This window comes from Cricetulus griseus, chromosome 4, assembly GCF_003668045.3.
Source record: "Cricetulus griseus strain 17A/GY chromosome 4, alternate assembly CriGri-PICRH-1.0, whole genome shotgun sequence".
NCBI classification, from domain to species: domain Eukaryota; kingdom Metazoa; phylum Chordata; class Mammalia; order Rodentia; family Cricetidae; genus Cricetulus; species Cricetulus griseus.
In genome coordinates this window covers 166,470,274-166,531,221 of record NC_048597.1, presented here as the reverse complement: position 1 = coordinate 166,531,221, position 60,948 = coordinate 166,470,274, and the positions used below count along the sequence as shown (strand labels likewise).

Here is a 60,948-nt window from a genome sequence, read left to right as displayed (position 1 = left end):
TCCTAGTTCCTGTACATGACTCGTTTTGCAAAAATATTGATAAAATTGTAGCAGGGTGAGTGACACCATTAACAGGATCTACAGTGTGAAGATTCCAGAAGATACAACACCACTGTGCTACATCAAGGCCATTACCTCCTGTAATACACAATTCAGAGAGCTTATCAATCAGCTCTCCAATTCTGTCCTAAATGTTATTACCATAACAAGGACCTATGGTATGAAGGTGATATGCGATGCCATTTCTAGTAGGTGCAATTTATACAGGATATGTATTAAAATTAGTTATACAAATGAGGAACAGACAGATTAGGGAGAAAGAGAATCAGTGAATATCAGCTATAAACAGGAGACTTCAGCTTAAAAAACTTTGTCTTTGAAACAAGGTGTTTGCCACAGTAAGTAGCCTTAGCTTTAGCCCAGGCTGGCCTTCAACTAAATCAATCAATCCTCCTGCATCAGCTTCCTAAGTACTGAAATTACAGGTATGCAACACCAAGCTTGGTGAAAAACATAGTTTTTAAACACCTAAACTTCAGTCTCCATCACTTGAGTGTTAAGTTGCCTGACTGTGTATGGATAATAGGTCCCTGTTTAGGTCAGATTAGTCTTTTCACTAATAACTAATAACCTGACTCCATAACTTGACTACTTGTTGGAACACTCCTTGAATTAAATTCATTTACTGTCATTCTCTTAAGTCTTAGCATAGAGATACAGAGGCAAGATTAACTGTTTCACATGCTGGATGTTATGTTGGGAATGAACAAAGTCTGAACATTATATTCTTATTAAGCATGTTCTAATTTCTGGATAGCTTTTCATTTCCAAAGTCATGATGTTTTACTCTAAGTTACTACAACATGAGTCAAGTGTGATAATACAATTTTCTTTATTAAAAATAATTTACAGCATCAATAACATATACACAATTTCATTAACTGAACTTTACCTTCAATATATTTCTATACAATACTTAACATTATTGAACTTAAAACTTATGCTATTTTGTTGGCTTTAAATAACAATGATTTGTAGTTACTTAAGAGATATATATGGTTTTATAGCCACATATTATGCATAAAATTGATAAACAAAACAAAAAGACCACATCAGCACAGTCACAGTCCCCCTTGAAGGGGAAAAAATTCCATTGAAACAGTCAAAGTCTACTTCCTTTCCCTGTTTTTCCCCTCAAATCAATTATAGTATCATTATCCAGTATCTTAGTATCTTCTCCCTAGACTCAAAGGCAAAAAGGAAGGTGGTTTTTCAACCCCTGAAAACTGTCAAATTTTCTCATCCTGTCACCACTGAGAAGAGGAATGCACATTATATTGTTATCACATATGCAAATAACTTGACTCTGCCTGAGCTCTTCACTTTACAGCTTTTAGTTTAATACCAGTGAAAATCCAAACAGTCAGGTGAAGAGATGCCTCTCATCCAAGTGCTAACACAGAGAAAGAGATACCCGTTGCTCATTTGTATGAGCAACACAACTAAGGCACACAACAGCATGGAACACAATGCTTGAGACTAAAATGCTGCTGTTGGTAACTGCGCTACATTCACAATACTGATTTGCTTTTTTGTGTTCACTTCCTTTCCCAAATATTGGTAATGTTTAGAAAATAACACAAAAGTACTAAAAATAGTCAATGAAGGAAATAACACATTGAAAACAGGCATATTTTTGTAACATTTGGCTGGAGGCAGAATTACAAAATATACATACGCATTGAGACATGCGTTTAATTTTCCTCCCTCATTTAAAATCGTGCTTATTGAGATTTTAGTTCACTGTTTCTAAGCAAGAGAATAAGATTAAGATTTTGTTCCCGAAATACAATTTTTATACCATGACTGGACTAGGTGGACTAGAAATGTAAGTGTTTGATTCATAGCTGGGTTTATCATCTCTCATATGTTTATGTCCACATCTTTAGCTCAGACTATCGACAGAGTATGCTTTCAAAATAAGTCATTTCCCCCACAAATACATCCTGAATTACCATTTTTTCAAAGCATGTACCAGTATTTTAATACTCAATTTGTAACTTCTCCATTCCCAACTCAGGTTTCCATGCAGATTAATACATATGCATAGACAGACACATGGCTTCTACCAGAACACAATATGATTTCAAAGTAGGAAAAAAAAAAAAAAAAACCACTTAGTACAGAGACTTTGTTTTGTCAAACTCTAGTTCAACTAAGTACATATTTGAAAAATATTCTCAACAGACTGTATGACTGATTATGTGCAAAGTTCTCAGTGCTCTTCACCCACTGGTTTGGTAGTTGCTGAATTTTAGCATAAAACAAGTACTTTTGTTTTGTGCTATGCACAAAAACAGATCAGATGAAGAAAACATTTTTAAAAATCATTACATTTAACATCTTGCTGCCAAGTTTAATTTCTTCATTAAAATGTTATAGGGACTTCTAAAACAAATTTCCAACCCTTTAAAAAAATGTTTTAAAACACAAAGCATATGGTATAACAGATATAAATGCAACTGGGAACACATGACATGCAGACAGCAATGATCACCAAGAGTCTTATCCTTATGGTCAGTTTTGATTAAAAATTAACAAGTTATAATGAAATGAACAGATCCCAAATAAAGACTGATGTATCCCAAATAAAGACTCAAATAGCAGTAAGTCAACTTAAAGGACTGTAAAAAATAGCATTAAAAAATACTTAGGGGTGCATATCCATATAATTTTGGGTAGATAATTTATTTATTAGTCTAGGGGAAATCTAGAGTTGATTGAAGTTGTTTTCAGCATTTAGAAAAGGAGTGTGGAATGTCAGTTGATAATACCTAATTGAGGTTACAGAAGTTATAGTATCATGTAAAATAAGCAAAATCTAGTCTAAATTAATATACCAGTATTCAAGGCTTGTCAGAGAGTCACAGTGGCAAATTACTGAAAAATTACAGGGCTGTACCATAGGAGATATTTTTTTACTAATACATGATACCATACAATCATCTATATTTTGCAGTTATTTATCCTCAGACATGGTGTAAACTTTGGCTGGATTGGTCAGAGGGACTGTGATCTGGGGCAGGTTCTATTACTCAAGATATACTGAGACTAAGGGTAAATTTGACTTACATTACAAATTGGGAATGCTAACTGTGTCCCAATCAATCCTGGAAAGAATACACTTAAAAATTTCTTTATAAATTAGGTAGCCATTCCCAATATTTTAGGGACTAATCTGGATTCTTGTATTTCAACTTGCTATTCTTAAACCAACAAACAGTAGTCCAATTTTATAGGGCAAAACAAAACAAACTGCTTCAGAAAGGCTACTCATATGAATCTTCAACACAAGTTCAAATTCTGTCTTTATTTACAAAATGTTCTGATAAAATATAACCCCCATACTTACAGGCCTCTTCCACGACACACTTCACACGTTGATTTTTAGCAATGTTAATAGCACCATTCGTATATTATTTAAAATCAAGATTTCATTTCAGTCACTACATTGATTCATAATCATTTACATCCATGGATGACATAAACAAGTGTACTGGAATTATCTGCAGCTCCATGGCAAAGGTTCCTGGATCCAGCACAAAAGGCTTTGCAGTTACCAGTCACAAAAGATACCATGGCAAGTAGATACTATGAGAATTTTCGAGCCACAAAGTTTAATAAGCCTCCATGTTTGTACAAAGTTATCTCCACATCATTCTCAAATGATGCAATCACGCTGAATTCTTTTCCAGTACTTGTCTTTTAAACAAACAAAAAGATATGTGAGTGTCAGAGCTTCGAATAAGATCATTTGTATTCACATCCACTAACTCCCCGATTTGTTGCCTCATTTTCCTGGTCTAAATTCCTACATTTTGATTGCCCAAAACCCTTCCATTATTTAAAAACAATTAGCTAAATAGAAAAACAGGTATTTTGATCTCTAATTCTAAAGGACAAGTATCAGACTTTGCAATTCTATAGCATGACTTAGTTTTGCTTCCTTTATGAAAGTTATCACTCACTATTTACTCTTACTATACAGTAAGTGTCCATTACATATAATGTCTCTGTCCTTTTCTTTCTTTCCTTAGTTATAAAGGCTTAGTCTAACCCTGAATGCCGAACTTTAGCTTCTCTCTGGAATGGATTATTGCCTGGGTCAAAGTTAGATCAAAAGAGAAAGAGCTGAAAACCTGGCAGAAGCAACTGAACCTCAATCCTCTACCAGGCATCTTTTTCTAGGCTAAGCAACCAGTTCCTTCTACTTTTCCTCAGACAACATGAGCTCTATTAATAACAGAGATTAACAGCAAAAAGCTACAGCTTACATGCACTGACATTAGCATGCAATTAGAAACAATTCTTACTCAACTTACACCTATCTGAGTACAGAGTACACAATTATGTATTTGGAAATTTTCAGATACCTTCATATTTAATGTAATTCCAGGAGAGAGTTCTTCAGGAAATGATAAAGAAAATACTTCTCTACCAGAGAGTCCCAAGGAGTCTGCATTTTCTCCTGGGAGAAACTCAAGTGGAGCTATGCCAATTCCAATCAAATGATCTTTGTGGATTTTTTCATAACTTTCAGCCAAAACAGCCTTTACACCCTGTAACGGACATGCGTTTCATCACTTTTATTTTTATCACCACCACCACCACCACCACCACCACCACCACCACCACCACCACCACCACCACCACCACCACCACCACCATTAGTTTAGAGAAGATCTTGGTTTGTAGCCTAAATTGGATTCAAACTCATGACAATTCTGCCTCTGGGGTGCTGAGTTTGCAGGATATATCATCATATCTGCCTAAGTATTTTAAAGGGAAAAATAACTACTTTGGGCTTTGATGTACTATACCATTACTGAAATTAGAGTTGTATAAGGTATCTACAGACTGACAAGCTAGAATTAAGACAATGCTATCAGCATTAAGGTCTGAGTCAATCTGCAAATAGAACCCAGGAGTTTTGAGATACAGAAGTGTGAGGTCCTAGGAACACTGGACTGCATTAAGACTTCTAATCTAGCTCTAGCCCCACTTGAGCAAGTATTTACAGAAATTGAGCTAGAGCTGTGCTTCTCCACCTGTGGGTCATGACTTCTTTTTCTCCACTTTAAAAAATACACTGACTCAGAAGCCTTTTAGGACACTTCCCTCCTTAATCATGCATTCTTTACCCTGTTTGTTCCTCCAAAATTCAAATTGCACAAATGTGCTGTATACTTGTTCAAGTATTGTATATTTACCTTGTACTTATATATAACTTTTTATTTTGTTTGAGACAGAGTCTCTACGTAGCCCTGAGACACAGATAAGGATGACAGATGACAAGGTAATACCATTGAAAACAAGAGAAGGTGCTAACCTGTGACTCCTGTATACATCACTGTCCTTGAAACTGAATAACATCACAGAGAATATAGACAGGTTTCTTACTTGGTCAAGGGGGATGATATTTGGCTACCTGAGTCTCTTCACAGAAATGAAGTGAAAGGGTGGTATTACACATGACAGATAGCTTAAGATAAACCTCTCTTTGCTCTTTACTGCTCCCATACAGATTTCCTTACATTAAAAAAAAGATTTGAGATTTAATCAAATTCAGAGTAGCAAAATAAAAGTAGAAATATATCTAAGATCATTGAAAAAAAAAAACCCAAAACAAATGTAAGATCCAAATAAGCATATAAAAAATTCAAATAAACCAAATAAACTTTGAAAAGATGTTACTGAGAAAAGATGTATTAAAAATTCTTTAAGAATGTAAAATTTAAGAATCAGTACCAGCAAATAGGGTCCTTTGGCAGCCCAGTCTCTGGAATTTCCTGAACCATATTTTTTCCCTGCTAAAATTATCAGTGGGATACCTTCTTTCTGGTACAGTTCTGCAGCTTCATATACGTCAAGCTGTAGATTAAACAGAAAAATATTTAATATAGAAGCTGATCCAGTGAGCAATGGCAAGGTACTTTGTGTACACCCCTTACCGTCTGTCCTGATGGAAAATGAATTGTTTTGGGAGCTGGTTTCCCAATAAACTTATTAAAAAGCTTGATGTTTGCAAACGTGCCTCTTGTCATCACAGCATCATTACCTCTTCGGGCTCCATAAGAGTTGAATTCTCGAGGAGTAAGGCTACAAAGAAGTTATGAAAGACAGATTTCATGCCAGATAGAAAATAACATTATTACTGAGTTGTAAAAACCTGGTAAAGGCTGTTGTCCACCTCCCCAAACTTTAAAAGATCTCAAGAGTTTATCACCAATCTATAAACTCACACAGTTTCCTACATAATTGCCCCCATAAATCTGAAGCAAATCTCAGATCTCACTTTTTTTTTTTAAAGGCAAGGTCTTAGGTATGTAGCCCAGGCTGGTCTCAAACTTACAATACTCCAGCCCAGAAAGCAGCCACCACATCCAGCAGTTTTAGAGGCAAAAATATCTTAGTAATCAACAACTGATTTTTTTTCAACCTCTGAATTGACCTTTTATACAAAAGCATCAATACTCTGAACTTGTACACTCAAAAAACAAACAAACTTTATTTTGATTTTTGAGGTGGAGTTTTACTGTGTATCCCTGGTTATCCTGGAACTTACTCTGTAAACCAGGTTGGCCTCAAACTCAGAGATCTGCCTACCTCTGCCTCCCAAGTGTTGGGTTTAAAGATGTGTGCCACCACTGCCCACCATAAAAAAACTTTTTACTTCAGGATAAAATGGTGTAGACCAGTGGTCCTCAACCTTCCTAATGCTACAACACTTTAATACTGCTCTTCATGTTGTGGTGACCCCAACCATAAAATTATTTTGTTGCTACTTGAAACTAATTTTGCTACTGTTATGAATCATAATGTAATTATCTGTGTTTTCTGAGATTCTTAGGTGACCCCCATGAAAGGGTTGTGCGACCACCAAAGTTGTCTTGACCCACAGGTTGAGAAGAGCTGGTGTAGTAGATCCTGGGTGTCATATTTTCAGAAAATTCTAAAGTGATAAGAACTACTAGATTAAAAGAAATAAGACAATATATATTTAAAAGAAGTGATAACTGATTTTCTCTGTGGAAAATACAACATCATCATGACCAGGATGGAGATCACAGCCAAAAAAAAAAAAAAAAAAAAATTAGAATAGGCCAGCAAGATGGCCTAGCAGGTAAAGGCACTTGCTGCCAATCCTGATGAGAGTATGGATTCCCAAGGTAAATGGAAGAGAACTGACTTGCATGTTTACACACATAAATATTAAATTACATTAAATGCAGTAAAAAGTATGAGAAAAAACTTTGTAATAAAAGCTATAGTATGATTCTCTCAAATCAAGCTTCATAGCTCCAATTTTTATAAAGTATTTCAATGAAAAACATTTGAATTGCTCAAGCAACAAATAATGTTCAAAAGCCAATCAACACAGCAAATAAACTTTCTATCCAACACCGAAACAGTTGTTAGTGAGAGCAACTCCACATTATTACTCATACAGAAATGAAATAATACCTTTCCAGTCTTAAATTTGTATCTCTTTGGCTCAGTAATTAAAATTGCTTACTGTTCTTACAGAGGACCTGAGCTCAGTTTCCAGAGCTCATGTCAGGCAGCTCACAGCTGCAGCTTGCAACTAACTCCAGCTCCAAGGGATTCAAAGTATCTTCTTCCTGACTCCACTGGCAGCACACAAGTGGTGTATGCATAAGCACTTGCACACATATGCGCACCCACACACAAACTCTCCTATATAGACTATTCAAATTTGATCCTGTCAGTCTTCTTTGATATTGATAGACATCAATCCTAGTCTCACTGATACAAATTTTACAGCCCCACGAAGCACATATTTGTTACACTTTAATGATGGGAAGCTGTTTAGAACCAAATGGCCAGGCTCCATTTATGTTTCAAACTAAGCATGATTATTGCTTCTAATCAGTTACTTCTTTAGACTATAAAGGCTTTGTTTGTTTGAGTCAGGGCTCAGTTAAAAATAGTGACTTCAATGTCTAACATTATAAAGAAAGAGGGTCAACAGGTGCCACTCAGTTCTTGCTGAAGACAAATGTGCTAACAATGAGATCTCTAAGATAGTATGTATTTATAGGAATATGACCAAAAGAAAAGCCTTTTAATAACTGAGGAAGAAGGTAAAGCAACACCCTGGAACGTGGACTCATACATACCCTCTGTTTGTCAAATACTTAGCGGCAGCACTACTCCTAGCAATACTTCCAGCAGGTGATATATGATCTGTAGTGACAGAGTCTCCCAAATACAATAAGACATGGGCATTTTCAATAGGCTGGAGTACAGCTGGCTCTTTGGTCTAAAAAGAAAAAAAAAAATCAAAACACTGAACTCTTCTTCTAAACTGTAACAATCTTTAAAAGATTGAGCAGTATCTAGTACTTACAAGCTTATCAAAAAATGAAGGGCATCTGATGTAAGTAGATTTCACATCCCACGGAAACAGCACTGACTCTGGTGCTTCTAAGGAATTCCATCGTTTATTTCCCAACTGCAAATGAAGTTCGGATGAATAGACCAAAATAAAGTCAGAAAAAGAGACTTTACAAATATCCATAATAATAAATACTTAGATAAGACTGAGAGGAAAAGAAGTCTTACCCACTTGAAAAAACATGACATTTTTGGATAGAATAGACAGACTTCCTTCAAAACTTTCAACTCACCAAATTTTCAGGAGCAATTTTGAGAGTTAAGTTTCAATGTAAACAAATATAGATTTCATAGAGTCATCCATACCCAAATTTAAGAACTCATAAAGACATGTATGTGTATGTACATACACACTGCAAAAATTTAGTATGTAAAGTATGTCATCAATCTTTAGAAATATCACAAAGAAACATGTTTATTTTTCAACATATTTGTCCCACATCACCACCTGTTAGTCTTGTCTTTTAACAGTATTTTTTCTTTAAGCCCCATTTCTCATCAATCTCCACTGTTACCTCAATGGTCCATTCAACCAACAGCTTTGACTATTAGACTTAAACTTTCTGGTTCTATCTTCCTTATCCAACTCTCTCTTTCAAAATAGTAGGTTGAGTGGGCTGGAGAGACAACTCAGAGGTTAAGGGCACTGGCTACTCTTCCAGAGGACTCAGGTTCAATTCCAAGCACCCACATGGCAACTCACAACCATCTGTAAATTTAAGCTCCAGGAGTTCTGAGCTCCATCTTCTGACCTTTGCAAGCACCCGGCATATACATGGTACACAGACATATACACAGGCAAATAGTCATACATATAAATAAGTAAAACTAAATAAATATCATCTTTTCAACCTTCTTGTATAAAAAAAAGCAATGAGAGCAGGAGACAGTGTATTCCAGCACTCAGAAGTTATGGTGGGTTACTGAATTTAATGCTGGTCCGGTGTACAGAAAGAGACTGTCTTCAAAAACAAAATTCCTTCCCAACATGCTCACCCAAATTTGTACAACTAACTTGTCTTATCCTAATTTCCTTTTCTCTGTATACATTTAACATAATATGCAATTTACATAATTCTTTTCTTTTTTTGGACACAGGGTTTTGCTATGTAGTCTTGGCTGACCTGTAACTAATTCCCTATATAGAGCAGGATGGCCTCAAACTAACAGTGACCACCTGTCCCTGATCCAATATTGTAATTAGAGGTGTAGAGGTGTACTTAGGAGGCAGAGGCAGGCAGATCACTATGAGTTCAAGGCCAGCCTGGTCTACTTAGTTCTAGGACACCTAAGGCTACACAAAGAAACCCTGTCTCAACAAAACAAAACAAACAAATAAAACTGTAGGTATCAGTATACCCACTTTTCTTTTTGAGACAGTCTCACAGTGTAGCCCAGGTTGACCTCGAAGTAACTCATGATGTAGGCCAAGCCAGCCTAGAACTTGTGGTTATCCTCCTGCCTCAGCTTCCTGAGTGCTAGGATTACAGGACTCTACATAGATGGCTCCTAGTTATTTTTTCTACAGTTCACTGCCTCTCTGCAGAATTCTTTTCTTTGTTCAATGATATATCTAATACCTAGAAGAGTAGCTGCCACACAGTAAGGCATTTTCTCAATTTTCAAGTTTATATGCTATTTTGAACATAAAAGTCTATATAAATGTATTTGCTCATCTGTGGACAAACGCAAGTCTCAAAAAAAAAAAAAAAAAAAAAAGTCAAAAAGACATTGCACTCTGTCCTATAGAGGTAAACCAATGGCCAGGATTTTAGTGACATTTAAGTGTCCAATATTTGTTCTTACTTACTTTGATTTTTGAACCATTTGATGGGAATGACAAACACTTCAGTAACTCAAAATCAATTAGAATATTTTAGGTCTTTCTCTTCATAGTTAGCATTTCCAGACATAAAACAGCACTCCAAACTACAAATCCACTAGAGATATTTGCACATCTATGCTTACTGAAACAACAGTAGCCTGTTTACAGAACCAGCCTGGATGACCATCAACAGATGAAGAAGAAAATATCTTTCACATAACAGTGGTGTTTTTATTCAGGCATTTAAAAAATTGTTAATTATGGGGGAAATGGATGGACTAGTGATCATCATTTTAAGTGAAATAAGCCAGGCTCAGAAACGTAACTATCAGAAGTCCTCTCCTACACGGAGAATTTAGACTCAAATAAGTAGTAGGAAGAGGACTACGTGAACAGGTGAATAAGAGTTGGTAAGATGAGAGTAAACATAAAAATCACATATGTGGAACATAAGATTTGTGTGTGTGTGTGTGTGTGAGAGAGAGAGAGAGATTGATTAACATGTTAAGAAAGTAGAATTAGAGACCATTATGTTAAGAAAAATAAGCCAGATTTGAAAATAAAAATACTGTATATTTTTTTCTCTTGTGTGGAATCTAGATTTGAAAACAAAATATATATATGCCAAATGTATGATATTCAGCCTAGTTGAGGGGTTCATCAGATAGAAAAACATGTTATATTGTCCATGTTTAAAGCTCTAAAAGAGAAGGCAGAGGTAAGAATAGATTGGTAGGCAAATCACTTGACACTGTTTCTGAGTTTGGATCCCTAAAAACCATGTAAAGCAGGACACAGGCAGCAATCCCATCAGTCTTATGGATAAAATGGGAGGTGAAAACAGGAGAATCCTTAGCTTGTGGGTAAGTTAGGATGGCAGAGGCAGTGGCAAACCAAGAGCTTTTCTCCAACATGGTAGAGGGTGAGGATTTAACACCCAAGGCTGTTCTCTAACCTCCACAGGCCACGGCAGGTACAGGCCCAATTCATACACAGGAACAAGTAATCACCATTCACATTCAAAGATTTTAAAATGTCTGCATGAACACACATCCACATGAATGTAGAAGAGGTACTATTTGGGAGGAGGAAGGAGACCATCAGGAGATGGTGGGGACAAGGCAAGAGTGATAAATGAGTAAAGTAATGATACAAACATGAAAATGTCATAAAAAACAGCCCCCCCAACCCAAAACAGAGTCTCACTGTGCAGCCCAGGCTGGCCAGGAACTCAGAGCTCCTCTGCCTTTGTCTCCTGAGTGTTGGGATTAAAGGTCTGTGCCACTACCATTGTTAATGGTTTTACACACACACACACACACACACACACACACACACACACACACACACACACACACACACACACACGTTAAAAAAAAAAAACCAGCCATAAAAAAAGTATATTCAAAATCTAAAATGTTCATTGTGTTTAGAAAGCAAGGACACATGGCTCATGCCTATAATCCCAGCACTGAGAAGGCTGAGGATTGCTGAGTTCACAGGTTAGCGTGGGTTGTAAGGAGTGAGTTCCCAGCTAGTATGAGTCAGTGAGACCTTACTTCTAAATAAAGAAGAAAACTAAAAACAAACAAAGCCCCACAAGACTCTTACCTCTACCTTCTCTTTTAGAGCTTTAAACATGGACAATACAACATGTTCTTCTTCTATCTGATGAACTTCTTCTCGACTAGGCCAAATGTCATTCAGGTAAATTTCCTTGCCCGTAGAGTCAGTACCTGCTCAAGATTTTAACGTGGTATTCAGTACACACATTAAAATATCAACACAAAACCAACACCTCAAAGTATTCCTGTTTTCCAAAGACAAGTCACAGCTATCCAGTAGCTGATTTAACAAGGGTGTATGTCAAGGTTAAGTATCGAGAACTGATGCCATGTACAGCTTAGGGTCTTCACTTCAAGATACGCATTAACAATAGAAGAATGGTGGTGTAAGGAAGTAATGAGTGCTGCATGCTTTCTTTCACATCAAGGGTCTAGTTTTAACAACTCTGGGAGGAAGTATGCACAGTATACATATAGACACACAGATAATATGTAGGAAAACACACCTAAAGGCTCTGTCTGGAAATCTATATTCACTGTGCCTGCTATGGCATAAGCCACCACTAAGGGTGGAGAGGCAAGATAATTGGCACGAACACAATCACAAAGTCGACCTTCAAAATTTTTGTTTCCAGATAAAACTCCACAGGTAACCAAATCACCCTGAGGGGAAAAACAAATATACTTGATTCAAGAGCTTATACACACTCATGCAATTATAAAATCTGTCTCTTGTATAGTTCTGAGAGCCAGACAACCAAAAAACTTAGTTTTAAGTACACAACTACAAATCCTATAAACTTTAATGGTTCCTTACATTACTAAAGAATTATTTTAAGAATGCAGAAGTAATTCTTTGTATCATTTTAAGGTCCACAAGTTACTCATCCCAAGAGTTGCAAGTATAAGTATCAACACACACAATGATGTACACTTTCTGTAATATACTAGCAAGAAATAGTTAAAACAAGTTGGGGTAACTCTCAAAGAAGCTCCCACCCCTGCTCTAAGTGTGTCTTATTTTTTCTTTTTTAACTAGCACCTCTTTCTTAACATTGGTGCTTAAGCAGACATTAAAGTATCTTCATTAAAAATAACAAACAATACAAAAGCCCTTAGATATGCTAATCCACATTTTACCTGCTTTACTGCATTCAAAACAGCTTCTGATAAAGGTGCTGTATTTCCCACACATGTTGAACATCCATAGCCAACTATTTCAAATCTGCATTTAAAAAGTGAAACATGACTGAAGAGCATATAGTATTTGTAAAGAACAGACAAGATTACTCAAAAACTATTTGTAGCACAAGAATTAACCATCAACACATTAAATTTCACAACATTTTGAATAATTAATCCTCACTGTTGTATGTTCTTTGTACTGAATGCAAATCTTAGAAGAGCCCATATATCTACAGCATCTGTACTAGGTCAAAAGTACCCATCATACAACACCAGACTTCTGTTCTAACTACAACCATAAGTACAACCATAAAAACCATGTTGTTTTTCCACTCGAAAGGCATATTTAAAACTCTAAACTATCAAGATGACCAAACTATAATAGGTTCATCAAAGGCCCCAAAAGGTAAGGAGGTACTCTAGTAGGAGTTAATTATTCAACTCTCAACCAATTACAACTAAAAAGAATATCTGATTGTAATTCCAATATTAAGATTACAAACATAATCCAATAAATTACTTCATTTTGCAAATTACTTTATTTGCAAAATAAAAATCTAAAATTTATGAGGCTTTAAAAGGGACCGATAAGTTACATAAGAATATTATGTTCCAAAATTAGACTGTCAATTTCTTTTAACTATGGAAGAAACATAAATATTAAATTTCTCTTAAAGTTCACAGACAAATTAACCCACAATAGACCAAGTTGGCCTCAAACTCGGAGATTCCCCTGTCTCTACTAAGATTAAAGGCGTGGGCCACCACCACCTGGAGACAATCTGTTCAATTAAATCAATACAACTTGTATTTACTCTTTTCACATGGCTCATGAGAGTTAGGTACTTCTTCACACCACTCTAACGGTGCTTGCTCCTCACTGCGACTTGGTCCGGAAGCTACAGACCATGTGCCTGATTTCCAAGTGCCTTGCTCACCAAATATTCCCAATGAGCATGAATGGTAGGCATGAGACTGTGATAATGGCAAGATAAAAAGTGAAGGGCTCTAGTAGGCCCAAGCATGGCAAACATGACACCAACAGGTTCTGCCTTTCCCTTTCCTTCTCTCCCTTGCTAAAAACCATTAGATTACATTCTTAAAGGTAGCTCCCAAGATCTGTTCCCTTATATAGCCACTGACTCGTTCCTAAACACCAAAGTCCAACAAAAAAATCCATCATTTATCTAATATGCCTAACCAATGTACACCAGGCACAGACTCCCCTTTCTCCTTAAAAACCCACTCTTGCAAAAACAAACAAACAAACAAAAAAACCCAAAAAAACCAAAACCCCCCAAAAACAACCCCCCACCAAAAAAGATGCTTACTACTGCTTGTTGTCTGCCTTTGCAGCCGCCATCCCTAGGGCTTGCCCCTCCAGGTAATAATCTCCTTCATGCTGACAACTTGGAGTCTGGGTGTGCCCTGTGCCTACTCAAGGGGCCCATCCGCTTTTAACAACAATATTATTTTGTCTTTATCTTCTTTGTTTCTTAACAAGTAACATTTAATACCTGCTGAATACCAATAGTAAATGTCACTTACCCTAGCTTGCTAAGATAGGGTAACACTCCACTTGAACTGAGGTAATGTGTAACCATCCCACTGCCGGGAGATAAACTTGTTCTTATGTAAGGTTTAACTCTTAGACCAGTTTCAACAGCCTTCTTAGCCAAAAGACCTGTAAAATCAACAAACAATGACTATAACAATGTTACTTCCCCCCTTCACATTAGAATAAAAAGCAAGAAAAGGGTGTGTTTAATATCACAAACTACAGTGTATAGAAAAACACTCAAACTCATAAACTTTCTATCATTACTGTGAATTTTAATCTACTTATTCAGTTCACTGAAGCCCAATTGAAATTTTAGTAGGTAAAGAAGTCATCACGAGGCAAATTATTAGGGGATAGACTGACATCTTGGCATCATACAAACAGAAAAAAAGAATATTCACATACAGCTACTGACTGAATCACAAATGCCATAATCATAGTAAAAAAAGAGCAATTAAACATTGATTATACGTAGTTTCACCGACATTAAGAACTGTCACAAGCTGGGTGTTGGTGTCCCACTTTAAATCCCAGTACTATGGGGGCAGAGGCAGGTGGATATTTGTGAGTCTGAGGCCAGCCTGATCTACAGAGACAATTCCAGGACAGACTCCAAAGCTATAGAGAAACCCTGTCTTGAAAATAAGAAATGTTGCTGGGCGGTTGTGGCACACACTTTTAATACCAGCAACTTGGGAGACAGAGGCAGGCAAATCTCTGTGAGTTCAAGACCAGCCTGGTCTACAAGAGCTAGTTCCAGGACAGCCTCTAAAGCCACAGAGAAATCCTGCCTTGAAAAATGCAACCCCACCCCCCAAAAAAAGAAGGAAAAAAAAGAAAAAGAATTGTTACCATGTATACAAACAAACATTGTATACTCTTGTTCATGATCCCTCACTTGCATAACTGAAAGTGGGACCTAGTATACTGTGGTATTACATAAGCTGGTGGGAAAAATTCCACACAATACCTGTTGATTAGCAATACTTCTAAATTTACTGAAGGCAGATACAATTTAAAATTAATAGATATGTAAATGACAGTTATTTTTCAAAAGCTATCTTCTGTATAATAAAAAAACTATAGATAAAATTCAAGGTACTAACAACTTAAGTAAAAATTTCAGTGCCTCTCAATATGAAATACATATATATCATCTAAGGAAAAGAAATGAATGTAACAGATAAGCAAACTGCAATTTATATGAGAGAATACACGGTCATAAACACCAACCTACCTGCAGCAAGCATGACAGATGGATTGCAATTGTTGGTACAACTGATAACTGCAGCAATGACCACGGATCCATGGGACAGTTTATACTCACTTCCATCATAATGAATAGAGACAGTATCACTTTGTTTTTCTGCTGCAACTTGAAAACCTTTAAATCCAACCTATAAATTTGCATGTAAATATTACAGACTTTGTAAAGACTGACAGAAAACACAGTTTGGATACTTGACACCTCATCATTTAACAGTTCAAGTTCTACTGTGACACAAGCATTTGCACCATTCAGAAGTCCAATTCATCTTAAGCATGATTCCAGTGATGTTCAGAAGCAACACTCATGTATTAAATAGTGACTGCAGCCAACCTCCAGGAGTCAGACCTAACTCTGATGTTCTTTATTTATTCCTGCTTAGAGGAATTCTCAAAACATGGTAGAAACTCCTCCTATTCTAAAGATCTGCACCAAACAATTCAAGTTTGTGAATGCAGAAGAGATGAACAAGATTTGCTGAGTTAGGAAGTGATGTTGCCTGACAGGTATACAGCAACTCAGAGACCTTTCTTCTGAATGAGTTTAGTATTTTGCAAATAAAAAGAAACTATAAAACAAGGTTTGGGAGACAAGGCCAACTCTGACTTTCCCTAATAAAACAGAGCAAGTGACAAGAATAAAGCCATACTCTCAAAACAAAAACTAGAAACTTCCAAAGCCAAGGTTATTTATTCAGTTTTTGTTGTTTTGATCAATTTTATGAGAATAATTACACAGTGTAGTGATTTCTTCCTAGTGGTAAGTTAAGAAGTCTGTGATGCTGCTGCCCAAACATCCTTCACTGATATAGATGCTCAGTCTGTGCTGTCAGATCCAAGAGCAGGCCACATGTAGCTGATTAACATTGAAAGGAGACCACTGTGACTAAGAAACCTCACTTTATTAACTTTTGATTACTTTCAATAAATATAATCTAAACTCTGACCCTCAGAGTGGAGCTGAGGAATAAGCTCACCAAATGACAGAAGAAAAAGGAGGCTGTTGGCACATGCCATAATGTACACTCAATTTATGAAGCAATCCCAAACCCTGACGGTTCTTTACTACTTAGCACACAGCATAAAAGACAATAATTTACCTTTTCATTTAAGCAAGCCTGAAAATCACTTTTCATATCTGTTATAGCAACTCTATCCTGAGGCCTTTTTGGACCACTGACAGATGCAACTATTGAATTCAGATTAATCTGTATCACCTAGGAAAACAAAGTGGAGGGAGAGGAGGTCAGAATTTCTAAGTAGAGATAAAAAAGCAAACATGACTTTTTAAAGCAGAACGAGTACATTTACATTTTTCTTAACACAGCTTATAAAAATCATGGCTCCTCAATTTTTTTCCCTATAGATATAAATACTGTCAAAGGGGTTGGGGATGCAGCTCAGCTGCTGGAGGGCTTGCCTGGCATGCATGAGGCCCTGGATTCCAGCCTGAGCACCACACAAGACCAGACTTGATGGTGCACTGCCTGTAATCCCAGCACTCCAAAGGCAGAGAGGCAAGACAATTCTAAATTCAAAGTCATCTTCGACTATACAGTGAACCAGCCTTGGCTACATAAGACTGTCCTAAAACAACAAAACCAAAACCACAGTCACAACAGATGCCTACACAATAATGAAGCAGAAGCTCTGCTAATCATCAACACACTGCTTCTGAGTTCTAATTACACCCATGCCTTACTCTGAGATCACAAAGTTAATGGTGAGTTAACATTTCACCCCAGTCACCTCACATGTGATGTCTATTCAACAGAATGTGTGCAGGATCACAGCAGAAAAAGGTTTTCTTTCTCTTTCTAGTTCTAGATGAGTAGGTTCCTATGAGTAGTCTTTTATTTCTTGGTTTGAAAGTTATTATTTTTGTTAAAATCTCAGCTCCCAATTAGCTATTTTTCCTCCAAATATTTATCATTTCTTTTGGGCATTTTATGTGGTTAAGTAGAGCAAATTTCAAACTTCCTGTTCATTACAGACTCATCACTGTTTAATAGCTAAACTTATTCTGACTGATGCTAGTTTGATTTAAAAGATTCAACTGATCCTAGTCTTTCACCTAAGTAAACACTGAAGGAATTTAGTATTTTTTAGAGATTTAGTTTTATTTTATATATATATGACTATTTTCCTGCATTGTATGTATGTGAACCACATGTGTGTCTGGTACCTGCAGAGGCCAGTAGAGGTGTCAGAGCCCCTGGAACTGGAGTTACAGTTATGAGACGGCTGCAGGGAACCCACCTGGGTCCTCTTATGAGAGCAGCAAATGCTTTTATTCACTAAGTCATCTCTCCAGCCCCAAGAATTCCTTTAAAATCAATGACTTGATAGTTTTTAGCTTTATTTCTAACTACTGTCAGAGTTTACATGGTAGAAGATTTTATTTTGCTTTTTGTAATTTATTTTTAAACATGGGCACCCTATGTAGTCCAGGATGGCCTTCAACTATGTAGCCCAAATTGGCTTTGAATTTACAATGCCCCTGCTATAGCTTCCAGGGTCCTAAGATTCCAAGTGTGAACCAGTATCCTTGGCACAGCCAGGGTTTTTTATTTGTTTGAGGTATGGTTTTGTGTGTTGGCTGTTAAGTTTACAACATAGAGCCGAGGATGGCCTTGAACTTCTTATTCTCCTGTTTCTAGCTCTTTGTAGGTGTGGGTGACCAAATACTGGAGACAGACCCCGAGCTTCATGTATGATAAGCCCTACCAACTGAGCTACATCTTGCCTTTGGCTAAGGTGTTTTTTTTTTTTTTTTTTTTTCAGAGACAAGGTTTCTCTGTCCTGGATGTACTGGAACTCACTCTGTAGACCAGGCTGGCCTTGAACTCACACAGATCTGCCTGCCTCTGCCTCCTCAGTGTTGGTAGTTTTTTTTTTTTTTTTTAAGTAAGCAATCAATTCAATTTTACTCTACCATTCATTTTTAAAAATTGAACAATGCACTAGATTCAACAAAAAAATCAAAGGGGAAAGAAAATGTAAGAGGAGTTAAAAGATTTTTTTTTTCAAAAATCTTGAAAATTCAATGTCTAAGACTTTTATTCTGGCTTTCAAGACTGTTCTCTAAAAAAGCCAGCTGTGGTGGCTTATACCTGTAATCCCAACATTCAAGAGACCGAGAGAGCAGGACAGCCTCAAATTCTAGAATAGCCTGGGCAATTAGTGAATTCCAGGTCAGTCCAGAGGGAGACCCTACTATAAACAAATGAACTCTCCCATGCACATTCTCATATTCTGCCCAGGCCCCATCTGTCTCTGTCACTCTCTCAGTTCTACAAACTGGGAATATATATCAAAATCAAGCTCCCGCCTTCACAGAACTTACTGTGTTCTAGTTAGGGAAAAGGCAGATACATAAGTATTCAAATTAGTAGATTATGTGAGATACGAATAAGCTAGCAAGAAAACAAAGCTGAGTGAAAAAGACCCCCTCCCTGGGGAGGGCAAAACCATAATTCCAAATTATTATAAACCTTCGATTTATTGTCCTAGAATATAATTTTATTAAAATTAGTTTTCCTGAATGTGAATTTTACCTATGGCACCAAACATATCCAATAGAGAATAGTTGTAACCTTTAACATTTAAGACCATCACCCATAAAGCCACAAGTGGCATTTCTTACTAGCAACTGCCACTCATTATGCACTTACTAGATAGATGGAACTGCTCTACAAATCTGTATTATTCTAAGATTCTAAGGGATGCCCAGGTACTAGCTAGCTGGTAAGTACTTAGAACTAGAATTCAAACCTAAGTGGTCATGCACAAGCACTCATCCTTCTTATTACTCCTAGGTGAGTTACTTGCATATACCTGAGAATATTCAGGTTCTGAAGAATTCTCATCATTTCGAAACAATTTCACAGCTTTAAGGTATTTTTCCATTGACTCAAGTTTGGTTTTGTCAAAACCTAAAAGAGAGGAACAGCAAAACAAAATGTAGTAAGGAATTCTGAGACCCTGAAGATAGGGATTTGAAACTACAGTGGTGAACAAGAGCCACTCAGTCACATGTTTACTTAAGCTTGTCTTTTGCTCTACTTACCCTTGACAGGCTACCACTTACCAGAGTCCAGACTGTTAGTATTTAGGCATTTGTACTGGACTGCCCTTGGAGTTCTGACAGGATAAGCCCTTAGCTGCAGCCACTAAGAGCCCACCTGTGCTTATTCACTATGTTCCCTTTTAAAGGGGCCCTGCCCACTTCCCATCCTCCTCTTTCTTTCTCTCCCTCTCTCTACCGTGTTTCTGTTGCCCCCCCTTCCTCTCTCCCACTGCTCCTGTCCCTGGAGGCTGGTCTCCTCACTCCCCTTTCTTCTTTTTATGACTCCCTTCCCTAATAAAAACCCCCTCTGCTTGAACTCTGTCACATGGCATTTTTCTCTCTGGCAACTTTTAAAAATTGTAACACAGACTACATGAGGAAACCACATAAGCAAACCACACTGATATATATGAATGGATGTGCTGACAACCCTCCCTGAGCCCACAGCTGACATTCAGTTAAGTAAAGTCTTCAGGATTCCAAGCCCTAGCTTGTGAACTGGGCAGTTGAGGCCCTAGACAAAAAAGCCAACAAGTCCTTCCAGCTGTGCCCTGTCTGAAATCCTTGACCCACTCAAACCATGAGGCAATAATTAGTTAGGTTTGTTTTTGATTGGCCAGGACCTTGTAGTATTAGACAAGTGCTCTACCAGAGCCAAACAGCCCTACCACTATTTTGTAAACCACTACATTTTCGGCTAGTATGCTACACAGTTAAAACACCACCACCAAAAACACTAGTATCTTAGCTCAGATTAGTATGTGAGTAATGAAGTGAAACAGAGCCAGGGTCCAATAAAGACAGCTTAACACAGACAGAGTTAAGGGATAAGTGCTCACAAGGAACACAGCTGAGAGAGAGCAGGAGTACCATCTTTTCAATAAGTACTGTTTTTCTTGTGAATGCTCTACCATAAAACCCTGATTTAAAAAGTTTCACATTTTACAGAAAACACTCTTTTCAAGGGCTTAATTTAAACTACTGACTATTTGCTGCTTGATTCACTCACTGTATCATTTTTGAAGATGGTTTCTATAGTGATCAAAGTTATCAAACACCCTAGTCAATCACAATACACAAAGATCTTGAACCTGGAACCCTACACTACTTCTCGCTAAAAAAAACTCTTATTTGGTTGCTTCTCTACTATATATAGGTAGAAAGGCTGTTCTTTGTGGGGGAAAGGTAAAATGAGTATCAGTGGTTTATGTAATCCTTATGCATGTTGTCAATGGATCACAAGGGACTAGGGTTTGAGGACTCTTAGAGACATCTATTAAGATATGAGAGTTACTGTTTCATCAGCATCACTAGCGTATATGACACAGTTTGCTATAAAGTACTGTCAAGCAGCTACAGTGGAAATACACTCACTTTATGTTCTCTTACCTGTATGTTCTAAATGTCGTAGTGTCACATTGTCAACAGGGAAAAAGCTGAGGATAGCACCATATTCTGGACACATGTTTGCTATAGTAGTTCGATCAACGATAGATAATTGTGAAACTCCACTTCCAAAAAACTCAACAAACTTTCCAGCCACTCCTACTTGCCTGAGGTGCTTTTAGGGATATGCAGAAACAACACAAAATCAGCAATGATGAAATTAGTATTGATTTCTAACCAATACTAATAATAAGGTCTTTTATTGTATGGAACAAACTCAAATTTCAGTTTTACTGGTATTTTAGAATAAGCAGTAAATGGAAGAGTGGTCTGTGCTAGTTAGGGTTCAAAAGAGAAAAGAAAAGAAAAAAGAAAAAAAAAAGAGCTGGCTATGGGCACACACCTTAAATTTCAGCTCCTGGGAGGCAGAGGCAGGTGGATCTCTACAATAGTCAGAGCTACACAGTAAAACACCGTTTAAAAAACAAAACAAATCCCTGAAGGCTCCCAAAAAACAATCTTCATGTTAAAAAAAAAAATCTTTATATTAACAGCTCTGAAATCAGAAAATATCTTAAACTCCTCAGAATGCCTATATAGCTGGCAGCACTTTTTCTTCATAACAGTACATAAAACAATGGTGTTCTAACCACGTTGGCATCTTATAAATTTATGAAATACTAAGACACTTACGAGAGACACCATACAGTGAACTTAAAATTACATGCCCTATACAAAATTCTTCATACATAATTCTTCTTATTAGTATTGGCTCAAATATTAATAGTAACATTATTATTATAGATAGGTAAATTCACTTTGGTCAGATTTAACATATGGTTTAAAATTGAATTCCTCCAAAAGTTATTCTTCATTACTACCAAGTAACTAAAACAAATTCAAATCTTAGGGTTTTTTTTATTATTATTATTTTATTTTTATTTTACATGTATGGATGTTTTGCCCTGCATGTATTTATGAACCACATTCATGCCTACTGACTGCAGAAGCCAGAAGACTGTTGAATCTCTTGCAACCGAATTCTAGGCCCCTGATCTTAGTTTTTAAAGATAAAAAGAAAAATAGGGGAGCTGAAGAAATGGCTCAATGGTTAAGAGTATGTACTGTTCTAGAAGATCTGAGTTCAGCTTCCAGCACCCATGTTAGGTGGTTTACAATGGCCTTTTAACTACAACTCCAGAAATCTGACAGCCTTTCCTGGCCATTGTGGTCACTGCATTCTGTATTCATCAGCACAAATGCACACCTGGATATAGACACATACATAATTAAAATAACATAAAAAATATAATCTTGGAAAAAGAAAAGAAAAATAAATTAGGTTAAATTGCTGCTGTCATCGAATTCACAAAGTGCCACAATGTATACTTGGGAAAATAAGATGGTTAATTCTATAAAATCCATAAGAAGAAAAGGACCTCAACAGAGAAATAATATAAAGATTCTTTCACAATAAGCTGTCAACCACACAAACAGTGATACTGTTAAGCAAGAACAGCCAGACAAGCTGAAAAGTAGTGCTTTTAGGACCTCTGAAGAACTAGTTTCTTTAAAATAAGAGTAGAACTTCTCTTTCCCTTTAGGAACAAATTGTAAACTTCTAATTTAGAGAAAAAGAATAACCATTACTCCCAAGAAGGTGGCACTACTGTTTTTTTAGTATCTCCAAAGTCATCACACCAGTAATTTAACCAAAACTGTTGAGGAGAAGCAACCCACATTATAATTAATGTGTGATGCATGTTTCAAGTGTAAGCATGTTTTAAATGGAACTTAAAGTTAGTGAAAACTAGAAAAATTAGATTGCAATATTAAAACTTACTATTCACTATATTAGACACATACAGCCAGTACTACCTCAACGTAATGTTAAACAAACAATAGAGCAGTTCACACTACTGCATTTCTACCACTGAATGTTCACAGTCTTACCTACCTAGTAATGTTTTTTGTTTTGGGCTTTTTTTTTTTTTTTTTTTGTAAAGAAAAAATTGGGGAGGAGGGTCTGATGGTTCAGAGTGTTGAGGTACTTGCCACCAAACCTGATGACCTGAGTTTGGTTCCTGAGATCCACATGGTAGAAAAAGAAAACTAATTGCTGAAAGTTGTCTTCTGACCTCCACATGTAAGTCATGACATCCACATGCACCCATATACATACACAAAATAAACAATTATGTCAGTATAACAAAAATGCCTTTTAAAACTGGGGATAGTACTGGGCATTGATGGTGCACACCTTTAATCCCAGCATTTGGGAGGCAGAGGCAGGTAGATCTCTGAGAGTTCAAGGCCAGCCTGGTCTACAAAGTGAGTTCTAGGACAGCCACAGTGGTTACACAGAGAAACCCTGTCTCGAAAAACTTAAAAAGATGTACATATAAGCATTTATATATATTAAAAAACAAAACAAAAACTGAAGATAAGGACTGGAGAAAAGCACAGTTGGTAAAGTGGTAAAACTGCTGGTCTTGCAAGCATAAGGGCCTCAGCTTCATACCCAGAACTCTAGTTCATAAAGTCAAGCATGCAGCATGCACTATGACCCTAGTGCTGGAAAGCCAGACAGGTGGATTCCTAGCCAGCACAGCCTGCTTAGAGAGGTCCAGGCCAAGGAGAGATTCTGTCTCAAAGCAAAGGCACAAACAGAACAACTATGGATGTTGCCTCCATCTGCACTTGCAAAAGTATGAACACGGATATATACATACACATACAAAAATTATGTTTTGGAGGCTGGCCTCTTATTTTATGATCCTCCTGTCTCAGCCTCTTGAGTGCTGGGATTGTAGGCATGTGCCACCACACCTGGGTTTGAAGGGACTAGCCCCCTGCATTAGCAGCCATGACAGGCTGCAGAAAAGACTCAACATATGCTTGCCTGACCTTGCCCCACCTGCCCTAGTCACTAGGAGAGGTCAGATTCTCCTTGTTCCAAGCAACCAATCACAAGTCAGCTGGTGGGGCTGTACTTTATGGTACAAGTGCACAACAGTGACTTGCAAGAGCATAGTAACCGCCTTGGGAGGGCCTATAGGCCATAACAACCAGTTGACCAATCAACACAGGACAGGTCATCCAAACCAGCAAGTGCATCAATCCTGAGACTGCTGCACCATTGTGTAACCCCTAGACACACCCCTCGCTCTACCCAATATATTTCCTGTCTCGAGGCTTCTTCGGGTCCTTCTGTCAGCCACCATGATGAACGGACAAAGGGCTGAGTTAATGTGGTTGGCTAATTAAACAATAAAAGACTCTTTGCTTCTGCATTGGAATGGGTCTCTTGGTGATTTGGGGGTTCAGAATTTGGGCATAACAATTTCTTAATTAACTACAGTAAGGATCACATTTTGTTGTTTGTTTTTGAAACAGTGTCTCTCTAATTGTCCTAGAACTTGCTATATTGAACAGGTTATCCTCCAACTCACAGAGATCTGCCTCCCATTTGTTGGGATTAAAGGCCTATGCCACTACCATCTGGCTTAAATACAATGTTTTAAAAATCTACATGGTCAAAAAAGTTATTTATTGAGGCAATAATGCATAACTGTTAAGGGTATGGACTCCTGGGTCTAAAGCCTTGGTCTACTACTTAGTATTTAGCCCTGTACGCCTTTGATAAATTATTAAGCTGCATGCATTTTCTTCTCAATTAAAATGATTACAATAGTAACTAACTCATAAACTTATAATAAGGTTTATAATAAGGTTAATAAATGTTTTACTAGGTAACAAGTACACAATGACTTTTTTCGTACTTACAAGCATATATTATATGTTACATTTGTTATAATTACTATGATAACTTTATGAGAACTAAGGATGTAGGCATAAATTCAAATCTGGGCTCTTGTGGGGCTGTTCTACTTAGGTAAAGATGTTCAATTAGTAACATGGAACAACTAATATTTGAGCTTACCTTTGTAATGCCAAGGACAATATCTATGGACGTAACAAAAGCATTGGATGATCCAGTTAGCTCACATCCAACCACCTCTGGTAAAGTAAGAGTAACTGGCAGGCCAAGCATAACTGCTTCTGTTTCAATGCCTCCAACTCCTGTTGAGAAGGACAAGTGTATCAGCAAAGGACATTTAACAACAATTCAAATTAGATATGTTCCATTTTAAAATCACCCATGTTTCAAGAAAATGACCCACATAGCATCTTACAAGGCGCTGCGACATCACTTTCACTGTGGGTGTTGAACCTGAACACTTTATAAAGGATAACTTCTATTTATGTGAGAAACCTCGTATTTTTACCTTTATATTAAATTTAATCAGCATTTTCTGATTATCTTACACACTCTTCAATGACCAACAAATACCTGGATGTGAATATAACCCAGTCTGAGCCTACCTTAGTCTCATGAATTGAATCTAAGAAAAAACCCAACAATTATTAATACTCCATTACAAAAGAAAAAAAAATTAAGTACAAAGTGGGATACTCTTATATTGATAAGGATTAGGGATTTCAAGAAGCAATGTGTTTAATCTTGGAACAGTTGTAAATAGGGATCATGGGCAAGGCTGTGAGACCCAAGAGATCATGAAGGACTGGATCTCCAAAAGCAGAGGAGATGTAGAAAGATTCTGAGGGTGACACCACAGCCATCATCAACACTGCCACAGTAACTGCCTGACGGTGGTGCTGAGCTGGGAGTGTGCAATTGTTTTCCTATAAATCACCTTTACTATACAATTCACAAACTCTTAAGTCTGTTCCTCTGTTGCTATATTGAAAAAAAAAAAAAAAAGCCTCAAAGAGGCTGTCTTCTGATAATATTCTTGGTATCCCTTCATAAAAAGAAACCAAATTTTATACGGAGGCATTTACTTACCCCACCCAAGAATCCCCAATCCATTCACCATGGTTATATGAGAGTCTGTGCCAATTACGCTGTCTGGGAAGAGCAGGTCCTTTTCTTCAAAAACTACTCTTGATAAATATTCTAAGTTGACTTGATGAGCCATTCCAGTTCCAGGAGGGATGACCGCCACATTCTTAAAAGCTCCAGAGCTCCACTACATTTGTTTGGATTTAAGAGACACAAGTGTTAGTGCATTGTGTAACTTTGTATTAATAATCAAGATGCAAATAACAGTGACACTAAAATGTTAGTCAATGTTCAATATGGCCAACTCCAAATTCACAATAAATAGTAACAACACAGATACTGAGCCTATGCATTATGAAGATCATTAAAACCAAATTAAGCTGGGCAGAGTGGTGTATGCCTATCATCCCAGCATTTGTGAGGATGGAGGCAGGAGAATCAGTTCAAGGCCATTCTCAACTGTGTATCAAGTTCTAGGGCAGAACCTGTGCTCTAAGACTTCAGGAAAGCCAATGAAAAGGACTGTCCATGGTTCATTTAAAAATGTGTTCATTATTTTTTCATTATTGTTTAAATATGCCAAATACAAGGGTTTCCAATAATATTATACAAGAAAGTTCCATGACTACAAAGCTTTTGTTAATCACAAGTCTAAATATTACAAATTGTACTGTATCAGTATTTTATAAACGTTAATCAAGAATTCCCCAATATCATTTATACCTTAAAAAATTGAAGCCTCTCTCGATTTCTGCCGAATTCTACTTCTTGATTTTTTAACACTGTCTCAGGTCTAGAAGGATGAAAAGCTGGTATTAAATACATGTATTAGTAAAAAAATCATTTCTCTTATGTTTAAGTCTTCATTCTTATACATTAAAAAAAATCCCCGTAAGAATTTTCAGTTCCTTTTTTTTTCCATTTATTTTTTCATAACAAGAAAGCTCTTTCTGCCTCACACAGCTACAGAATTATTATTTTTACTCAGTACAACAGGCAACTTCCAAATCAGTGCTCAGAACTCTGCTCAGACTGCTGTGGGAAGCCAATCAGATCAGGATGGAAGGAAACTGAGCAGTGAAAAGTGTGCAGACGAGAATTAAACTTTTGACATATGAACATAGTCTTGTAGTTGAAAAAGATCTTTTCACAAAAGTCTTTTATTCAACTCACCTAAAACAGAAGGCTCTGTTTTATGTTTAAGTAGATTACGAGGGTTATTAATATTATTTACATGAATTATTTATTGTTATTATTATTTAAAAATTATTTACTTCTGGATAGTAAACAATACTACTTTAGCAAATTTTAAAAATCTAATGGCCATTTTAAAAAAATCTCAAATTACTCAAGTTGTTTACTTCGACTTTACCCGAGTACCAGTTAAAGTAAAATTTTTTATGTTATCTAGCTTCTAAAAATAATTCCTTGTGAACTTTTAAATGCCAAAGATCATTTTAATAATTCACACCAAGTAACTTTTGCAGCCACAGCACACTGTGGAGATTTTACCCAGTCCTTAGGGACAGACAGTACTCTAAAGTCACTCCTATTATTCTACTTTCCACAGCATTTGGTGCTACGAAATGTCTGAAGTGTGTTGGATCATACGACTTCTGATTAGACTGATTCCAAGGGCCAAATGGTAAACTCTCAACCACTTCACTCCTCCATTTTGTCTTCAAATTTACAATTAGTACTTTGTTGATGCAGTTGCAGAAATTAAGATTCACTACTTTTATACAAGCAGAAACTACAATGTAATATTCTGAAATTTAAAATCAAAATTGAGTTTAAATGTCATACCTGGTAACATCTTTAAAAATAAAAATACCACAGTAACACTTTATTCTGAAGTTATACAGAGACAACTTTTAAAAAATCAGTAATTTGGGGGCTGAAGAAATAGCTCAGTGGTAAAGAGCACTGACTGCTGCTCTTCCAAGAGGTCCAGAGTTCAACTCCCAGCAACCACATGGTGAATGAAGATTACAACCATTACAACCATTTGTAATGAAGATTTGGTGCTCTCTTCTGGTGTGCAGGCAGAATACTGCACATATAATAAATAAATGAATAAATAAATAGATAAAAATCAGTAATTTGTGAGGATGGATGACTCCGTACTTGAGACAGCTTACGCTCTTGCAGAGGACCCAGGTTCAGTTCACAGCATCTATATGGTATCTCACAACCACCTGCAACAACAGTCCTAGGGAATCTGATGCCCTCTTCTGGCTTCCCAGGGCTGCTGCATGTATGCGGGGCATTTAAACTCATGTAGGAATACACCTTACATACGAAATAAAATAAATAGAATTTTTTATATCAGTCATTTTGAATCAGTAAGCATTGCCAGAATGTTACTTTGTGTATAAAAGGTGATACTCTCTCAAGTCACTACACTCTAGCAATCAAGGGGAATGGGTATATTAAGAATAAGGAATTATTACATAAAATTATTGGAACCACACAGCAAAGAAGTCAGAGTACATCTAATCCTTAGGAAGGGTAGAGGGTAGCATTATAACCTAAAGCGTTATAAAACTACTAAACCAAGATTTTAGAACTAGACAGAACTTGAAAGATTCAATTCAAAGAAGACAAAATCACTGCATCATATGGCATTTATCATGTGTATGTGTGAATACTTTCCTTAGCTACTTAAAACCTTACATGTTTTAATAGTCTTAAACCAAAAGTATCTTTGTTTACTATATTTGTTTTTATTTTATTTTTATGTGTACGTGGGTGAATATATGTCTGTGTACCACACCCATGAGGAGCCCATACCCTTGAATTGGAAGTTACAAATAGAGGTAAACCACTGTGGATTCTGGGAATCAAATCCCAGTTCTCTGCAAGAGCAACAAGTGCTCTTAACCATTAAACCATCATCTCTCCAGCCCTGTTTACTAATTTTTGTAAAAAGTTAATGATTAATAAAGAGCAACAAAATAACTTTGCAACTTTACAGCAGGTTAAGAACGGTGGCACACTTTGTTTTGTTTTTTGAGACAGGGTGTCCTGGAACTCAGGGATTCACCTGTCTCTGCCTCCTGAGTCACATTTTTAATGACAACACCTGGAAGGCTGAGGGAGGAAGAATGCCTAGAGCTCTAGGCCAGCCTGGCTATGTAGTAAGCAAATTAGAACCTAAGTTGTGAGGGCAATGCAACAGGAATCAGACATGACAAGTATGATTTTAACTAAAAAATAACCTGGCACTGACAATATTAACAGAAGCAATGTCATACTCAGGCACTGGTTGCAAATGAAAAGGACACAGGATGGGCGTATTCTCAATCTGTGAAGAAAATGTTCCTGAGTTTCGGCTTAGTTCTCCAGAATCACACGATCCTCGGCAGGTAGTCTGGCCTCGGCATGGAAACTTCTTAGGCTGCACTTTAAGTGGGGAGAGCTTTCCTGCTTTCTGCAGGTCACCACCTCCAGGATTTGGTGCATTCTGTATTGCACTATTATTTAAAAAAGGAAACAAATAATAATTTACAAGTGAAAGAAACTTTAGCTTAAAAAAAAAATTCACATCAGCAACACTATCTGGAAGTGAATGATGTCCCAAAGGTAGTTTGAATATAACTGGCGCCCATAATTTCATAGGGACTGCCACTATTAGGAGGTGTGGCTTTGTTGGAGTGGGTATGGAGTGTCACTGTGGGGGTGGGCTTTGAAGTTTCCTATGCTCAAGATACTGCCCAGTGTCCAGTCAACTTCCTGGTGCCTGCAAGAAGTAAGACTCTCAGCTACTACTCTAGCACCACGTCTATCATGTTCCCTGCCATGATGATAATGGACCAAATCTCTGAGACTGCAAACAAGCCACCCCAATTAAATGTTTAAGTTATAAGAATTGCCGCTGTCATGGTGTCTTTGCACAGCAATAGAAACTAAATAAGAGAGATTTACATTTAACTTGTTGTTAAAGGAGTATTTCAGGTTATAAAAGAGAAAAAATAGTGAGGTAGGATAGTGGCACACCTATAATCTGAGGCAAAGGGATTGACAGGAATTCAAGGCTAACCTTGGCTATACATAAGACACTGTCTCAACTCTCCCAAACCCTCCCAAACTGAAGCAGTTTACATTCATGAAGGTAAAAACATAATCTCCAACAATACCTATCACCATCCCCACTGCCCCAGACAAGGTAAGGAGAGGAAGAGTAGATGGAAATTTCTTATTTTGATATGCTAGAGAAGGAGACGGGTTTTTTGAGACAGAATCTCATTGTGTAGCCTTGGCTGGCCTGAACTTCTATGTAGACCAGGTTAGCCTTGAACTCAGAGATCCACCTGTCTGCCTCCTGAGTGCTACGATTAAAGCCACATCTGGAATAATCATTTTTTTATATTCTATACCAATATGAGTAACTTTGAGCAAGTGCAATATACTTTTCTTATATAACAACTTAAAGAACATACAGTCTTAATAGACATTATTGATTTTTCTCAAGAGATAAATTTCAGTATCACTCCATTACTCCACGGAATGTAAAAGGAAGACTAGACTAGACTAGAATGCTTCTCTAGCCTCCCCTTGGTCAACGCTGCCTTAGAAATATACAAAACTTACTTCAGTGGAAGGAAACAGAGCTTTAGTGGACTCAGATGTTCAATCACCAATTAAAGGCAAATCTCTCTAAAAGGTAATTACACTAAAATTGCTGGTGATGGTGGTGCATGCCTGTGACCCTACCGCCTGGGAGAGAAAGAGGCAGGAGTCTGAGGCCAGCCTGGTTTATAAATAGGGTTCAAGGCCTATCATAACTAAATAGCAAGATCCCGACTCAAAAACAAAAACAAAACAAAAAAACGAGAGAGAGAGACAGAGAGACAGAGAGACAGAGAGAGAAAGAGAGAGAGAAAAGTTAATTTAGATGTCCATTCCAAAAGGCAAGTTATAAATTATAAACATAAACATGTCTATCAAACATGGTAACAGAAATACACAAACATGAAAACAGCTTTAAACTCAGAATAGTAAGTACAAAAAATTTACACTAATCCGAGTCCCAGTTTTTTTCTTTAATGTACTAGTCAGTTCTGAGCACAACAGGCTTGACTCTGTGCTAGGGCAGCTATTCCTCTACCTCCACACTACCCACTTCCAGTCTTCACACACGTCTGTACTGCAGTACCATTTACTGAAGTCGATCTGCAAAGAATGGTCAACTGTGAGATCTGTTGGACAGGCAGGGTGGACTTTCTTAGGATCACCTCCAAGACTTTTCACTGCCTCCCTCATAGCAGCAAAATCCACCATTGCCGGTATTCCACTAAAAAATAAAGAACAATCAAATTATAGGTTCAATTCCTTGATATGCACTTATTTCCATTTTTTAAAACTATCTCTTTTTCGTTTATTTTTGATAATGTACCTATGATCTAAAGTTAGATGTGCCCTCTGGTTTAATGAGAATCAACCCTAATGGTATCTGAGAACTTCAGGAGTAGAACTACCAACAACAGAAGAGATGACTTTTGGAGGTCTAAGTGAACACCAGAATTGGCTGCTCAACTCTCTCCTCTAGGTCCTTCCTCCACAGCCTTCAAATTATCTCAAAGCTATTCATACTAGCTTTACCATTTTATATTCTTGTGTGTGTGTGTGTGTGTGTGTGTGTGTGTGTGTGAAACAAATATGTGCCAAATGACTTCAATACTCTTCATACCAAAGATACAAAGCAAATATGACACACTTTTGATATCACATACCCCAGCGGCACATAAACTAGGCTTGTTTGAGTGGATGAGGGGGATGTTCTCCAACATTTAGTTCAAGATTCACACTTCCAATAAGTATCCCATAAACAGCCAGAACAAGAAGGGTCAGTCTTCTAGGGTACTGTAAAGAATCTGTACTTTGGAGCTAGAGAGATGACTCAGAGGGTAAGAGTATTCGCTATTCTTCCAGAGGACACAGGTTCAATTCCCAGCACCCATATGGCAGCTTACAACTGTCTGTAACTCTAGTCCAGGAGGATCTGATACCTTCATATCAATAAAGTTAAATAAAGAATAATCCTACAAAAAAAATCTATTTTATTCTGAGATGGAAGGCTACATATATGGAGGAATGAATGATATGACTTAAGAATTTTAATCAAGTCATCCCATACTGAAGATTTCACATGTGGGAGGTAAGGCCATCAAGCTAGAGACAACTGTACTTGCAATACAAGTAATATAAGAATGAGGCTGTCACTCACGTAAAATCTTGAAGAACAACACGGGCAGGGAAAAAGGGCACTTCAACATTGCTTTGTTTGGTTTTCCAGTCCAAAATGTTCATAACATCTTCCTTTTTCATTAAAAAGCCATCACAATTTCGTACAGCAGCTTCCAACAGGACCCGTATTGAATAAGGCAGAATATCTAATTCAAGACAAAAATATTACTATAACCAAAAGTCATATCTATACATTGAAAAATTACAATAGCAAAATCTAGTGTAAATACTGGAAAGGATGGAGTCTCAACTAAATACAATAATGAAGACACCCCTGTTGTCCCAGTTAGTTGTAATTGTGACAGAGCTTGGGGACATACATGTAGGAAATTGTCTGGATTATCAATTGATGTAGGAGGCTTTAGACCACTGTGGGCAGTTCGAGGCCCAGGGGCCTGGACAGGCAGTCTTAGGTTGGAGAATAAAGTGAACCAGAGTGCAACCAGAAAGCAGCTTCTCTCCATGGTTTGTGTTCCAAGCTCCTGCTTGGGTCCCCATCCTGTCTTTCCTCAATATGGGCTGTGACCTGGAAGCGTTAAGATAAAATAAACCCTTCCCTCCCTAAGTTATTTTCAGGCATAGCATTTGTCACAGCAATGGAATAAAACTAGAACACCTATTACATATTTAAAAGCAGGCACCAAGCAGATAAAGTGAAGTGGAAAGGAGGGTGTGGCCACATACTCTCAAAGTCTGACTCCAGTGACTCCAGCAAGACTAAGCCACCTCCCTAAAGAATGATAAAACTGGGAACCAAGTGTTCAAACCCCTGAGACTATGGGAGACATTTCTCATTCAAACCCCCACCACACAATAAAATAAATACATGGATAGATACATTTAAAAAAAAATGCAGTATTTATAATCCACAAAAGCCAACAGGAAGGAGCCAAATCACCATAATTTTGAACAGTATGACGTTCGCACAAATATCTGGTTACGGGCTAAGCAGACCGAAACACATTAGCAATCAGGACTGTCTGGAGCCTCTTAGTGAGCACAATAGAAGCTGGACAATTAGCAACACTTCAAAATTCCAAGTCCTGAAATGTATAAACAGGTGGACAACCAATAAATTCATTTTATTTCCCAGGTATCTTCTTTTCTTAAGAAGCTTGTGGAAGACATGCTCCATAAAACAAATGTAATAAAAAAAATTAGAAAACCATAAAATCTAGGAAATAGTCTCCAATACAGGAAGAAGGATGAAGAGACTCAGGACAATGGTTGATAGAGACAGTGTAACTCAACTGGAGTGAAGATGAGGTCTAGATGCGGTGCTGCTAGGAAAAGGGATGCAGGGGTAATAGCAGATCACTTGATTATCCCATCAGGAGCATAGACCTTTTGGAGACCAGACATACTTATTATGGGTAAGGACATACAAAACTTAGAAAACTGAAAAAAGGAATCATTAATCCCTGGCAAATACCTCCCCAGATCCCTTTGTTCTTCAATCCAATCAAAAACACCAATCCTGATGTTATATTATCTCCAAATCAAAACACTGCCTTCTTGAAGGAAAATGAGAGCTAAAAAAAACTAGGAAGTTTATGAGACCCTTACTAAGCTGAGTCTATTGGTTGCCCTGTCTGGGCAAATTGACATGTTTTTCATGTCTCTCCAGGAAAAGTCACACAATGCTGATGTCAGAACAGGACCAGGGACTGACAAAACCAAAGATGAGTTGGTAAGGAACTCCTGCAAGGCTTCTGAGTGATAAGGAATGCAACTAAGACTGACATTTCTGACATTCTAAATTGAATCTGAAATTCCAATATGGCTTTGTCTATATGGTACAGGACAGCTCTTTCTCTATATGGTACAATATGTTCATTGCTGTAGTGGCAGTTGCATGTTCTCTACTATGTGTGATAAGGCATGCAACCAAAACTAAGCAGGCTGAGCCTGAGGCATACTTGGACAAAATTCTAAGGTGGCTGTCTTTCTCTACATGTTGTGTAAGAGTATGCCTCCTTGATAAATGTGATCTGAAAAAGTGCAGGGACATCCTCAAATGGCTGACCAACTACTGAATTGAAGACAATTCAGTCCCTGAAAATACTGAGATGGGCCGGTAAGCAGACTGTCACAGGAGTTACAGGCCTTAGCACCTCAAGTTCAACTGTCTGCCATGAAAGAACCTGACCATTTACAGGAAAATTTTTAAGTAGAAAAATAGTTGAAATGTTTTGGGTTTTGTTGTTGTTGTTTGAGACTGGATCTTCCTATATAGTCTGGTTGGCCTGATACTATGTACACCAAAGATGACCTAGAATTCATGGCTATCCTGCTACTTCCTACTCCCACAGGCTGGGGTACATCCTTTTAGAACTTATTTATTTTATTATTGAATTGAAACTAGGCTTCCTATGTGTATCCTAGGATGCTGTCCTCTTGAGTATAAAAGTCTCCTAGAACCACGGGATGAGTAGGATCATCTAACTTGACTTCGGAACCTGAGACTTCAGCCACTCTAGTCTGTGTCTCCCTGCCAGCTGTATGTAATTCTGCCCCAGCTGCACCTACCTGATCTTATGGTGGAAGGAGTTCCCAAAGAATTTAGAGCATTCCATGTACAATGATATAAGGCTGTCTTCTTTGGTGTTAAATTGAGACTTTCTGGTATGTCTGTGTGGTGGTATGATCAGGAATGGCCTCCATTGGCTCATATTTGACTGTTTGGTCATTAGAGAGGCACTACTAGGAGGTGTGGCCTTTTCAGAGTAGGTGTGGGCTTGTTGGACAAATTGTGTTACAAGAGTTGCCATAGGGGGAGGGCCTAGGCCCTGCCCCAATTGACTTGGCAGATTTTGATGGGAGGGAGAAGGAAATTAGAAAATTTAAATAAAATGTATAAAATTGTTTCTATTTAAATAAAATTTATGAAGAAAAAAAAGACATTTAGATACTATTCTCCATATTAGCCAGATTTGACAGGAAAATGGGGGAAAAAAATGGAAGATGAGATGGAGTACTGACATGCCATTTCTTAAAGCTGGCAAGCAAGTAGCATAAGAAAAGAAGAATACAATTAAGATCTGCACTAAAAAGAACCCAAGACCTGGAACCCCTGGGAAGAATCAGTCATTCAGTGAAGAGTGAGAGAATGGAATAGAAATTAAGATGGCACCTTCAGGTCTGACCTTTAATGTCAAGGAAGGAAAATCCATGACTCAATGTGCAGACAACAGCCTTAATAATGGCCACTGTAGAAGAAACAATGACAATCAGGGAATACTTAGCCTCTAAATTGCTTGTATTAAGACAGACTTTTTAGGAGCTAGCAGGACGGTTCAGTGATTAAGAAAGACTTTTTAAGCAAATGAAAGAATTCCTCACTGCCTGCCTCGTGAGGCTGTGGAACATGGATGTGGCTGGGAATCTGAGTATCACGAAAGCAAAGCCGAGTAACAAAACTACTCTTCCCTCCTTGAAACAAAAGTTGCATAACCTGAGGTACAAGGAAAATCAGTCCCAGAGGATTTACTAATATAAACCATGAAGGACACTAATATACCGTGATATTCCAGTACCAAGCATAGCCACCCCTGAAGACAATAAGGAAAAGACAGCCATTACTGAGGAATCTGGACTTGTGAGCAGCAGTACATGATGCTCTCAGCTCAGTGGGCCTGATATAATTGTGCAGATAGTTAACAAGTTTTAGTGGCTTTGCTGAACCTATGATAAGAGGCTCTAGAATGACTTAGAATAACATGCAAATCAGGTTTATAAAGTGCTAAAGCAACCAAGAGAGGATGACAGGTTAAAGCAGATAAAGGGTCTCTTTACTTAAAAAGCAAATGTGCCCTGCTTCATACAGAGCTGGTATTGGGGGGGAGGGGGGGAAACGACTGACAAGAAGCCAAACAGTATTTGTGAGCCTCTGGGAAGACTGTAAAACTCAAACAACAGTTCAACAAGTAGTGGGGGTACAAGTGAAAAGATTCAATTCATGTTAGGAGCATACTAAATCATTAAGTTGGCTGTACAACATATTAGGGTGGAGACTGCTCACGAATCCAACTGTAACAGAAAATGCAGCAAAGAATAGTAAGTTCCACTCTCCCTTTCCCTGGGCAGGATGAACAGCAAAAGCCAACGCCATCTAGTTCATGACAACATCCAAGATGAGAAAGAAGGATGGCTCATAAAGAATAGCTGGATTACAGAAAGCCAAACAAGGCACTTCTCATTAATCATGCTGCACCCAAGACTGCTGTTTTGAGGAAACAATGGATAGAAATAATGGGGGTACTTCCATGGGATACCAGAATTTGCTTATGTGTTTGGTGTCTTTTAGCTGCTGAATCTAGAAGCAAATTGTCAATTTCTTGTAAAGATATGGGTAGGCCTTCAGAGATCCTGTCCACAGTCTGCTTAAAAAAAAAAAAAAAAAAAAGATTACACATTGCTAACCCCCAAGTATCTTACAGTTTCAGAAAAGTATTGGGAAAGACAGTATAATCAGCAGTTACAGAATTTGAAGAAACTCTATGGTGGGTGGAAAAATCAATGTCCAAAAGCCATAATTATTTAAAAATATCCCACAGGCAGGCTACCTTCCTATTAGCTGTTAGACAGGCCCAAGTCATAAAAACTATTACCACTACTGTTTGTTACATGCCAGAAATAGACGGTAAGTCCTGTTGCTGCTTTAACTGCAGGACATGAAGAAATAAAGCTGGAACTGAAACAAATGTTCCATCCCTATCTCTGGCACTATGCAGGGTGCTGCAGAAACTGTCACTGACATAACTGCTTGAGTGTGGACCCGAGCACTGTACAACCAACATGTCACTAGTAAACAATGGCATTCAGTAGTGAGATATCCAACCAGCCTCACCTGTAGTGCTGACCATGCCCACTTGGGCATGGTCACAGGTGTGTATGTGAGCCTGTAGGATTTGGTCTGGGGTCTGGGATAGGCTTGCTCTCTCCTGTTTTTGGTCATCCGTTTCTTATGTAGGTGATTTCTCCCCCAATAAAATCAACCTATATTTAACCTAGTCTTGTGTATCTTAATCTGTGCCGCTACAGCATTCATTGTCACTGACTGCTGATTTGATTTAAAGCCCACTCCAGAGGAGAGGGCCTATGTTTGGTTTGTCAAACAGGGCAAAGAAAGATCTACAACTGTGGAGGCCATATGCCCTGATGGGAGGCGGCTGCTATTGTTTTCTTAAACAGATGTTATGTGCCAGTCAAACTTCTTTCTAGACATTTGTATTTATTCCTGTACTTACTACTGCTGTCAGCTTTAGAGGACTCCTTTTTAATTTTTTGCAGTGGGTGGTAGTTACTGTATAGACTCAACCAGTCAAACTCCCGAGAGCAAGCGACTATTCCTATAGTATAGTGGCCCAATGCTAAGCTATAAATGGAGAAAATGAGACATCCATCCAAGGCTCAGGGAATAGTGCTACAGAGAGGGTGTAGAAGAAATGTAAGAGTATGAGGAGGAGATGGAGTGTTATGTAGCTGTATCCTTCATATTGAAACATTCTCTCCTGTAAAGTGGAGGGAGGCTGAGAAGATTCAGGAAGGGAACTCAACTCACAAGAGTCACAAGGCCTTTCCTATAAGCAGTAAACAATTGCCAGGAGAGAGGAGGCTGTTCAGTCTATCAGCTTTTATGAACATCCCATGTCCCTATAAGTAACTCAGATTACTCCCCTGGTTCACCAAACGGGACTGGAGTGAAGATAAATTTGTTTAAGTTTCCCCAAGAAAAGTCACACAATACTTAGCTTTTCTGCATTTTCAGTCTGTATCACTTCCCTAATTCAAGAACTGCTTTTTAAGCTGGGCGTTGGTGGTGCACGCCTTTAATCCCAGCACTCGGGAGGCAGAGGCAGGTGGATCTCTGTGAGTTCGAGGCCAGCCTGGTCTCCAGAGTGACTGCCAGGATAGGCTCCAAAGCTACACAGAAAAATCCTGTCTCGAAAAACCAAAAAAAAAAAAAAAAAAAAAAAAAAAAGAAAGAAAGAACTGCTTTTTAAAAATATAATTAAATTGAGACATATTTTGCACATCTTATCTTTTACCCTTTCCAAGTGAACAATTTAATATTTTTTAGTATATATAACAGTTTTGCAATTAGCATCATGAATGCATCTTAGAACATTTTCATAAGTTCAACAACTTTCTTCATTCTCATTTACTGTTAATCCTCCACTTTAATCTCCAACTCCAGGATTCACTACCAGGAAATCTACTCTTCATCTTTTCTAGACAAATGGAGTAACACAATAACATCTTTTGTGTCTGGATTTTTTCCCCCATTGAACATGCTTTTAAGGTTCATTCCTACTATATTATGTATCTATAATTAATTTTCTTTTACTAAAGGGCATTCCATTATATACCAAATTGTGCTTCAGTTTACCAACTGGAGGACATTTAGGGTTGTACAATTTTTAGCTCATACGAACAAAACTTCCTAAGATTACCCACTTTGATTTTTCTTGGGCACATACATAAGAATTCCTCATACCAAACTGTGGCTCACAACCATCTATAACTCCAGGGATCCAACACCCTTCTTTGGCTTTCACAGGCACCAGGCACACACATGGTTTACAGACATAAATGCAGGCAAAATACCCATATACATAAAATAATAAGAATATAAATACACACAAGTCTTTAAAAAAAAGAATACTGTGTACATACAATAGCTAGGCCATACTGATCAATTTATGATGCTTAACCATTTGTTCATTCACTGGTGCTAATAAGAACAGTTGAAACCTGGGACTTGTACATGCTAAGCAAACATACTACCACTGAACTACATTCCCAGACCCCTAATTGTTTAAGAAACAGTCCAACTATTTTCCAAAGTGATGGTATCCTTTTATATTCCCACCAGCAATAAATGAGGTTTCTATTTCTCCACATCTTCCCTAATACTCTATTGTCTCTGAAATCACACCCACCACAGCTAATTAAGAGTTCTCATAGCCTCTCAGCAAGTCAAAAAAGTCAATAATTCCCTCTTTGAAACAACTCTTCTTCAGACTCACACTAACAGCTCTCTGCGATTTTCTCCCTAGCATTTAAAGGCAAGTTTTCCATGCCTTCCAAATGACATGCCAAAAGGCACTAAAATCCCTGTTTGTTTTCTACTTGTAAGTCGAAACACCTTTGGCTAATCTCTATCTCCAAAAATATTTACATAATGATTCATAACAGTAGCAAAATTACAGTTATGAAGTAGCAACAAAAAATTTATGGTGGAGGTCACCAAAATATGAGGAACTGTATTAAAGGGTCTCAGCATTAGGAAGGTTGAGAAACACTGCTTTAGAGTCAAGAGTAGACATGCTTACTGCCCATTTTAAAGACCCAGGTTTCATTAGTTCTCAGTTTTGTAGAGCCAGCCTGTATTACAGTTATTACGTGCCCTATTCAACAACATGCCTGTTAGGAAACCAACATAGAACTACAGTCACCTGTTACCCAATCTTTTCTTAACTAGGCATATTACTTACACATTAGTGCTTTCCCTAGAAGTCCTAGTTACTCCTGTGGCTTCATTCATGCCAATCTATCCACCTTTACCCCAGTGGGGATCTAACCTATCCCACTCCACCAATAATCTTAAAATATCTTCTGCAGATCAGATTGGTCTTCTAAGCTCTAAAACTACATGCCTAGTTGGCTCCTCAACACCTACTGGTAAGTTTCCACTCAAGAGATTTCCACTCTGCCCTGGCTCTAAACCCAGCTACTTGGGGGCCAAAGCAAGATTACAAACAAGTTAGAGTTAAGTTCAAGGCCAGTGTGGTCAACTCATTCAGAGCCTATCTCAAAATGAAAAATGAAGGAAGGGTTGAAGATAAAAGAGTTCAATGAGTGTCTGTCTAGCATGCTCAAGGTCTTAGGTTCAATTCCCAGTACAAGTTTTTTTGTTTGTTTGTTTGTTTTGTTTTTTTTAAAGAAGCACTGTTCTTTTATTTTCAGTTTTTCAAGACAGGGTTTCTCTGTTTAGCCCTGGCTGTCTAGGAATTCACTTTGTAGACTAGTGACCTCAAACTCATAGAGATCCCCCTGTCTCTGCTTCCTGAGTGTTGGGATTAAAGGTGTGTACCACCACACCTGGCTTTGAAACAATGTTCCTGACACATCTTTTTGTCTACTATCACCACTCCTAATCCAAACTCCCGTTACAAACTGTCAACCTTCCAGCTGGAGAGATGGCTCAGAGGTTAAGAACACTGCTGCTATTCCAGAGGTCCTGAGTTCAATTCCCAGCTACCACATGGTGGCTCACAACCATCCGTTATGAGATCTGGTGCCCTCTTCTGGTGTGCAGATATACATGGAAGCAGAATGTTATATACATAATAAATGAAAACTTTAAAACAAAACAAAAACAAATTGTCAATCTTCATGCCGGATCCACACTAGTATTTTCAAAATGTTTGTCCCAGGGCTTCTGAGTTCTGAAACCCTTTCAAACAACCTATGAGGTCGACTGAGACACTGTTTTCTTTTTTTCCTTGCTAACATTTGACCTTTCAAGTGATTTTTTTTTTTTTTAATTTATTGTGGTGGATGGAGAGTTTATATGCCACAGTATGATTATACAGAACAGAAGACAATTTGTTGGATCTGGTTCTCTCTTTCTACCATGTGGGACCCAGGGATCAAATTGGCAGCAGTACCTTTACAAATATTTTGCCTGCCCTTCAATGATGGTTTAAAACCAATAGTGAAGCTAGGCTTAGCTCATGCCTATCATCCCAGCACTCAGGAAACTGAAGCAGGATTTCCTTGAGTTCAAAGCTGTCTTAGATTAGAATAAGACCCTATCTCAAAACAGCAACAGAACAAAAGCCAAAACTGAGAGCTTGATGACTCAAGGCAGCAGCACCAAATTGTTCAAGTGTTGGCGTGGTTTATCAATTTCATCTAAGAATGTCATTGAATGGAATGTAAAAATTAAATAGAAAATTTTTAAAAAGTGGAAGGAGAAAATAAAAAGAAGAATGTCATTGAAGCAGAGTGTTGATTTCTTAAAATTTAGCTGCTAAAATCTTTTTAATTCTGTGTGACAAAGTCCATCTACACAGTCTTTCTACTTAACCTCAAAGTATAATGGCTGTGGTGGATGAAAAAGCTGTAAGAAAACTTGCTACTTGTAAGCTAATTTAAAAAATAAACTTTAGGAAAACTACAATAATTGCCTGTAGAAAACATCTGTGATACAATTAAGAGTTTCAAGTTAAATGAATTAGCCACCATTTCCCCCAAGAAATTTTCACTTGAAAAACAATTCATAAATCATGGCTTTTCAAACATGGGCATTTAGCAGACATTTCTCAAAAAACAAAGTAAGTGCCAGGCACATACACCTTTAGTTCTAGCACTTGGGAGGCAGAAGCAGGCAGATCTCTCTGAGTTCAAGGTCAGACTGGTCTCCACCTCATTGGTATAATGAGTGGACCCCTGTACATTCACTGTTCTGGCCCTTTCTCTGAGGCTCTTCTCCTCCTGCTTCTTATTTTCAGTTTTTCAAGACAGGTTTTCTCTGTGTAGCCCTGGCTGTCCTAGTTCTCGATCTGTAGACCAGGCTGGACACCAACTCAGAGATCCTCTTGCCTCCAGAGTGCAGACACTAAAGGCGTGATGAGTCTTAGGCCAGCCAGAGCTACACAGTGAGACCCTATATCAAAAACAACAACAAAATAAACTATTAATTGTCTAGTGCTACACTGTCTGGTCATTACATTTATTCATTTTTGAGATGTTAAGGTTATAGTGAGTTATGTGGTGGTCTGAATAAGAATGACTCCAAATATTTGAAGGCTTAGTCAATGGGAAGTAGCACTATTTGAAAGATTAGAAGGATTAGGAGGTTTGGCCTTATTGAAGGAAATCAGTGAGGGTGGGATTTAAGATTTCAAAAGCCTATGCCAGGCCCAGTGCCTGCCTACCTGCCTGCTTGTTTGTGCCTATGGATCAAGATGTAGAACTCACAGCTACTTCTCCAGCAACATATGTGTCTGCAAGATGCCATGCTCCCCACTATAATAATGAACTAAACCCCTGAAACTGTAAGCAAGCTCACACTTAAATTCTTTTATAAGAGTTGCCTTGGTCAGGGTGTTTCTTCACAGCAGTAGAACAGTGACTAAGACAAAGATCTTCCCAATGTATTACACAACTTATTAAAACAACAAAAACATACTTGTCGATTTCAACATGGTCTTCTTTTCATGGGAACTGGAGCCTCTCAGTGACACTCAATGCCTCAGAAATTTTGTCAGCACCTGGACTAAGGCATCCTTATAAATGAAGCCTCTCCTTTCTATGCTAGAGACCAGACTCCACCTGGAAGCTTCCCAGACATGTTACATGTTAAGTTCTATTTTTCTCCAAAACCTACGTAGCCCATGAGCTCTGAAAGGACTCTTGCCTCTACCAGCACCTGCCCTCCTAAAGCACGTCCGCATCACTGACTACTGACTGCTTAGTCATGCACCCCAGAGGGTGGACTGTAGTCTAGAACAGAAGTCCAGTAACCTTCCTAATGCTGGACCCCTTTAATACAACTCCTCATGTTGTGGTGATTCCAACCATAATATTATTTTTGTTGCTACATAACTGTAATTTTGCTACTGTCATGAACTGTAATATAAATATCTGTGTTTTCTAATCATCTTAGGTAACCCCTGTAAAAAAGTCATTCCAAAGAAGTCTTGACCCACAGGTAAGAACCACTGGGCTAGCACCTCTCGACCTGCATCAGCTGGCTCAAACCAGCAAAATTCTTAGTAACCGAATATACAGAACCATATCTTTTTTTTTTTTTTTAAGAGTTCTGAGTTCCTTCCAAGTTGGGCATTTTCTCTTAGCCCTAGATTACCATTCTGATTTTTTATAATTATAATTACCATAGCCAGTAATTTTAAAAAAAATAAATCTCTGGTTGAGCTTTCTACCTCTTGACTGGACCCAGACTGTTATACTAAAGCCCTTACAATACCCTTCCCACATATTTTCCACGTATGTTCCATGACAACTATGCTTCCTTTAACACAAAGATGCTATCTTGGCTATCATTCACCAGGACTATGTGAGTACTCAATAAGCGTGCGTGCGTGCGTGCGTGCGTGCGTGTATTAGAAGCCAGGGATGTAGACCAGTGGTATTACATTTGCCTTATATGTATTAAGGACCTGAGTTCCATCTGCAAGAGAAGAGGGGACAAAGCAATCATACAGAAAGAAGCTAGTAACAATTTTATTGTGTAGCCATTAAAAGATGTAGCAAAGTACAGATAGCCCTTTCTACTGGGACTCCTGCTCCCTAACTCAGAAACCAAGCAGATCCAGATAGCAGGAATACTTGTACTTGAATGACATGGGAAAATGTGTATAATATATTAGGTGAAGAAAAGGTCACAAACCAATACACACTGTAGTTTCATTCTAAGAATATCCATGTATTTTATATGTACATAAAATGTGACTTTCTATTTTATCTGTGAAGGCCTTATCTTGTTTGCAATTCTTATAAATCACAAAAATTCTCCTAAAATATTACAAATTTTCTTTCAGAGATTGTAATGTAGGAGTTGTTTTCTGTTTTGTTTTTTCTAGTGCTGGAGATCCAATCCAGGGTTTTGTGCATGCTATATCACTGAGCTACACCCTCAGCCTTTGGTGTTTGGATACAGAATCTATGTGGTTCATGTTGGCCTTGAACCCATGATCTGTTGACACTGAATGACAGACAAGTGCCACCATACCAGGCTACAAGGTAGGGTATGAACATGGTGCTGGCTGTATTTCTATTTACTATATTTAAGAAAGTAAGTAGTCAGGAAGGAAAAAAGAAAAAATAATGGTATGACCTGAAATAAAGGGTCTGAGGCATCATACAAGCTACAAATGTAAACTCCACCCTGGCCAGTCTCTTCACGGCCTCCCCATTCCTAACTACTTACTTGGTGCTTCTCTAAGGCTGCCCGCTTTACTCCAAGGCTGACTGCCCTCCACCTGCCCTTTGTTCAATGGCAATTCAACTGCTTCAGAACACACTCTGCTACAAGCAACAGACTCTTCTCTGCCTTGGGAATATGTATAATCTTAATTCAGGGAAGACAGTAACCAAGCTCTTTAACTTTTTAGTCAGTATACTAAAAAGTACCAAAAAGGCACCACAGAACTTTAAACAAGCAGTTTTCCAAGAGGGAAACTGTGTCAGATCAAAATGTAGTCAATGTCTCAGGAGCGTCTGCTTTCATACCTCGAATAAAAAACTTGAGAAGCAAAAGATAAAAAGCAGGCTCCATGGTCTACACAGTGAGTTGTAGGACAGACCCTGTCTCCAAAATAAATAAATTTAAAAATAATTTTAAAAAAATAACACTAAAAATAAATAAATTTTTGTTACATCCTGTCTATGGACTAAGAAAGGGCATAGGCTAGTGAAGCAGATGGTATAGGCTGGCTTACTCGTCATTCACTCTCAACCAGTTCTATCTTTTTTTCTTTATCAAGAAATCTTAAACTGTTTTTGAAAGTATTTTATTTATTATGGTTATAACATAACCCTTGTAATTCTGAGAATACGATACATACAGATGCCCATAACAGCTTATCTCCCATCAGATAAATTAACTTTTATATTAATCATCCCCTTTCATTACAATTGCTTTTGATTCCCTACAAATTCTGTGTTTATAGGGCATCTTCAAGTGAGCACATTTCCAAAAATTACCCATAAGAGATTATTTATTCTTAAGTACAAAAACCTATCCCTATGTATAATATTTTATAAATTGTTCAAATTGGGTTAAAAATTTTTATATGGATGAAGATGCAATTTGTTTGGTAAAGTGCTTACTTGGCCTGCAAGAGGCCCTAGGCTTGACCTCTAGCACTGCCTAAACCAGATGTGGTGACACATACCTATAATCTCAGTACTTGGGAGCTGGAGGCAGGAAAATCAGAATTTTGAGGATAGTCTGGGCTACGTAGTGAGTTCCAGAATACACTGGGCTACATAAGATTCTATCTCAAAAACAAAACATATCAAAACCAAGTCCTTTGAGGCTGGTATGATGGCTTAAATGAGAATGGCCCCCACAGACTCCCATACTTTAATACTTGGTGCCCAGTCAGTGGAACTGTTTGGGAAGAATTAGGAGCTGTGACTTTGTTGGAGGTGGTATGTCACTGGGGGCAGGCTTCCAGGTTTCAAGAGACCAGAACCAGTCCCAGTGCTCTTTCTGAGTTGTGGTTGTGTCTCAAGATGTGAGCTTCTCCAGCCCTGAACTTCAGATGATCTGCTTCTGTGAGCCTGGCCTGCCTGTGTCCTAAGCCTTCTCCTTTCCTGGGCATAGCTGTGGCTTTCTTGCCTCCTTTGTGCCGCTGATGCTAACCTCACAGATGGTCCTTCTAGAGACCTCTCATCCCTTTGAACCCCTCTCCTGGGCTCCCAGTGCAGAATGCTTCTCAGTTGACTCTGATCTGGAGGTGTCTGTGGAGAAGGTATGGATGGGGACTCCATGCCCCGTGGATCTCTGAGCTACCAATGCTGGCTAGTAGTTGACCTGGTGTTGGGTGGTGGACTCTGCGCTCAGTGGCTTGACGGCACAATGGGATGTGTACAGGGAACATCTGGTGTACTTCTCCCACATGTTCAATACTTGGATCCTAGAAGTGATGCTGATCCTAAGCCCCACCCAAACTTGGTTCTAACTAATTAAACTTGACTGCTTTTACTTTTAAAAAAAAAAAAAGTGAGCTTCTCAGCTGCTGGACCAACACTGTGCTTGCCTGGCTGCCTGCTACCATACTCCCTGTCGTGATGGTTATGAAGACTAAACCTCTGAAACTGTAGGTCCCACATAAACTTTTTTTTCTCAAAGTTGCCTTGGTCATGGTGTCTTATCACAGCAACAGAAAAGTAACTAGACAGACAAAATGTGGTATTTTGGGAAAAAAAGTTTATAAAGAAAACCTATTCGTGTGTGATATATGCCTGCCTATATGTGTGATATATGCCTACCTGTGCATATGTGTACTACAGAGATCAATGTTAGGTTCACTATTGCTTTCCACCTTACTTTCAGAGAGACAGGTCTCTCACCTAGAGTGCTTGCATTTTGGCTAGACTGGCTGGGCAAATGAGCCCCAAGGCCCTACCTGTTTGCCTTCCCAAAGCTGGAATTACAGATACACAGGACTATGCTGAGCTTTGTACGTGGGTTCTGGAGATCTGAACTCAAGTCCTCAGGTCTATGTGGCAAGCACTTTACCCACTGAGCCACTGCCCCATGGTAAACAATTTTCTAAGACCAATGCAAAAGTGTAAGTTAAGAGATAAAATAAATGAAAGACATGAAGTACATGAATTACTGCAACAGAAGGTATAAAGGCTACTACTGTCATTCTGGGGCTAGTTATTTTTGAAGAGCAATTTACTTCTAAGATGGGAAATCTTCTAAAATGTTAAAAAAAAAAACCTACATTGTCTTGCAAAGCACCCACACATACTGTACATAAAAATATAGAATATTTAAATTCATAAAATCTACATTACTTATAAAGGAGGAATAAAACAGGATTAAAGAAAATCTCTGAAAACTGTGTGAGGTTGGTCATTTTTTCCCCCATAGAGCTTTAACAAAAAAATTCACCAGCAACTATTCTTCCTAACAGGTGTTTGGTCTGGTTGCAAAGTTACTCAACTTTCAACTAAGTCAAAAGCTGGGCTTGGTGGGGCATTCCTTCAATTCCAGCACTTGGGAGGCCAAGACAGGAATGACAGACAGTTCAAGGCCAATCTGGACCATGTATGAGACCCTGACTCAAAACAAAACACAACTAAAAATCAAAGTCAAGACTCCATCCATCCAGTAGCTAAAAGTTCAACCAATTCATTCTTCTGAGAACTAAATGAAAGGTTTGATCCTGACTAGGAATGTGCAAATGTTTACCCAAGTGTCAGAGAACCATGCTTGCTAGTGAAGAACAATTCAAACCAGGGGACTCAATTGATGGTCCTATTTAAAGAGAGTGTAAAGAATAATAAGAGGCTCTGAGCAGTGGTGGCACATGCCTTTGAGCTCAGCGCTTGGGAAGCAGAGGCAGGTGGATCTGAGTTCAAGGCCAGCCTGATTTACAAAGACCAGCCTGATTTACAAAGCGAGTTCCAGGACAGCCCAGTTCTACAGAGAAATCCTGTCTGGGGGGAAGAAGGGAGCAAAACACAAAAACAAAGAAATAAAGAATAACCTGAGGCACTTGAAAAAGTTAACACAGGCTTTAAGTCACTGTAGAATATTGTTAATGTTTTCTTTAAAGACAGATTAGCAGGTTGGAGGGATAGCTCAGCCATTAAAGGCTAGGCTCACAAGCAAAAATGAGATAGATTAGTTTCTTGGGGGGGGGGGGGACAATTGAATTAACTAAAAATTTTAAAAGGGAAACTAAGGTATGGATTTCCATTTTCCTCAACCACAAGTCCCAAGGTAAGGTTTTAAGTAAGAAATATGGGTAGGTGTACCTGTTACCACACCGTGGAAATAAATATAAAATGTCTTCAGCTCTGACTGACCAGTACATTATAATTACTAGAAACTAAAGCCCAAGAAAATATAAAGCAACATTACCATACTTGGTGCCTCCAAGTTTAGGTACATTGAAGAACTTCTTATGTGGATTGCCACTTAATGTTTCAATAAGGTACTCAAAGGTGTATCCTGGGAGAGGAAAAAAAAAAGCAAACTCTTCATTAAATGGTTACCAGGTATCTTATCCAAAAAGAAAACACCCAAAAATTCGCTCAGAAGACAGTGATGAAAATGTTATATTTGCATTACCAAGTGGCTTTAACTACGGCTGCAGTGACAGAGGGCTGACCATTCCACATTACAGACACAGGTTAGTGTCTCCACCATACTGGGATAGTACAATTCTAAATCGTGACTCTTGTCAAGCAGAAAACTGGTAAGATAATTTACTATTTTGTCCGTTGAGACACAGTATGCCACTGTAGGCCAGACTGAACTTAAGTTCACTGGGCAATCCACAAGTGCCTCCAGCTAGAGGCAATCATCTTTTCTCTATCTCCTGAGTGCTGACATTACAGACATGAGCCATCGAGTCCACTTAGTGGCTTTTCAATCTTAAAAATACGTTGAATGTTCAGGAGACAATAAGGATAGTTTAAATGGTGTACAACCATTCAGAGGACAATCCCTGAAAATTGCTCAAGTACAGAGGGAATGCTTTGAGAAAACCATTATGTTAGGTTTTCAAAACAATCAAAAGACAATTAACAATCCAACAATAGTTAGAACACTTAAAGATTTTTTTCTTTAAAGCGACCATCAGAATACCTAGATAAATTGGTACATCACATTCTCCTAAGAGATATGCCCTTATGGTTATGCACTGAGTATGCCCCCACTCTGTGTGGTGGGGAAGGGTGAGGCAACCTTGGGGTTGAAAAGATTCATTGTGCAGACTCATTACGTGGATGGGCGGGACCCCTAAACACTGCTAATATATCCTCTTCCAAAAAAGAAAAAGATAAGCACAGTCCACTCGGAACGGACAGTGTTTTTCTTTTGTGGAAGGAGGTGGACGGGGGAGGAGACTCGGCGCTGCAATAAATAATAATAAATAATGTGGGAACCGGTTGACTAACGTTCAGCCTCGACAGCCCCTCACTCCACTTCCAGAAGCAAAGAAAGAGGGAGGGAGTCCAGGCTGCTGGGTGCGATGAACCACCAGCTGCGTGGAACCCAAACGAGGGGACCCGGGTCTCCCCGCCCGCCTCAACGCTCACACGGGGGGCGGACGGGGGGGAGGGAGGGAGACGTGGGCTCGTCCCTGCCCCAGGACTTACTCCCGGGGGCCCGGAGGCTGCCGACACCAAGCAGCGGCCCCGGCAGTGGCGGAATCACCGCCCCGATGACGAGCGGGACGCGGGCGGGGAGGCCTCGCTGTCGCGGCCTCGGCCCCGAAGGGGGAGCGACCGAGCCCCGAGGCCACGGGAGCCCCCGGGTGACCCTAAGAAAAAAAGCCAGCGCCGGAGAGGACGGCAGCGCACGCCTCCAGCCGCCAGCGTTACGGCGGCGGCCAGGAACTGACCTGCGCTTGGGGAGTCCATCGCCGGAGACCATATTATCCCTGCGGGGAGGGGGCCGGCGGGGAAGGAGGGGGAGGCCAGGCCGGGAGGACAGGGAGGAAGGCAGGCAGGCAGACGGGCAGGGGAAGGAGGAAGGAAGCCGTCTCGCGCAAACCCCGCGAGAGCCGCCGAGCAGGCCCAGGGTCTCCGCTCGCGCGATTTGCCGGCCAGCTCTCGCGAGATGTTCGGGCCCGAGGAAACAAAGAAAGAGGAGGGCGGAGCCAGCGAGTGGGCGTGTCCCTGCGTCGTCTCCGCAGTTCTTCCGAGCGGGAGTGGGCGGCGGGGGAGGGGGCGGAGCCTTGGGAGTTAGTGGTTTGGGAAACGGGGCGTGGTGGGGTCCGTTACTTGGCGTGGTGGCCAGAAGTGTCCAGTGAGGTTTCGAGGTCCCGCGATGTCTTCAGGGTGTCTTTTGGAGGGAAGAGTCAAGACTGGAACTCGCGGAAGGAGAACCAGTTCTGCCCCACCCCGTGGTAAAGCCTTGCGTTCAGCCGTGATGTATGGGGCGCTCACTGCGGATTCTCCTGAGACGATGCCCTGGCTGATGCGACACATCAGCAATCAACTAAGTGAATGAATTAAAATTTCCTTACTCGCCGATAGCTGCAGCCGTTCTCTTCCCAGTAGCCGTGAATCATGATGGTGTCTTAAGTCCCTCCCTGCCCCAGCCAGGGAAGGTCTTTACATGGCCCCCACTCCCATTCCTCCCCAGACTGGTTTTCACTTCCAAAGATTTCACACCTTGCTTTAGCCCAGCTTTTCCTTTGTTGAGATACTCCATCGGCTTCCGTAACTCCACACTATCCTGTACTTCCTGCTTCATCCAGTCGTCTGCCAGGGCCTCTCTCTGCCCAGCCATCAAATGTACTGGCATCAACCCTGTCTCGTGTGTTTTGCACCAGATCTCACTTTCTCCGGCTCACTTCACCTCTCCATTGGCCTCAGTTTTGCATTCGTATGTTGATGCTTCCTAGCCTACCTGTAACTCAAACCCACCCCCTAAGCCTAGAGGAGAATGTCCTAATATTGATTACCACAAGCACCTCATGTGCAAAGCCTCTCCAAAACAATCACCACCACCACCCTCCTGTGATTCCTTTCTTGCTGCCTGAACCAGTGAATGGCACTGCCCAAGCACACACCAGTACGTTGTCCTTGACTCCCTCCTCTTCCACTAATGATTGATAGACGTCCACTTGATCTATTTGCTTTCTGATTACTTCCCTTGTTACCACCTTGGTCTAGACAACTGTCACAATCTTCTCAAAGAGTCTCTGAGGCATGGCTACTCTAACCATTTTCATGACACTGAAATACACTCAGAGGGTCTGGTAACCGAACTCAAATACCAAGACACTGGCTTGAGGTTTGAAATCCATTCAGATGGAAGCAAGAGCTCATGTTTAACTTAGATGCTCATGATTTGGTGTCTCACACCTATGGTTTATACCCTGACCTGCTGAACTTAAGGCTGAATTGCCTAGTAACTCCAGAATATCTCAGTTTCCTTTTTTCTTGGAACACTTCTGTGCACTGTCGGGCTAACCCTTTACTCGTTCTTTAAGACTCAACCAGGTTTTTCTTTTTCTCTTTCTAAAATGATATATTTTTATTTTTTATGTACATCAGTGTTTTGCCTGTGTCGGGGTATTGGATTCCCTGGAACTGGAGCTACAGACAGGTGTGCGCTGCCATGTGGGTGCTGGGAACTGAACCTGGATCCTCTGGAAGAGTAGTCAGTACTCTTAACGGCTAAGCCATCTCGCTAGCCCATTCTTTTCCTTTTTTGTCTTATGATTTAGTTATGTGTGTATCTATGTTCTACATCTTATGTTACAAAGTGTATGCATGTCGTGTGTGCAGGTGCCCAAGGAGGCTAGAACTTGGTGTCGGATCACCTAGGTAGACAGTCGTGAGTAGCAAGTGTTCTTAATTGCCAACTCATCTCTCAAATTCCATGGTTTTTATTATTTAGTTTGGGCTTTTAAAAAAAAATGTTTGTTATGGTCCTGGGGATTGAACTGAGGTCTTCTACAAGAGTAGAAAGTGCTCTTAACTGCTGAGCCATCTCTCCAGGTCCAGTCTCTTTCTTATACAGTCTCTTTCTTATACAATCACACTACAACAATTAAATTCAAGAAATTTAGCATTGATATAGTACCATGAATATTTACACTTTATGTATTTGAATAATCAATCATTATTAATATTCTACAATCAAAAATTAGCATAGTTTACAACCAATACTCAAATTTTTACCAATTGTCTAATTTTATTTTGTTTATTTGTTTTGAGATACAGTCTTGCTGTGTAGCACTGGCTGATCTGGTATTACCACATAGCCCAAGCTAGCTGCAAACTCATGACAGTCTTCCTGCCTCAACCTCCCACATAATGGGATTACAGACTTGTGCCACCATGCCTACCTAATACTGTTTTTCTATAAAATTTTTTTTTCACTCAAAATCTAATCCTGTCTAGTCTGTAACTTAAAAGATGCTGTTTATTTTCCTTGGTGCTATTGGTGTTTTTCAAAGCACACTAGCCAGTTCTTTTGCAAAATGTTCATTAATTGGAGCTTGCCCAACTGTTTCTTCATGATGAGGTTTATTAGGTGAGTCCAACCTTTTGACATTGTGTCACAGCATCGTCATTACAAAGTTCATGAAAGCTTATGCAATCAAGTTAACAAAAAAAATCAAGCTGAACTTATTTACAATTTTTATTTTTTATTTTTATTTTTTTGGTTTTTCGAGACAGGGTTTCTCTGTGTAGCTTTGGAGCCTATCCTGGCACTGGCTCTGGAGACCAGGCTGGCCTGGAACTCACAGAGATCCGCCTGCCTCTGCTTCCCGAGTCCTGGGATTAAAGGCGTATGCCACCAACGCCCGGCTTTAATTTTTTTAATGGCAATGTAAACTGGCACCACCACTTAGGCCACTGGAATGACATCTACTAAGTGTGTCTCAGCAATGGCACTGGTGACTCTATGTGTATATGAAGATGTTTGTAGGAAAAGCACTAGATTACTGCTTATAAAAAAAGTTTGAAGCAGTTTCAACGCCTACCCAAGGAGCATGGGTGAAAAGTGTAGAACACTCACATAAAGGTGTGCTGCAAGACGTTAAAGTCATACGCATTAACATACAGATTAAAATGACGTATTTTGTTTTTAAATTTATTTTTTAACAATTTTATCCCTGTGTGTAATGTATCTCTCGCTTATGCCCCAAGCTTCCTCTGAAATAGTTCCCAACATGTGTCTCCCTCTGACTTCCAACCTCCCTTCCATGATCCAGCGAGGTTAATTAGAGTTGTTTGCATGCACACGAGGGTGGGCTTATGTACAGGGTCATGGACAACATACCCATGGCTACAACCCTGAAGACAAATAGCCACTCCCTCCCCCAGCAGCCATTACTCATAATGCCTTTACAGTTTTGTGTTGGGTCACATTCCTAGCCATCGTTGGCCACATGTGGCCCAAAGCCTTTGTGTTGGACTCCCCTGAGAGAGGAAGCATTTGGAGCAGGAATGCAATGGCAACAATGCTGTGATGCTGCACTCTTTCTAGAAGTAAGAGGAGGTCTAAGGTTCAGTAGGGGCGAGGCTGGAAGCTCTCCCAGCCTTTGGAAATCTAGTACGACCGTAGTGGCTAAGCCCTGAGATCTGTCATGATCAGTCAATGTATAGTTTCGTTTCATTGACTAAGCCTGTTTGATTGTCGATGTTTCCAAAATAAGTAGTGTACATTAAGGAAATAAAAAGCAGGATAAACACAAGTACCTGCCATTCTGTGGATCGCTTTTGAAGCCACTGCTAAATCTGACCATGGGTAAGATAAGAGCGACCGGTTGCCAGCCCTTGTTGTGTGAAATCAAAGAGAACGATTGTGTAATCAAAACAGGTAACTGTGTGTTCTGCCCATCTAGCAGAAGGAATGCAAATTCAGTTTTTTTCTCTTCACTAATAATAGATAACTAATTATTATTATTATTATTATTTTAGAAAACAGGAAAAATACAAAATGAAATCTTTAAGCTTTTTAGAAATGGAGGTTTCTAGGATTATGGTTGGGAGGCTGAGGAAAGAAGAAGGCCCTGAGTTCCAGTCTAGCCTGAGCTAAAGAGCAAGAACTTTTCTTTTTTTAAAAAAAGCGGGGGGGGGGGGGGTGGAAAGTCACTGAAATCTTTGCTGAGAGCAGGTGGTAAAGAATGTTGATGCAGGGTTTCAGTGAAGAACACCTCCCTTGGAAGTGTTCTAAGATACAAGACAAAAGCAAAAGAGCACAACAAAAAAATAGAAGAGATTTTTATTGCCAGGCTCCTATGACTTTTACTCCTCTTTCTAAGAGAAACAACGCAAAACAAAACACAGACCTGCTAGTAGTAAAAAGAATAAAAACTTAAGATGCAAAAATACTATTATGTAAACAAGGAGCTAGGGATGTGGCTCTGTTGGAAGAGTTTGCTCAGTCCCCAGCACCACATGAAACAAGCATGGTGTCACACACCTGTAGTCCTAGGACTAAGGCATATGCCCCTGTACACAAGTACACAAACATGTGCATGCATAAACACAAATAATATAAATATTTTTTTAAAAATTCAGGATCATCTGCTGCCAGAGACCTGGGATTCATGAAACTCTGTCAAAACAATGACAGCAAACCCCACTCTTAAGGATTTAATTGCCCCACCCCCAATCCCTCCTAACCCCTCAGGTTGTTGCAGGTTTGATTGGTTGATAACCTACTGAAACAGGATTGATCGTAACGAAATGAAATGATCCATGTCACCTGTAATATCTGCACTCAAAAGTGGAGGCAGGAGCAGGAGAATTTTGAGTTCAAAACCTGACTGGCCTGGTATCAAGACCACATCTCAAAATTAAACAAGAGGAAGAGAAGAGAAGGAGCAGGAGGGGAGGAGAAAGCAATCATGTAGACATAGAGGGGACTTAGCCCTGTGAAGAAACAGATGGTCCAGCGTGAGAAATGATCATGAGACGAGGTGAGCAACCTACAAGCAAGGGCAGGCCTGACTAAATCCTTCCTGCAGCCTTCACAGAGAACCAGCCCTGCCAATCTCCGTCTAGGCTACTAGCCTCCAGAACTATGTGAACTTCTGTTGTTTTTGCCACCCACTTTGTGGCACAGAAATCCCAGGAAACTTAAACTAATATCTTCTTTGATTAGCTGGGGTATAGCAGAGACAGTATAGTCAAGAGACCCCGGGGTTAATGCCCGCTTAGGGATGAACACGGGCATGTTCTTGGGCCATAGTCATGCTATCATACTTGGCTGAGAATTCTTTTGAGATGACGTCTGAGTTTTTATGTTGACACATCAGTACTGGTGAAAGCAGATAAAGGAGATCTAATTAATCATTGTGGCCACACTAGGCAGGAAAGATAAAGAGATTCAGTGGCCCTGGCTCCTCCATGTTTAGGGCACTGATATGGCCTTAGGTAGCAGAGTAATTGTGGCAGGGGTAGAGCTACACCTAATTAAGCAAGCTTGGTCAAGCTGTGTGTGCTCTGGTAGTTGAAGTTCCAGTTCTGCTTGGCTTCCCAAGACATTGCTTTCCACTTGAGAGAAAGCAGGTTGAATCTCACAAAGATCACTATTCCAGGTTGGAGCCTCACCAGCATAGATTAATGTCCTCATGACATTTAAGTTCTTTTTTGGAAGTCTCGAACAGGACAGTGTAAAAACTGACAGTAATATCTGGGCAGGAATAAAGGCACAGAAGAGACTCCTGTAACTCCCTTTGACTATCAGACTTTTGAAACAATGGACATTTCCCCAGAAGCCCTATGCTGAATGAATGAAAAGGCAAAAGTCTGATACTAGTCAGAAGAGGACTTGTCTGTTGGAAAGAGAGTTTACAGTTCTTTCTTGTCAGGCCACCTTTCAGGAGAGACTGAAACCGACAGGGATGAGTTGCTGATGGCTGAGACCATAACTTGACCAAGAATGCTTGTTTATGCATACTTCTCATCCTCTATTTAAAAACCTAACCTTGCCAGGCAGTGGTGGTGCACACCTTAAATCCCGGCACTTGGGAGGCAGAGGCAGGTGGATCTCTGTGAGTTCGAGGCCAGACTGGTCTACAAAGCGAGTTCCAGGACAGGCTCCAAAGCTACACAGAGATACCCAGTCTTGAAAAACCAAAAAACACAAACAAAACAAAACAAAGCAAAAAACAACAAAAAAAAAAACCCTAAACTTTATGTTGGGACCAAAGACAGACCAGAGAGATGTGATGGTTAGTGTTAACTGCCACTTTAATAGGATCTGGTATTACCTAGCCTCTGGGCACATCTGTAAAGGCATGCCTGTAGGGATGACTTGATTTGGTTCAGTGAGATGGGAATACCCACTCACTGTGGGTGGCACCATTCACTGGGAAAGGGATCATGTGCTATATAAAAGGGAGGAAGTGAGCTGAGCATAAACATTCACTGCTTTCTGCTTCCCAACTGTGAATGCAATACGACCATAATTAGTGTATACTCTCGAACAACAAGCTGAAATAAGCCCTTTGTCCTCTGAAATAAGTCCTTTGCTTTTGTCAGGGTACTTTATCAGAGCAGCAGGAAAAGAAACTAAGATAAGGAGGCATTGGGCCTCTTTATTTGTTCTTCTCGATGTGGCCACATGGTTTTTACCATTACATGTCTGCATATTTGCCAATTTATGGGTGGCTCAGCCTGGTTTATTTGGGCATCTAGGGCCTTACCTTACAATGACTAAAGGAGACAGATACAAAATGAAGGTATAAGCTACAGACTTTTAGCCATTTCTGAAACAGTCACTTACAAGTAGCTTCAGCTAAAAAGCGTTGTCTCCTAGCTTGAACCCAAGAGGCAGATAAAGGAAAAGTGACATTACTGCCTTCATCTTGTATCCCCTTTATTTTGATGGAAGGTGTGATGATAAATAATTGTCCTAAATCAACAGTCACTTTGGGTCCCAGGAAGAGCAAATCCCATCAGAACAGGCCCCCTCCCACTCCCCATCCTGGATCAGGAGGATGCCCTCTGAAGCAGAAGCAATCCCTTCCTGAGAGCCACCTTGTCCTTCAAGCACTAAGGACTTCTTAGGACCACCTTCCAGGGTGAGAGCTGAGGCCACCCATGATGCATGTGACCTCACCTTGACCAGGGCTGCTTAATTACACACATGTCTTGCTCCATGCTCCAATTCAGTCTCTAAAACTCACGTCAGTCTCTTAAAGATAAACTTAGGGTCACTGTGCCATAATGGCCTTGATCAGGACTTGGCTTGGTTCCCCAGTCTTTGTGATCACTATCAAAAGAACTGCAGATGAGGCTCATAAGAAAGTAGGATAAAAGATAGTTTATTACAAACTGAACTGGAGCACTTTCCAATCCGGAGGAGAAGGACCAAGTGGCTGAAGAGAACATTGTGTGACGTACATTTTTTTTCTTATTTTTTTCATTAGTTCAAATTAGGAACAAGCTTGCTTCACATGTCAATCCCTTCTTCCTCTCCCTGCCCTCTCCCCCAACCCTCCCCCCAACCCCCCACCCCATCAACCCTCCACTCCCCAGGCAGGGTAGGGACCTTGACAATGGCTCCCCAAAGTCCACCACATCCTGGGCTGGGCCTAGGCCCTCCCCCATTTGTCCAGGCCAAGAGTGCATCCCTTCACGTGGGATGGGCTCTCAAAGTCCCTTCTTACACCAGGGAAAAATACTAATCCATTACCAGGGGCGCCCTAGAGTGCAGAGGCCTCCTAATTGACATCCATGTTCAGGGGTCTGGATCAGTCTGGGGTCCATGTGCTTCCCCTTATTCAGGCCAGCTGTTTCTGTGGGTTTCACCAGCCTGGCACCGACTCTTGATCTTCATTCCTCCCTCTCTGCAACTGGGTTCTAGAGTTCAGTTCAGTGTATGTCTGTGGGTGTCTTCCTCTGCATCCATCAGCCACTGGATGAGGGCTCTAGGATGGTATAAAAAGTAGTCATCAGTCTCATTATAGGGGAAGGGCATTTAGGTTATCCTCTCCACCATTGCCTAGATTGTCAGTTTGTGTCATCCTTGTAGATCTCTGGAAATCTCCCTAGTGCCAGATCTCTCCTCAGACCTATAATGGCTCCCCCTCTGATATGGTATCTCTCATCCTGCTCTCCTCTATTCTTCCCCCAACTCAACATTTCTGCTCCTCCATTTCCTCCTCTCCTCTCCTCTTCTCTTCCTCTCATTCTGGCAGCTCCCTCTCCCCTACCCTCACGCTCCCAATTAGCTCAGGAGTTCCTGCCCCTTCCCATTATCTGGGGTCCATGCATTTTTCCCTTAGAGTCTTTCTTGTTTCCTAGTTTCTTTGGTGAAGAGGATTGTAGGCTGGTAATACTTTGTTTATATATGAATGAGTACATACCATGCTTGTCTTTTTGTGACTGGGTTACCTCACTCAGGATGCTTTCTTCTAGTTCCATCCATTTGCCTGAGAATTTCAAGATTCCACTGCTTTTTTTCTGCTGAGTAGTACTCCATTGTATAAATGTACCACATTTTCTCTATCCATTCTTCAGTTGAGAGGCATCTAGGTTGCTTCCAGGTTCTGGCTGTTACAAGCAATGCTGCTATGAATATGGTTGAACATATGTCCTGGTTGTATGAACGTGCATTCTTTGGGTATATGCCTAAGAGTGGAATTGCTGGATCTTGAGGTAGACTGATTCCCATTTTTCTGAGCAACCACCATACTGATTTCCAAAGTGGTCTTACAAGTTTGCACTCCCACCAGCAATGGAGGAGTGTTCCTTTTTCTCCACATCCTCTCCAGCATAGATAGCCATTGGTGTTTTTGATTTTAGTCATTCTGGCCAGTGTAAGATGGTATCTCAGAGTTGTTTTGAGTTTCATTTCTCTCTTGATGGCCATCTTGATGGCCAAGGATTTTGAGCACTTTCTTAAATGTCTTTCAGCCATTTCAGATTCCTCTATTGAGAATTCTCTATTTAGTTCTGCACCCCACTTTTTAATTTCATTGTTTGGTGTTTTGGTGGCTAGTTTCTTGAGTTCATTGTATATTTTGGAAATCAGCCCTCTGTCAGATGTGGGATTGGTGAAGACCTTTTCCTATTCTGTCGGCTGTCGTTTTTTGTCTTACTGTGTCCTTTGCCTTATAGAAGCTTCTCAGTTTCAGGAGGTCCCATTTATTAATTGCAGACCTCAATGTCTGTGCTACTGGCGTAGTGTTCAGGAAGCGGTCTCCTGTGCCAATTCGTTCAAGGGTATCTCCCACTTTCTCTTCTAGAAGATTCCATGTGGCTAGATTTATGTTGAGATCTTTGATCCGTTTGCATTTAAGTTTTGTTCAGGGTGACAGATATGGATCTATCTGCAACTTACATTTTATTATTTTTAAAGCCTCTAAACCAGAAGAGCATTTTCCTGTCCAGGTGATTGACTAGTTCACTTAGATTAACTCTTGGGGAAGAGAAGCAACAATGGTATGTCTTTGTTCTTTATTAGGAAGCCTCTGGCTAGAAAATAATCTTATAGCCTTCTGGGCAGTTCAGAACGGTATGTCTCCATGCAGAGCCAAATATACTTAGTTCAGACAAGTAAGCAGAGCCCTGCAGTTCGACTTCCTGATTTCATAAGCTGCTGATATTGAGGGAGGGGTCCATCCCCATCACCTTCAACCCTGCCAATATTTAAATAGCCACCTAGCAATCATCCTTCAAGAACCAAGACCCTTTGATCACCTTTTAAGCATGTCCAACCTGCATCATACCTAATAGGAAATGGGTGTTGAGTCATGCTGATTGTTTCTGGACAAAATGAGGTGGAAAAGGATTTAGGAAAAGGATTCTTGTTAATTTTCAGGCCTCAGATGATGATCAAAGGGACCAAGACAGATGGAGTTAAGCTGCATTCTATCCCCCTACTTAGCTAAGTACATAAAGTTCAAAGACTTTATGAATAGGATGAACCCATCACAACCATGGAAACCCAGAGGTCATAGCCAGATGTGCTGGTTCCCCTACCCCCAGCTTTAGCTGGGTATAGGAAAGTGGGCATAGGAAACTGATTTTGCTCTATGTAGTAGGCCATTGATGTAGTAGGCCATTGATGGGAGTCTCAGGTCCTAGTGACAGTTTTAGTGACTTCTTTCTCATTTCTGGAACAAATTGAATGATCATTTGTCCCAGTAGATTGTACCTCTAAAAGCAAAGGAATCAGTAAGAGTGGATAGTTGTAAGACCTTCAGTTGCTATAAAAAGGCAGTAGGATGTTTATTAGGTCCCTGGTCAATAGTTGCCACCTTCGCATGACTTACAAGTTGTACTTCAGTCCCTCAAGTTCACAGATATTAAAATAAAGGCATTCCTGGGTACTGGAGATACTAGGTGCAATAAGCCTATCATGAAAAATCTGCTATGGGCTACTTAGGCTCTATCATGTATAACTCATTGTATATTACCTCCCTCTAAATCATTAAAATTATCTCAGACTCACAGATGAGGTCAAAGTTGCCTATTGAGACGATACACGTTTTCCGATAGGCGTCTCAATGAAAGATACTTACGATAAATAAAGTGTGCTTGCTTAGGGCCAAAATGATCTATAACCTTGTTTTTAGTACTCGGCCCTCATTCTTAGATTTAAACAATACACTTCATAAACCCACCTTATAACATTGTAAAATAAAATTCTTTGTGTGTGTGTGTGTGTGTGTGTGTGTGTGTATGTATGAGCACTCGAGTGTGCGCACACACCCTTGTGTGGGTATACATGCACCTGTGGAGGCCGGAAGTTAACTTTTCTTTCCACGTGATTGTTGTTCTAAGAAAGGGCCTCTCACTGTACTTGTCGCTCACTGATTGGCAGACTGGCTGGCTAGAGAGCTCCAGGAATCCTCCTGCTTCCACCCCACGGCGCTGAGATGACAGGTACACATTGCTACTGGGTCCAAAATCAGTTCTGTCTGCTTTCACAGCCTGTTACCCACTGAGCCCTCTCCCCAGCCTTGCAAAGGAAAAGTCTTTAACCTTTATATCCTGTTGTAAATTACACCCTCTAAAGAAGCCAGCCACAGGATCACACACTGCCATTATAAAGATAATAAGGCACAGCTTTCCCTTAAGACGCCCATACCCATGTGTGGGTGTGTCTTATTCTCTCCCTGAGCATCTCTTCCTATTAACCCTTCTGTTCAAGATGCATTTAAAGTGTCTGTTCATCAACCCTGGCTCTGCTACACACTGGGTTCCCTGAGAGGCAAGAATCCCTGTCATGTCTTAAGAATGGGCCCCTCCAGGCTGCTGTGGGTGACAGTGGGGAGCTGTGCTGTGCTTCTG

At 39.5% G+C, this 60,948-nt stretch overlaps 1 protein-coding gene across 2 annotated transcripts; it reads right to left on the bottom strand.

The window, feature by feature from the left end:
* Positions 1-1,484: 1,484 nt before the first annotated feature.
* Positions 1,485-49,740, bottom strand: Ireb2 (iron responsive element binding protein 2). 2 transcript variants are annotated; one of them, XM_027415053.2, is made up of 22 exons: positions 49,575-49,733; positions 48,089-48,178; positions 32,432-32,597; positions 31,361-31,498; positions 29,460-29,678; positions 26,926-26,995; positions 26,206-26,389; positions 25,279-25,418; positions 21,339-21,510; positions 19,718-19,815; positions 16,981-17,097; positions 15,852-16,011; positions 14,602-14,737; positions 13,009-13,093; positions 12,375-12,531; positions 11,915-12,039; positions 8,432-8,536; positions 8,202-8,344; positions 6,012-6,159; positions 5,809-5,931; positions 4,434-4,619; positions 1,485-3,762 (listed from the first exon to the last, which is right to left on the bottom strand). In XM_027415053.2, the coding sequence occupies exons 1-22, from the start codon at positions 49,591-49,593 to the stop codon at positions 3,652-3,654; spliced, it is 2,892 nt and encodes a 963-aa protein (XP_027270854.1). In that variant the 5' UTR covers positions 49,594-49,733; the 3' UTR covers positions 1,485-3,651. The 2 variants fall into 2 exon arrangements, with proteins under 2 accessions (XP_027270854.1, XP_035299601.1); XM_035443710.1 differs by lacking the exons at positions 1,485-3,762; positions 4,434-4,619; positions 5,809-5,931; ... (2 more) ...; positions 8,432-8,536; positions 12,375-12,531 and having other exon boundaries at positions 11,987-12,039; positions 49,575-49,740.
* Between the last annotated feature and the right edge of the window lie 11,208 nt (positions 49,741-60,948).

Coding starts and splice junctions, on each gene's coding strand:
- Ireb2 (XM_027415053.2), bottom strand. Junction 26,390..26,925: donor AGAGGCTTCAATTTTTTAAG/GTATAAATGATA, acceptor AAACAAATGTAG/TGGAGCTCTGGAGCTTTTAA. Junction 13,094..14,601: donor CCCTATCTTAGCAAGCTAGG/GTAAGTGACATT, acceptor TTTTAAATGCAG/ATTTGAAATAGTTGGCTATG.